This window comes from Vidua chalybeata, chromosome Z (genome assembly GCF_026979565.1).
Source record: "Vidua chalybeata isolate OUT-0048 chromosome Z, bVidCha1 merged haplotype, whole genome shotgun sequence".
Classification (NCBI taxonomy): Eukaryota; Metazoa; Chordata; class Aves; order Passeriformes; family Viduidae; genus Vidua; species Vidua chalybeata.
In genome coordinates, this window is record NC_071570.1 from 59,392,108 (window position 1) to 59,464,196 (window position 72,089).

The window sequence follows — 72,089 nt, forward strand, 5'->3', positions numbered from 1 at the left end:
AAAGTTTAAAAGTTCACCTTTAAGGATAAAGTTTATACAGACTGGTTACTTTGAAATTTCTCTGTGATCTGACCAAGCCAATTTCTCACTAATATATCAAATGTGACAGCTACAAACCTTTCAAGAAAAGCTAAAGTTTCTGATTTTTTTTCATTATGGGTTGAAAGAACAAGATGATACATTAAAAAGGCTAGGCTGATTTCAGAAGATGTAGAATCCTCTGACTCCTTCCTCTCAGGGAAATCCCCAGGGCCTTGCCTTGGAAGAATATATCACAGAGTTTTCCGCAACTAAGCTGATAGAGAGGACTAAGCCCATGGTGTTGTGCAACACCACTGCCAATCTACTTTAGATTGCTGCCTGCATTGGCCAGTTGACACTGCCCACCCCAATTATTCATCCCTCATCCCCCCTACAGGTTGCTGCCCTTTGCCTTCAGGTCATTGGTCACTGACCGCATACTCAAGTCACGCAGACCACACAGTTTCGTCTTTTGTCTCTGGTCCCTTTGGCGTGCTAGATGCAATAAACCCTCGCTGGAATATCATACAAAGACCCTTCCTGCCTTTCCTCTGCTGAGCTATCTGTGGCATGTGTGTGCACATGGACTTGAAATGGCTGTTCTTGTGACCTTACTCTGAGTGGCTTTTGAAGGAGATGTTTCAAAGACGGCTGCAGCATTTCTATCACTCTGCCACGCTGCAACACCGAGATTGCCATCTCCCAGAATTCACAGATTCATAGATGTCATGGTTTGACACCGGCGCAATGCCAGCGCCCCCATGAAAATACACCTTCCCAAATAAATGCTGTGAGATGTTATCAGGAACAGAGCAGAGCAGGCCCAAGCTTAATAACAAAGGGAAAAAAAAACTTTATTAGACTACTACTACAGAAAACATATGGACTAAATCCAGGATGAAGACCTTTTAAAACACCCCTCCTCCTCCCAATTTCCAAAACACCCACCATGAAACATCATCCGGGATTCCTGATTGAATTACCACCCTTCAGATAATCAATACTCAAACTATCAAGGGAGAGAGAAGTCTCTCTTGCACCACAGACCCCCCAGGAAACACAGTTGCCACCTCCTGTGTTTCCCTGTCACACATGGCAACCGCCCGGAAAAAATCTGCCAGTGTGACACTCTCCATTCCATGTCACAGTGCTCTCACCACCGTGCATGGACAGACTGCTCATAGGGCTCCTTTAAGGATGCTTTGCCATGGTCCCAAAGATACAACAGTTCAGCTTCTCATCCTGGGACTACAGTCCCCCATTTTCCCCTGGGGCCAAGGGTCCAGGAACAGAGATCATCTTCTTCCTGAAGACAGAGGGCATCACCATTCCCTCCTCAGCTTTCCTCTGTTCTTGCCATTCCTGTGCTGGTGGTTGCTGAAGCAGGTCTCCTTGGGTCACCACTGCATCCCCCTAAAATGCAGTCTCTATTGCAGGAGATTTTGGTTAAGTCTATGGCTAACAAGAAAAGTCCAGCCAAAAGCTACTTCATCATCTCCTCCCACCTAAATATTTCTTCTTCTAACATCTCAGGCCCTGGACTGTCTCTCTTCCACTACAAATCGAGGAGGAGTAATATTTTACAAAGCCCTCATTTCCCAGAAAGGGTTAAGAATTCAGACTCCCTGGATGGCTGAAAAATCTGCTCAGCATTCTTGACTCCCACGCTGGGCATCATCCCCCCCCTTTCTGCATCTCCTCTGCCGGAAAATCTCCAGGTGCCAGGCTCTCTGTCACTTTCCCTCTGGGAGGGGGAACAAAGGCATCTCCGCTTCTCTCCACCCTTCCGTCCGCAGGAGCTGGCCCAGTTCTAGACCTTCAGCCCCCTCGGCCTACCTGGACCAGGCCGCATGGCTTCCCCTCCCCCACCCAGCCCGTGGCTGGGCAGGGGAGAGTCTCACTGCACTCTCTGAAGACTGAAACCAAAGAGAGAGTTCTCCTGGGAGTCCTTGCTTTTAACCCCCTGTGTTCTCAGAGGCGTGTCCATACTTTCAGTGGTCACTCCAGGTGCCAATATCCAAACCTGACCACTGATTGGTTTGACCCAACTTCCTGGAAAAAAAAATTCACTTCCATGTCAAACCACGACAATAGAATGGCTTGGGTTGGAAGGGACCTAATGATCATCCAGTTCCAACCCCCCTGCCATGAGCAGGGACACCTTCCTCTAGACCAGGTTGCACACAGCCCCACCTAGCCTGGCCTTGAACACTGCCAGGGATGGGGCATCCACAGCTTCTCTGGGTAACCTGTTCCTGTGCCTCACCATCTCCACAGTAAAGAGTTTCTTTCTCATATCTGACCTAAAACTGCACTCTTTCCGTTTTAAGCCATTCCCCCTTGTCCTATCACCACATGCACTTACAAAAAGCCCCTCTCCAGCAATCCTGTACCTTCAGGTTCTGGGAGGTAGTGGTAGTATCCTCTCTGTCTAAAATTGTTCCTATTATATCCATAAACTACTTCAGGGTTTGTTTTTTTTGTTTTTTTTTTTTCCCCACATGGATTTCATCATGGAAAAAAAAATAGAAAGGGAACTCTATGACTTGCCAGTCCCATCACTCCCAGTCATGCAAGTCAGTGGCCAGACAAGCCCTTTCTTTTATTTAGCAAGTTACAATTGGTAGTACAAATTTGATCTGCAAAATTGCAGTAGTAATATAGCCATATAATTAAAAAGCTCATAAATTTTCTCAGGCCAGAGGTGGCCTTATGTACTTCAATATTGATTATTATTTTAGAACTTTAACTAGCTCAAGACACAGGGCAAAGAGAAGGCATTAGGAAAGAAACATATGTTTGTAAACTCTAGGAAGGGTCAAAGCTTTCCCATAAGTGCTAGAACTTAGCAGAAGACATAGAAAAACAATGACTGGGTAAAGCTCACATTTTGACGTGAAAGTTATTGCTTTTCACAGATATTCTGGCACTAAGGTGACATCAGAATTACCTTAAACAAATACAATCATGACAAACACTAAGACCTTCACTGACCAGTGCAGCTACAGATCCAGATAGCACTGAACCCAGCTGACTGAGCTTTTCAGTCAGAGCTGGATGACTATCCTTAGATCTACATCCTTCCTACATAAGATGAAAAGGAATTGAGGGAAAGCAGAGGAAATCATGGGACTTGCCCTGAACAGGAAACTCATGGCCTGCATCAGAAGTTATCTGAGCCTGAGCTGTTACTGCTGTCCCACAATACACAAAGTCTGTGTTTTCCTAAGCATGTCCTTGCCATCATCCTGGCTCTTTGGAGATGGGTCTCTTGCCCCTCATATACTGGATTTCCAGCAGTGCCTTTGGCCAGAGAGAGGGCCTTATTGATAGCACACTTAATCTGCTACTGGCTCCAAGGAATTTGTTCCTTTGTTTGTTTTTTTTTTAATTTCTTTACTGCAGGAAGACATAATTTGAGCCAGGAATGGAAATCAATCTATTTGTATATAAAGCCTGAGCATGAAGAAGCAATTAGAATGCCTTTTGGAATGGGTGTGGGGATTCACCATGTTTCAGACATGAGAAGTATCTTGCTCAGCCCTTGCAGGCTGCAACAGCTGGTGCACTTGAAGAGAGAGGCTTAGGTACATTAGTGGCCTTAACTTCCCACAATTACCGCATCACCTGGTTGGCAGTCACCACTGGAGAGGGCCCAGGACACTTGCTGTCCCAAAGCAGGGTCAGTTAAAGCTGCTCCTCTATAGAAAAACACTCCACAGGTGCACTGCCAATCAATTCCACTGCTTGACCACCTACTCAATAAAAACTTTCCTTCTGTTTTTGTGGAACTGCCTGCATTTCAATGTGTCCCCACAGACTCTTCCTCTGCCACTGGGCCCCACTGAGAACAGCTGGCTTCACTTTCTTCACTCCCCCACTAGGTAGTTAAAGACATGGATAGGATGACCCGGAGTCAGTAATAATGCTGCTCCTTGCTCCTCTGAGCTGAAATGGCTGTAGACTCAGCAGCTCAGACAGGCTTTGAGGTATCTGGCTTCCAAGACGGGCCCATAACTTCAGTCACCATCAGTTTCTTCAGTGTTGTTAGCTTGTCTCTCTGAATGAAGACTAGGATATATTCCACAAACTTCACAAGTAAATGTATTGAAGTAAGACAGTTTGTATTATTGACACAGCACACTTTTTAAAATTACTTGATACAAGAACAGAAGACACCCATAATTTTATTGCCTTGTCAGATGTAAAAATTTATTTATGCTATTTGTCAAATGTTTAAATTTACACAAAAGACAAACACTTTAACTTCAGGTCCAATTGTTCATCAGTAAGCCCTACATCAGAATACCCTTGACACTTCCAAGGACAATTTTTACAAGACACTTAGAACAGCAGAATATCATAAATAATGGCCAACTTCACAAGCCTGAGGATCACTACCTCATCACTATTTCTCTGCTGAGCAGAGAATAGAGGAAGCCTTAAAGCCATTTTAATCCCCAAACACTATCACTACTGCACTCAGAGCATCACTGCCCTGCATTAGTAACACCAAACATTAGTTAGTTGTAAAGATTTATCACAGCTTCCCCTAACAAAATTACTTTTCTTTTAAACATAACAAGAGAACTGTGCATCAGAACAACTGCAAAATATAAAATCATCCATTTGGCTTGCTTTTACAATAAAAATAGTATTGGTCATCTATTTGTTAACTTCAACTCTTGTGTCATACTCCTTACCTCCTCCTTTCTCACTTAGGAAACTACACTAGACCAGGCAGTTTAATTGTAGCACTGAGGTAGCATATTTCAATTTAACAGAGTAATATATTTGATATTGTGCATCTTCTCCTTTAAAGCATAAAAAAAATCCCCACAGTTTTTCAACATCTTTGGAGAAGACAGGCATATAATTCATTTCCAACAGCCACTCTCTTTTGAATTCAAAGCACAAATCATCTATGAATGGTAGATACATTATACCAGCTCGAATGAATGAGAACATGTACAAGAAGAAGGAAATATGTCAGTTTTATTAGAACTAGGGTCACATTTTAGCCCTATGGCACCTATTGTTCCCTACTGTGAAATGCATCTTTACCGTCCCTGAAATTTAATTTCAAAGATGACGATCCTGAAAAAAGGCAGTTGTGCCGCTGTTCTAAATGATTTTCACACTACTGGCAGAGCCAAATAATTGCAACAAAACCAGATTAAATCAATGGACCTAATATAAAGTCAACAGGAATTAACAACATGAGTATACTAAAAGAATCAAAGTTAAGGCAGAAGGTATGACTTAATGAACTGAGAGCACTTTTTATTCACTTAGAAGTTAAAGCTGAGATAGCCTTAAAAATAATTAAAGAAAAACCAACACCAAAAACCAATCAAACAAAACCAACCCAACACCAACCAAACAAACAACAAAACCCACAAAACAACAACAAAAATACCCAAAATCAAAACAAAACAAAAAAATCCACCACTGCAAGAGTAGAAGCCTCATTTCCTACCAAATTGAGAGTAACAGTATCTCAGCTTTGCCCTTCTGCCTAAAAGCTTTAAAAGACTAAGCTGAAGTCAAGCTGTACTCAAGACTGTAGCCTTAACTTCTAGACTGTTTATTAAAGTAATTCTTACAGACACACCTGTGTATTTAGAGAGAATAATAAACAGTGACCTCAAAGAACAGGAGTAATTTCCTGCTCTGCGTGCCACCCTTGTACACAAAGCCTTGTAAAACTCTGCTGAATGGTACACAGTCCTCACCCAGCCCCAGGCTGGATCTTTGAATTCCTCCCTCCATCTTTTACACAAGAAAGCAAAAAAATTTGACTGCAGTTAAAAATCCCTTGAGTCAGCCTTATGATAGGGGAAACTGGGTTTTAACACATCAGGTTGGAAAGCAGACTGAGAATGTAACTGAGCTGACAGATAAACTCCCATGGAAACAGCTAAAGAGCTGAGGGAAAAATGCTTAAGTTATAATGACCAATTCAAGTTGTTTATGAAGGCATTGATGTTAATCTTTCAAGTAACCCAAAATGCACTCCAACACCTGTTACTAAAAACTTAAGGCTTTTATGAATACCCTCTTACATACAAAAGGAGTATTAAACAGAAGGAACTTGTTTACAGTAAATACAAACATCTGAAAAATCTCTGAAACCTGTTTATACAAATACTAATAAATTCTTTAATATTTTGTACAACTAGAAGGTGCACAGATTGGCATTCAAAGCAGTCAATGCAAACATCTGTCAGACAACAACATGATTTACTTGGATAACAATATAGTTTAAAATGCCATAAATTAAAAAATAAGTTAGTTCACATTTCCCCCCAGGATTTATGTACATCTTAGTCTTTAATGAGATCGTGCAGCCTTCTTCAGAAGCTCGAGGTCTTTCTGACGGCTTTTAATTGCTCTGGCACAGCCATACTCTTCCAGTTGCAGAGGGATATACTTTTCTATCTGAACAAGCCCATGCCCAGCAGGACTGGTAAACAGCTTAATCCAGGATGGCCTTATTTTTCCTCTGAAGCCCAGAAAGGCCAAGCTTCCTGTGACAGAAAAAGCTCAGCATTACCAAACCAGCCAAGCTCACTGCAGCATGATACAAGGACTGGTTAGGTAGGAAAAGGCATGCTCCCCCAAAATTCCTTCACCCACATTATTTAGGACATTTATCCACTCTTACCTTTACATGCACCTTACAAGGTAATAATGATTTGCAATTTCCTGTCTCAATACTTAGTATTAAATATCCTGAAATCTTAATTTGAAAACACAGCTAACTGGACAGTTATAAAACCTGTTTTCTCAACCACAACTTGTGGCATCACTGAACAGATGAGAGCTACCCCATGTGGCCCATAAATTCATCATCCCTCAAAATAACAACAGCGTCTCATTTCTAGCTTCAAGTTATTTTAGAACAGGAAATACTAGGCAGGAGATTGCTTAAAGATACATTTGTTGGGCAAGGCACAAAATGCAGGCTCTAGGAAAGAAGCCTGGGACTCTTGTGTGATCCACAGGCACAAAGAACTGCCAGTTATGTCTCTGTTTGCAACAAGATTCACACAGTGGGACAAAGAGGTTTTCTGCCTCATCTGCTAAAGGGCTGCCCACCTCCTCCCTCAACAAGAGCTGACACACAGCAGCCACACCAGTGCAAACTGGTAACTACCCTCCACCACCTGCATCTTTCTCACACACCCCATGAGAAACCCACCACGCCAACAAACACAAAGACCAAGGTGGTGTCAAAGAAATGTGCAACATTTCCACCAACCGTTGCTCTGAAGATAAGGTGGTTTTGCTGTCCCCAGGGACATTAAGGCTTCAGCTAAATTATTAGGAATTGCAACATCACCTCTTGTGCTCAGCAGAATTATAGACCTGCAACAGGAACAGCATGACACAGCAGCTATAATAAACACATTTTTTAAATATTCTGCTACACACCTTTCCAGCTAGCTGCCCTCAGTGTCCAATTCCTTATGAGTACTTATGACATGGAAATAGTCAACCCTTTCTGCAAGCAGTACTTAGAATTTCTTGGTTTTAAACTGACTTTTAATTTAACTTAAAATCATTGGAAAGTGGTATTTAAACACAATTTAGTATTTTGTATCAAAAAATCAAGTTTGGATATCGATCCAAAATTAGAAAATTAAAATACTGATTATTTTCTGACACTAACTCTTTATCTTTATTTAGTCATAAAGGACTTGCTCCCTATAGGAGAGAACAGTATGACATCTTTCATATAGTCCTTGTCACTGTCCTTATTAAACAAAAAGTTATTCTTGTTTTAAGCAAAGCAGTGTTATTACATGATGTTTCATTAAAAAAATATTTTTGAGGAAAAAGGCAACACCAGAAAAATTTGAAGTGCTCAAAATCTGCTTAGTTTTCTTAAATAAGGCTACATTGTCCAGTAAATTGCTTCTCTGTTTCTCCTTTTGCCTGAAATTAGACATATGTTTTGTTCACTTTCAGTGCTCATGTATCATTATCTATCATTATTTAAATCCTTGTCAGAAAGCAGAGCTACAGTTTGCAGGACATACTGGAAATGACTGGTCATTGCACATACCTTTGTGGAATTCCAGATTTTAAATATCCATCTACACGCCTAATGTCTACTCCAGAAAATAATTTGTTTCCCAAAACTGTGCCAGTGCAGGCATCTACTACAACAATAAGCATTCCATTATCCTTGAAGGAAAACATGGTGTCATTGACCTGAATGGAAAGAAAAAGTGAGAGAAAAGGAAATTAATATGACTCAAACAGCAATTCTACTGCACTCAGGGTTAATCAACTTTACTCTAATTTAGACACAATAATTTCCTTACAAATACTTGCTTCTCCCTTGCAACTCTTCAGTTTTTCCTTTGAAAGGATGCTGCTTAATGTGACTTCTGAAATTGCATGGGAGTCTTAAGCCTTTAGCTTCTATAGCAATATTGCACGTTCCAGGTGATTTACTACCTGCCTCAGTCATTGCTCCTGCTTGGGGAAGCTAAAATTCAGATACTGAATCCCCTGGACTTCTTTACAATAATACAGTTAATTGATCCCTGCAGCAGGTTAGCTCCAGCCCAGTTTCTTCCTACTGAGTGCTCTTACTGATTTGGATATGGCATACACATTCCTGGAGAAGTTTGCAGCTGCAAAGGTTAAGCTGCTCATATGCCATTTGTCTACCTAAGCAACTGACAGTTCAGCCAGGCCAACAATGACACTGCAGAATGTAAGGCATGTGCAGACTAAGCGGCATTTCACCTTCATGTGCAAGTCTACTTCAGCATCTGAATGGAAAAGTCAAACTAAACTACTTTTTATACAGTATCACATCACTGGGCTTATTTGGGCCACCCCAGAACAAATACAGAAATCTACTGATTCGTTAGCAATTGCCGTTTAGAAGACTTCAGCAAAGCTTATATGGCTCATGTGACCCATCCCACTAAGTAGCTAATCTGCTTGCACAAGGACAATTTCAAAAAAATGGATTCAACTAACAAATTGTTAGTTATGTGTTCTGTTTATTTCCAAAACAGCCATAAATGTATACCCACAGAGATTTAAACATAAGCTGAAGATTTTAAATTCTAATGGCAGCATTTTTCTCTTCAGCAAATAGGATTCAAATATTAAATTGAGCTTTGAAGCCTCACTTTCTAATATTTAAACATAAGCTTTTTGACTTTATTTTTTAAACAATGAACCAATCTTTTCATTTCAGTGAAGAAAACTGAGGTCTGCATTATGTAGAGCTGGATAACTGCTATAATACAAACTGCTATAGTGATATTTAAGAAGAAAACCATAAAGAATACTTACATATATAAATGCTTGCTGACCTCTGCTTGACTCTGTTTCATCAGATGAATTAACCTGCACAAGGAGGTAGTTTCTGTGAGGGTCACTGGTGAATATCATCTGGATATCAAACAAAACACATATTAATGTTTCTTCAGCACTTTATCATGCCTGTTTACAACAGACAGCCCATGCTCCAAAGTAAATGTATCCACTTGTCAGCAGCATTATTTAAGGTATAAGTAATCCTAATAAATATAATGATACATACTGTAACCTACTTAAGCTCTTGATTTCAATATTTCTTTTAGCTTGTATAGCTGAGAATTTCAAGTTCATGCTAATAAGCAAACATACAAACAGAGAGAAGGTTTGCCATGTAGATCTCTGCAGCAAAGCTCTCCATGTAGCACAGACAATACTGCAGTGCAAGACATCAATCTACCGAAGTCCCTTTTCTGTAGCACTTGGAAAAAGAGTTGCACAAAAGAAGAAAAAAAAAAAAAAACCCTGAAACCATTGTGCTACAGAAAGGACTCCAAACCTTCAAGGAGTCCAAGATTAACATGCTGTAATTTGATAAGTGCAGTATTCTGTGCTGAAAGACTGAAATTTGGACATAAATTGAGTAGACAGCATCACCAATTCTACAGTTCATGAAAGTTTTTGCTTATTTTATTTTACCTGAGTTGTACCACATTTTGTACACGGTACAGTAGTTTTTTCTGGCATCTGCTTTATGACGGTTGGTACTTGGTAGTACTTTGGGTAAGCCTTTGTCATGCAATTACTTATCCCTTTTGATGAATCTTTGGTCACAATCTTGATTCTTTCACATCCCTGAGATGAGCAGTAACTGTGACCATCCCTATTATATTTGGCTTGAAGAAATAAAAACAGTAATCTACACAAAAAGGGAAAAATAATCTAAATTAACTGGTGAAACATAGGTATTTATATTCAATTTTAACAGCTATATTTCATGATTTTCAGAAGCAGATGAACTATAGTATTCCCTTCTGCACCACTATCCAAAGGTTCCAAGGTATTTACTAGAGTTAGGAAATCCCTAGCAAGCTATCTAAAATTCCCCGCAGTTAAAGGAGACATCAATAATAATGTAGATGCTTCACAAAGAAGAAACAGCCCTCAGATCAGTGGCTTACAGGAAACAAAAATCGAATTGCAGAGCATGAATTTTTTCCTTGCTCATAGATCTCTGCAGACATGCAGCAGAAATCAGTTTCACCCATCAACACTGAACAATATAGTTGTGCTACTTCAAATGCCTGGAAACGCAATTTAGGGTGTAAAGCTCTTACACAAAGGAACATAAATGTCTTTCAAAAACTACATTCATTTGTGTATTTATTACAGACAGGCAGAGTAGCAGGTAACATAACAAAATAAATAAGAGAAAAATTATAAATTTAGAATCAATGTTTGCAAAACTCACAATAGGACTTAATTTATTGGAAGTTGACCATATCTAAAACCTCTCGGGAGGATCTTAGAGGCCACTGTGAGAAGTATTTTTGAAATAGAGACTAAGATTTTTAAGTTCTTTTGAGACAGTTGAAAAGAGATTAGGATTTTCAAAAATAGAATTTTTATTTATTGGAAGAGAAAGTTTCTTGGAAATTTATAGAATTTTCCATTTAACAAGCAAACAGATAATTTCTCTGAAGACTAAGAAATTAAATCCTAAAAGGCACTGCTCTGCAGCACACCAGACACTGTATTTTCCACAGACATGGGGTAGGAAATATCTTTGGTGACTGTGGTGTCCATGACAAGTATTTCAATGACAACCATGGTAGTTTGGAGATTTAAAGACATATGAACATTCTTCCAAAGCGTTTTGGGGTCTTTCTCAACTGCTTTCCTCTTATGCAGGAGCCTCAACCATTATTTTTAACACTTTCAAGCTGGACATTTCAAGGTTAAACAACATCTTCTAGTAGAGTCAAATGACAAGAGTTACCCAGTACTGTTGTCAAAGTAAAACTTCTTGTCTGATCGATTCTTTTCAAGCTCCATCATTGAAGATACAGGCATGTAGCGTTCTACCTTGCTTGACAGAGCAGATGACCGCCTTTGAAAGGTTTCCAATACTATAAGAAAATCTGGTTTTGGTTGGTAACAAAGACCAACACGAATCCAGTCATTCCTAAAACCAAAATAAAACGTATGAGTCCTCATCAGAACAGTTTAGGTGCCAATACAGAGCAAAAAGATCACTCCAAAAAAAAGAAACAGGAATACAAAAAGCTAAACCCTCAACGAGATGATCAAATCTGCACAGCCTTTCATTAAACATTTTAGTAACTCTGTTTCTCTTAGGATATATTTGACTATATACTTCAGAGATATTTAATAAGTTCATCTGCCAACAAAATCAAGTATGATAAGCTATTCAACTGCAATTCTGCTGAATTTCACTATTGGTACATCATCTTCTCCAAAGGTTTTTCCTTAAAGACACTGTAGTGGACAAGTGTTTAACTTCACGTGCAGATCTGTTGTTTAATCCCATACTTTTGTATTTGTAACTATGAAAGAAAAACCAAATCCAAGCTCTGGTCTTCCAGATGGTTGCAAACTCATGCACAATAATTTTGCAGGACATAACTTCAGTATTGCCTTATGGATAAAAGCCACAAAAGAAAATAAACATACTTGTTGAAGTTAATGAGATACAGATAGGTGACATTTGGAGCTTTTCCATTCCAATGGATTGTATAGCCCTTTTGGAGCATCACCACTGGCTGGTACTGCTGAAAGGCAGCTGCTCTCTGATTAATACCTCGAAGAACCATGGGTTTGGCTGGATACTCATCTCGGACAATAGTCATGGAAAGATTCTGTCCATTCCAGGTTTGGACATAAACCTATATGATATTTAAGAGGGTAAAAATTTGGTCTCTTTGCAAAAGAAAATGAAATAGTGAAGCATGATTAGGACATTATTAACCAAAATGCTGCAATCTGATGTTCTGAGTTATGTAATACACAAATCTCCCCTGAACAAAAGTCCTATTTAAAAAACTATTATAGATTTTTCCCATCTTACAGACAAAAAAGCATATGGAGAAGAAAGAATCAGATATAACACCTGGCCACACAGAGCAGGAATCAGAATGGGAATCAAACCTGTAAGACTTGTATTCAGAAGGTGGTATTTAACACCTCCAGAAAACAAACTAACAAAACAACTCCTTAAATTCCACTCTGTGGAAAAAAAAAAAAAAAAAAAAGCAGACAGAACTTGCTTGGAAGAAGACACCTTCAACACAAAATTGTTTTAGCAGACACAGCTGCAACGTAGAATTCTGGGCAAAAACATTTCGTTTTATCTTTCAGCATCTGATACTGTGCCCTCAGTCTGCTGAGAGGAAGTATGATATATACACAACTGGCTGGTAAGGGTGATATGAATAGAAGTATTTTTAAAAGTCAAAAAATTTTGGAATCTAAAGACAGGTAATTTTTTATTTCTTACACAACCTGACTCCACAAGCAGTTCATATTATAGATTTGCCCCCAACAGAAAGCCAGAAATACTAGCCTGTGCATAGCTCCCACTGCAAACTACTCCACTCCATTCTGTGATATTAATGCATTTCGGGTGCTGAATCAAGTAATTATCCATTCGGCCCACATAGGTATCCCTGTAGTCAGTCACTGAGCCATCTAGATCATGAAATATCGAGTTCTTATCACCATCCAGATCTCCTTCTTCAAACCAGGGACCAGGCTTCCCAAAGAAGGCTTTCAAAGAAACCTGACAACAGCAATAAAAGTTTTTGTTCTTCCGAGGTGAAACACAGACTCACATTTGCACATGTGCAGAAACACAGGAATTTGACAAAGCTGATTAAAAACTTTACAGTAAGGACAGCAGAATCTTGCGAAGCAGACATGCTGGGTTTTACTAATAGGCTCAGGCCAGCTCTTGCTTCTGAATAGTGTTAATATTTGCTGCAGAAAATTCGTTACTAAGGATATACCAAACCTTACAAATACTTACAAAAATTTCTTTTCAGCTTTACCACAAGCCATGAATCATTTAGTCTAACATATCCTGCATCTCTGTTGGTATTGGATTTTTTGGTCAGGAGACAAAGGAGGTCTGTGTGACCTCCAGCCAGGAGAAAAACTCTGAAGTAGGTATGCAAAGAAAGCATGACCTACAGCTCTTGTCTGTGTATGTTAAATACAAGAAAAGAAAGCCATTTGCAAGACTTCAGGAAAACTTGTAGTCAACTTACGTTTGGACCAAATTTCACAAGAGAAATGTTGTTTTTTGGAGTCATCTGCCATGGATTTTTCATCAAGAATCCAACTGCACTGGTAAATCTGTCTGGAGTTGGCACAAAGTTTTTAAATGTGCACTTGGTAAGGTGAATAGGTCCATCATAAATCTGAAAGCCTCTGATTGGAAATGTCCTGTTGATGCAAGCAAATATTTATACCATCCTGTAACAAAATTCATGGTACGCTTGAATCTGTGTCAAATGCATCTCCTCAGAAATCAATAAAGCAACAATTACAGAATGACTTGCAAGATAGAATTTAGCAAAGGAAATAGGGTTTCTCCACTTCTCTAACAAGTCAAAAAAATCCCCTAGTCCTAAATTTTCCTATTAGCGGAGCTATCACTCTCCATGTGCAAATGTGCCCCTCTTTCAATACGAGAAATACAGCAGAAAAATAATACCGCCTGCTCTTTGATTGATCATGGCAACTGGAAGTGACTGCAGACTGAAGGAAAGCAAATGTCACTTCTAACTTGAGGAAGGAACACCCAAAGAATGGCAGGCTGGTAAGGCTCAGCTTGACCCCCAGGAAGATGATGGAGCAGCTAATCCTAGAAACCATTTCCACGTGCCTGAAGGACTGGAGAGTTGTCAGGAATAATCAGCATGAATTTAGCAAGGAGAAGCTGATAAACTTCTGTGATGAAATGACTGGCCTGGTAGAGCAGTGGGAGAGCAGTGGACAGGGTCTACCAAAATTGCAGTAAGACTTTTGACACTGTGTCCCATAAGATCCTTATGAAGTATGGGCAGGATGAGGGGACAAATGGCTGGGCCCAGAAAGTGATGGCACAAAGTCTGTTTGGTGGCCAATAATGGATGATGTATCCCATGGGTCAAAATGAAGTCCAGTCTTGTTCATTCTGTTCATTAGTGATCTGGATGATTAGGCCAAATATAGTCTATGGGCCAAGTCTGCAGAGGGCACAACACAGAGGGAAGCAGCTGATACAGCAAAGTTGTGCTACCAACCAGACAGACCCTGACAGACTAGACAAATGGGTGGATGGGAACCTCATTAAGTTTTACATGGGGAAATGCAAGGTCCTGCACATTGGGAGAAACAACCCTTTGTGCCAGTGAAAAGGACCTATAGGTCCTAGAGGAAGCCAAATTAACCTTAAACCAAACAATGTGCCCTTGCCACAAAGAGGCAAAAAGTATCCAGGGCTGCACTGTGAGAAGCGTTATAGTGTTATCAGCAAATTGAGGGAAGTGATACTTCCCATTTTTTCAAGACCAGTGAAGCGACAATTTGGAGTGCTTGTTCCCAGTACAAGGCAGATATGGAGATACTGGAAAGTGCAGCAAAGGGCCACAAGGATGATTAAATCGCTGGAGCATCTCTCATGGGAAGAAACACTGGGAGACATGGTCAGCCTGGAGCAGAAAAGCCTCAGGCAGGAATCTCAATCCTCTGAAGGAAGGGTGCAAATAAAATGGAGCCAGGCTATTCCCAGTGACAAGACCAGCAGGAATGCACACAAGATGAAACATAAGACATCCCTGCTAAACCACAGGAGAAACTTTTCACTGAGAGAGTGATTGACCACTGGCACATGTTGCCCAGGAAAAATTATGAAGAATCCACCCTTGGAGATATAGTAAAGACATCCGAATGTTGTCCTGGAACATGAGCCTTAGATGACCGTTCTTGAGCAGGGGAGTTGGACAAGATGACCTCCAGGGGCCCCTTCCAGCCTCAATTGTTAGGTGATTCCACTTAACAAGAATGAATACCTCATATCACCACCACATTAACATCTCCTCTTTAAATGGCTGAACAGCAAAAAAGTATGGTGGCCAGGGCCCCCTTCACCCTCTGTCCTACTTGGCCAAGGATGTGTGGGGACAGAACCTAGAGCCATGTGGGCATGACCAACATACTGTGCTACTTGATACCATCTTACATCATGGCTAGGAAGCAGGGGAAATGGACTCTCATTTTCTGAAGAAAGAGCATTCCTTTTTCTGAGGACACTGTTCCTGACCAGAGGATTTGTCCACCAGGAGAACACTTTGGGGTGCTGATGGTCTCTTGGCCATCTTGTTCTTTGTCTCAAGGGCTACCCAGTCCCAGGTTGAGTGGTGAGCATTTTTTTTGCACATAAATCACCTTTGTTTTGTATCCTTTTGTTATTAATATTGTCACTATTACTATTATTATTAATATTCTTAATCTCATTGTTTCCAGTACAGTGTTCTTGTCTCAGCTTGAGATCTCTGCCTTTTGTCTTTCTCACCTGAGGAGGTAGGGAAAGGGCAGTGGCTATATGGGGTTCAAATTCCAGCTGGGCTTAAACCAAAATAGTCGTCTTTCTTATTCTGTGGCAAGGGTAGGACTTGGTATTATGTTAAACAAGCACCAGTGCAAATCAAAGAGAAAAGAGAAGGATCATGTCACAGATTGTGATTTGTCACAGACAGACTGCAGTCTCCAGTCCCAAACTGACCTTTGAAATTCTCTTACCTGAAAGCTCTCTTTTAGACCCAAATACTTTTAAAGTCTAAGGTTTAATTGAAGTAGGATAACTTAAATTTCTACAGAATAGTAACCTGTGGAAGCATCAGATGAACCTGCTTCAGCAAAAAGGTGAGAGTGACATAGCTGCACACATAGCATTAAAAAGAAAAAGAGAGCATCACTTTCAATGGAGTCAATCTCTGACAGCTCAGCCAAGAAGGGTCTTTATGTCTGATATAGCAAATTGCTCTTGTATTTCTACTTCCTTCATTCATGACATACTTACCGATTTCTAGGCAGAGTGCGTGTCTTGTTGTCTACTCCTCCAGTTCCCACATATTTATTTTGTCCACCTTGAAACCCGTAATTCCTGCTCTCACCTATGAACAGCGACTCTGATACCTCCTGGCTGGCACCTTCATCATTCGGGAAGCTCCCATCACTATCAAAGCACATCAAAGACATGTCTTTAGCCAAGACTCTCCAGCAGATGATTGTACCATGGCATAGCACTACTTTTACTTCTCTAACAGCCCTCTTCAAGTAAAACACTATACACTTCATGTACAATAGAAACAATAGATTTAATCACTAACATTAATAGAGGCTAACTCACTGAAATGTTCAGCAGAGCCAAACATTAAAATTTCAAACTCCCTTTGTAGTGAAGCACCTTTTTATTTACACTTTTCCAATCCTAGAACCAGTTTGTCATAATCTAAATAGCAGTAATTTCAGCTCACTACCTAAGTTACTTGGTATTTTTCATCAGAAAGAGACTCTACCCCTGCTAAATGCTCACCTCTTTCTTTCACTTTCAGCTGTTCAGGAGGAAAATAAAATACTGCCTAAGAAATCATACACTACCAAAAATACCTGGATAAATATAACCTTTCTGATAAAGAGGCAACAAACTGTGGTATAAATCAAGCACAGGCTGAACTAAAGTGGAAACTTTAGCAGCTGTTTGGCCAGTTACTTTAGCCAGTTTACAGCCTCTCTAACGTAATCTGCACAATTGGAAATACAACCAGGCCCCAAACCAAAACTGCAGCCTTATGAAAGCATACCTATTAATTTTAATAGATGCATGTAGATTTTCTAAGCTTCTATGCAAGGAAACACAGAAATTATTAAAAAAGTACTCACCTAGCAAATGTCAAACCTATTCCATTGTCTGCAAACCTACAAGAAAGTCCAAAACATCAGTTGTTTTTTCTGAATTATCCTACAATTGTAGGATAATGGAAGAGCACATCCTGCTATGCACTGAAAAAAATCTTGAATTTTTCTATTAATGGAACATATAACCACCACACAGTTAACTTTTCTAAAAGCACTGTTGTTAAAAAGTAGTAAAATAGTTTTCTACACATTTTAAACAGGACTTGAGAGCTTCAGGGACACAACAGAAATCCCATTCTGAATTTACTATCTCTACCAACTCTTAGGCTTCTTTTCGCTACAGCTGTTTTTGTTTTGTTTTGTTTTGTTTTGTTTTTTTGCTGTTTAAGGCAGGTTCTCTTCTCATCACATATAAACTTGCATATTTCAAGTTGTAGGATGGTATGAAAGCTGGTCATATTGAGAAGTTCCTACAGTTAACCATCAATCCTCTCCTATAACCCTGCTGTAAAGCACTTTCATAAACAAAGCTTCAGAAAAAACAGCATGCAGCTGTTTGCTTCCAAAAACCTACCCAGAGTTCTGAATGAGGATATCCCCTCCCCTGACCCAGGCTCCATGATCATTGTTTTTGAAAGAGATTAATCTGTCAATCAGGGCAGCAACTCGGGGCTTTTCAGGGTCTGCATCTTGATGAGGTCGAAACCTGGGAGAGATAAACACTCAGTCCAAGAAAACTTTTTATTTTACATGTGCCATACGTGTTGCGCTGAGTAAGCCTGAAAGACAAATAATCATCTGATGGGCAAATTTCACTTTGCTTAATGTTCGGAATGAAAGAAGCTAAAAGCAGGTAGATCTCTGGTACTCGCTAGTACTAGAAAAGCATCTGTGGGTTATCATGAAGCAGGAATGTGAAACATCTCTTTTCCAGTAACTCTCACAGGCTCTTGCTCAGTCTCCCTAAATTTCTTTAGCTGCCTTTAGCCTCCCTTTATGCCCTTTTTCTTTCTGCCCTCCCCAGTTGTAGCGAAGCATTAATGTGAAAGTTTGATGAAGGGAATTATAAGCTCCTAGGAAGGACACACAGGGCTGACATTAGTTATGCAAGAACAGTCTGGACATTTGTCTAACTGGTCCTTCAAAAGCTTCAAGCTTTTCTGACATATAGCAGTGCTACTTTTTTGGGCATGCCTGAGATTTTTTTATTGCACTGCTACCAAGATGGTCTTGTACAGTAAATTATAACTGGAATCTAGTTTAAATAGTACGAAGAAACAGTCTGATTAAGAATTGGTGACATTTTCACTTGATTACCCCCAGGACCCCAGATAAAAAGTAATACATTTAAAACTGCAAACAGGCATTTTGAGCAAGTAAAGACACCTACGCTGTTATCCCAATCACCTGATACTCTTTTGTTCAGATTTGGATCTGCCCCCTCCCCATCCAAGGGAGAAAGGGGAAGATAAGTAAATGTTAGGTTTTGATAGTCTCAGTATTCTCAATTAACATTTAAATCCTTCCAGTCTGGTTCCATGTACAATGATTAGGGACCTCACATAGTTACGCAGTGCCTTATTCCTTTTTTTCTGCTGTGAAACACAAGTCCATTTCATGCACTGAGTTTCTTGCATCCTCAACACACTATAGGCTCTCAGAGGGCATCCTGCCCCTCTCAAGTTCCCCTCAACTACCTGTGATGACTGAGGTAAACTTCAAGGGTTATATGGATTTTCTGTCAAAACATGGAACTAGCAGATTCATTTCCAAATTAAGAAGTATTGAATGTCATCAAAATCACCATATTTTCAGTGCTAATACTTAGTTAACACAATAACATGTGCACAAATACAGTTATCCAATGTTCATTTAACCAGTATCCCAGACTATTTTATTTGAAGTTCAGGATAAGACTAATCAGGCACAGTGTAACCTGGAATTTTCCTAAACTCTCCACTACCTTCTCTCACTTTGTAAACTGAAGAAAATGTGGTGGATTGTACCACCTCTGCAAAGACCCTTCAGTAGAACTGTACTACCAAGCTATGACTTCCAAATCTAGAAGGAGCAGCAGAAACACTCAGCAGTAGGAAAGGTGAGTGGATGCACTACTGAAGCCTTTTTCTAACAGTTAATTAAAACTCAGTTATAAATCAGAAGATTAGACTTTAAAGGAATATTTTCCTATTAGCAGCAATTCCAGAAAACATTTTAACAGTAGACAGTAGAGCATGTTTAAAACAATGTCCTCTAAGAGGATGGACACTATCCTGAGCAAAAGCTCAGAAGAAACTCATATCCTTTAAGAGACACCATCTCTGTTGTTCCCAAAACAGATTAATAAATGAAGGAAAAGGACACATATGAACTTACTGCTTGGTTATAATTTATAAATTATTTTACTGTTCTAAAAGGGTTTTCACCTATGTGAATGTAAGAGCAGTCTCAAAACTTTGCCATTTTTCAGCCACTTGAAAGAAAATATCCTTTACCTTGCATTGTTGTCCAAACAAAGATATTCTCTGGGATCATCTGCACTAGCATTAGTTGTTTTAACACCCTTATCAATGAACAAACCAGCCTGAAATAAGCAAGGAAAGAAAATTCATAATATCCAAAATTAAAGACAGACTAAAAATGAAATATTAAAAATTTAGGCATTGCATTCTATACACATATTAGAAACTCTTAGATCTTTCAGTTTGGCTTCAATTGGCATATTGTCTAAGGGAAAACAAGTGAATTAAATATAATAAACCAGTCTGTGCTAAAATGATATGAATTATCTGTGAGTAAAAAAAAAAATGCAATGGAAAATGATCACAGTTCACTTCAGATTTCTTTTACAACATCTATTTAAGGTTTTGCATTTATTACCAGATGCTGTTCTGGAAAATCTGGAAGCCAATCTTGTAGTGAGTTCAAATTATTCTCATAAATGGAAAAGGAAAGAAACCCCAAAACCCACTGTGAAAAATCCTTTGTGTTTCACTCTAAAACTAAACTACCTTTACCATAAAAGATTGTTTTGATAATAATAATAATGTTTCAAGCAGTAATAAGCTTGAAACTCAGTAATCCAGTATGAAATAAATTACTTGAGAAAACAAAAGCATGAGGAAGCATTTGTGCTCTTTTACCTGAATTACATACAAATACCTGTGACTACTTTCACCTCTGATCCAAATTAGGATTACAACTGAGTCTTATACACAAGCAGATTCTCAGACCTGCTAGTGGAGCTCTCCTTCAACATGGAACTTTACCATACAACTAACCTTATTAAGCTAACCTTATTTAAAGATGATAATAGCTATACAGGTGAAAATCTTCTCTTCACAATGCACTTTTTTATTCAGTATGTTCTAATTCCATTCTGAATAAAATGCCCTACAGTCCTAACTAACACAACTTCCATCAAACACTGCATCATTTCTTGGTATCCCAGGCAACTGTAAGGCAAAATCAGTTTCACTTGGAAAAAAAAAATCCAACAGTGATTTTATGAGGTTTCAATGGTTAAACTATGAGACTCTCTTGCAGCAAACAAACACAAATAAGTATTTATTTAGAGTTAGGTGGCTTTGTAAATGTCATTGTATTCATACATACACACAGCAACTAGATTCCAAATGAAATACTTTAAGGATTCTTCAGCTGAAGTGAAGTGACACTTCAGCTGAGATATGGAAAAGGTTTAAAAGTCTTAGTAACAGAACACTCCTCAATAACTGTAGGCTGAGAACTTCATAAGAAAACTAAGTACACTCCTGAAGGCAATATTAAAGCTTAATCTCTAGCCAGAGACTGTATCACAATGTGCAAACACCTGAGACTAAGAAAAATAAATTGTAGCTACTGCAGCAAGCTATTGGATGAATCACTGCTACAATAAACTTTGATTCTTCAAGGGTCAGCTTTCTTCACAGTAGGAAACAAGGCTGTAAAGAGTAGCATCTGAAATGCTAGTTCTGAAAAAAGTATTTTATTAGAAGTTTTAATTGATTTTAGCTGTTTGTGTCTTACAAGGCTCTGAAGCACTGAATATTCAAAATGGAACTACAAAATACACCCATGTTGATTATACATTGTTCTATGGTAGAGTTCAAACACAGCATAAAATCTAATCTCCTACCCAGCTTAAAATGTGGACAAGCTGTAATATAGAATACTGAGAAATAAAAACTTCACTTTTTTTAAATAACATACTACATTACCTTAAAATTAGAATGAACCCTGTTGTTATAGAAGATTCCTAGGGGTGTAAGCTCTGATTTGGTTTCCATGGCTAGACTATGAGAATCTCCTGTAGCAACCCTGTGGAACAAATACCATATTCCAGCATCCTGCAAGTAATGAGAGAATAATATAAGTGATTCTGATACTATTATTGGTGCTGACACGTATTCTAAAATAAAGACTCCAAACAAAAATTTAACCAGTGAAAATGTGGAATTTTGCAAATAAGGCTACATTCCAGTGGATAATATCAACTAAGAAGTGTTTTGCTTCTCAGTGAAGCCATTCAACATCACATATTTAAGATGTTCTAATATTTCAAAGTAGAAAAGTGTCCAAATTGATGTAACTTCTGCATTTCAGTTATGTCATCCCACACACTAGATTTTTCCTTTACTAGTAGATAATACTATTCACAGTAAGATACTCAAAATCATTCCTCCTATCCTTACTCTTTCAGTCTGTTAAGGTTGGTTCATCTCTGCTCCCATAAAAATTTAAAAGGCACAGTCAAAAAAGCCCTCAAGAGCTTTCAGTAGACAGAAAAAAAAGCACATCAAGAAGTCTGGCCAGTTCGGGGCACTGTGCCAATGGCATGCAGTAATAATTTTATATCTGTTCATTTTCTATACTTCCTTAATATCTCTGCTCTTATAGAAGCTGGATCTATTTGCTAAATGAAACCCACAAAATTTCCCTTTCAACTACATTGGCATTTGCAAGAGGTGGCATCATGACAACATCTGCATTAGAGACTCTTACAGACATCAAAACTTTTGCTTTGACCATAGGCTGTGTGCCCTTAAAAAAAAAAGAATCACCCCACAAGGCACATTAAAGAATTAAATGGTAGCTAAAAAACACTGGGTGCCCCATTTCAGGAAAAACAGTGATCAACCTTTTTAACAATCATGGATAAAGCCAAACCCTGGCTTAAAAGATTTTATGCTTCACTCCAAGAATATACTAATTTTCCAATGAGTGCTGGAAATTCTACTTTACAGTAATGTTCCCATCCCAGTGTGTAATGATGATGCGCTGACATTTCTGGTGATTAATCATTACAAAGCAAATATGGATGTTCCATTAATAAAAATACCAAAATCTTACCTCACATATAATTAAGTACAGCTCTGTGTTTGGCAGACTCAAATAAATTTTACCCAAAACACCCCCGATGCTTGAAAAATAGACTTAAATAAACTTAACAGCTTGTTAAGCATCTGGAAGCACTCAGAAATATGAAAAAGGTTGCGTTTTTTCCCTTTTCTCTTCTCTCATACACACCAAAACAAAAGAAACATCTACTGCCTATAAAGCCTTACAATACACTTCACTGCATAATTAAGGGCCTTGGGGAGGAATGGAATTATTTGGCTGTGAATTGCTCTAGTTTATACCAGCAACAGCTCCATAGTGCAGAGTCTGTATGAACACAGTTGAATTGTTCTATTTCCGAAAGAATAAGCTGTGGTCCCTTTATACTAATGTGTTTACATCCATGCATCTATGGGATGTATATCAGAGTGGCTAAACTTTTTAAGACACAAATGCTTGCTCCAGTTAGGCACATCCTGCTAGCAAATACAAGTAACATCTACTGGGATGAGCTACACAGGCAGAAAAAGACTTTGCAGGACGTAAGCACCAGATAAAGCAGCAAAAAAAGCTGTTTAACTTAGCCTGCAAAGTCTAAACTAGGTATATTACATAAAGCAGGCAAAATAGAAAAACATGTGTTGGACAAAAAAGAACTGGTTTAATTTTTGAGGTGAATCCAGAGCCCTCCTAGTGATAGACAGTCAAAAAACCAAACAGAAACAAACCCACTACAATAAAAGCAACAAGAATTAGACCACACAAAAAACAGAACAAATGTTTCTGATTTTTTTTAATACTCCAGATATTTCAATTCAGCTAAGTATTTTGAATCCTATTCTATTTATTAATAACAGTTACCTGCTAATAAATAAATTATTTACTTATATAAATGTTATCATTTATAGATAAATGTTATCCGTGGCTAAAAATACACAGGCTCATATTCTTCCAACACCAGAGCGTTTGCAACAACAATCAACAACCTTTCTTGTTTTCCATTCCCATTGATGTCTTCAGAAAAATCCAATTAAAAACCTTACATGTCTCAGCCTTTCATCCAATATAGAACTGAATCCAGCCCCCTCCTCCACAGTATGTACAGATCTTTATATCACAGGCAGCTATGTCAAGATATTTGCTCTAACATAAGGTTCAGAACACGCAAAATCATATCAGCAGTCACTAGTTGGAAACAATTGACTAACCACTGACAGAAAAGAAACATTTTAGCTGTTTCTTACACAATGAACACCTTTTTGTAGTAATTCTTCATTCCAATGACTACAGCTCTTGCAGAGCTGTCACTAAACTCATGACAACCTACAGAAAATACAAAAGACTTAATATTAAATGCACCAATTCTGTGAAAATAAAAGGATTTCTACACAGACAACTACATTTCTACATTGACACTACTGTCAGATCTATTAAATACCAGGAAGAAGAGATCTCCTCTGGTGCAGCCACAACAACGATTTTTGGCATCACTTAAATGCACACCTAGACATACCCTGCACTTTCAATGCCAATATGCTACCAAACATAAAAAGATACATATACAAAAAAAGGAAATATATGTATATCTGGCAGTGCAAATGTTACAGATTTTACAAATGCCAGTGGCATAAGTAGTTTGTCACGAATTACACCCATATGCCTTACCTGTGAGCCTGCTGCTGCATTATTTATAAGATGATTGTTGGGATGAGAAATCCAGAATGTTGAAACGGCCCTGAAATATTATTCAGAAACTAGTTACTAAAGAAAACCTCTATCTCCAACAGAAATATCTTCCCTTTTTAACATGCACATCAGAAAAAGGTAAACTGATGAAGTAACTACTTCACATTCAAAATACGAATCACAAAACCTTCCACATATGGAAGTCAAAAATGCCTTTTATTTAGTTCAGTGTACAGTATTACAGTGTATTTAATGCTATGCAGTTATCCTATGTAATGATAAACTGATTTAAGAAGCTTTCACAAGAAACAAGTAGTATTCAGAAAAAATAGTGGTGACAACTTCAGAATATGCATACATTTACGCAGCAGTGAAGATGTTCAACAGATTTTTAAGGTCCCAAGTATCACAAGAAACAATAGTCCTAGAAAACATTTTTTTTCTTTAATAGAAGACTAAGTGTTATTTTTATTGCTATTTTTTAAATACCAGTACTATATGAACTACATTCATTAAATTATAGATAAAAATGTTTCCATCTGCATTTTGTCAGAAGATCATCAGCAGTTTAACCACTACAGCTGGCTGGGTTTTACTTTTTCATCATGACACACTCACATGCAATCTGTGGCTGGCACTGGGACATAATTTCCATATACTTTATCCCTAATCCCAATACACATGCTGCTGTTTCTGTCTGTAGGTAGCAGAGTGCCTGGTTTTGTGACTAGCCCAAGGTTGTGGAACAAAGTATTCCTCTGCTCAATGCCATCTTCTATGAAGAAACAGTGACCTAGGGTGTCATACCCAATGGTGTCCTTTATCTGTAGAAATACAAGTTCATTATGTCAGTAGTAACAGCATTTACTGATATTTATTTGACAAATACCATCTAGGTTTACTATCTTGGCACAGCTGCAGAGTAAAGTGTCAGTATCAGCAGCTCAGATGATTCAAGCACATAGTTTTATTCATCCCTTACAAACACACTGCTATGTCTGGAGAGCTTAGCTGCCTCACAGCTGTCTTACAGCTAGCTGCTGTAAGAATCTGAAAAAACAGAATGGTTTAACTGTTAAGTTACTGTTTCCAGTAATTTATTTATCCACTGAAATAAGAAAACCATTGCTGAGCACTGGATTTTCAGAAGGGATGGGATTATTTTGGCGTCTAAATGCTCTTTATAATATTTATCCCGACATATTATGTTTTACTCCCTGTGCACCTACCAGCAAACCATTAGTTGCATGAACAGTCACACATCTGGAAAAACAGTGATGAATAGCAAGACCTTCCAGATAAGTTTTAAAAGTATATCCTCCTTTTTCATCCACATCCCCACAAAGGTGAAAATGAACAGGGTAGCTTCCAATCTGCTGCTGGCCCATTTGCTTCAATTCCACATAGGAAAGGTGAACAGATGTAAAATTCTTCAGAATCTAAAAAAAATTAAGTTCAGAGTGAAAAACCAATTATTTGCTTTTTAACCAATGGAAATTTAAGTTAATACATCATCTATCTCAGATGTACAGAAGCTAGATGTATGCTGTTGCCACAGACCAACACAATAGAAGTTAGAACAAATGTTACTGTCTTGCTCTACAAGAATCCTTACAAAACTGTATCCTTCACATATGATTTCAAAATTTAAATCTCCATGTGGCTACAACAGAGGAATTTTCACCAGACATACTGCCACACTTTACTGTTTGGTCTTTACCAGGTGGCACATTAAATATTCTTACATGTACTGTCCAATCAAACAGAAGTCACCCACATCTGGGTGTGTCTGTAGAGAAGCTGCACCAACACGGTCCATCTGGGACAGGCTTAGCTGAATAAAAACCACAGAATAATGCAGATTCAAAGGAACCTGTTGAGATATCTAGCCCAGTTCAGAGCTCAGTGCAGGGTCAGCTTCATAAGACAGCTGCTCAGAGAATACCTCCAGTCAAAAAGACGCTCATGATGTTAATTGTTCTTTCCCAGTATGTGCACATTATTTGCCTTCTTTAAGCCTGGTCCCATTGCCTCTTGTCCTCTTGCTCTGCACCTCCAAGAACTGCTGTAGCCACTCTGAACCCTCACCAGTACCTGAAGACAGCAACAAGATCTCTCCTCTCAGCTCCCCATCACTCATCATCACACACTGCCACCCCACCTTTCCAGGACACAGACCAGTGCATCTACATTTTCATTGCAATGAAAAACCAAAACTGGACACTGCATTCCAGAGAAATGTCTTTACTGAGGAATATATGAAATAACCCTCACAACCATACAACTTCACAGAAATGTTACTGTGTACGAAGTAAAGTCATAATGGGGTTGTACCAGTAATGCAGGAACGTATTTTCTTCCAGCTAACCTGCTAGAAAAGCATAATCCAAATGCAACAGCTAAACTGCAAGGAGCTAACCTGAGTTAAAAAACAAAAACAAACAAACAAACAAACAAAACAAACAAACAAAAAAACACCACCAGAAACCAAACCAAAACAAACCCTACATTTTTTTTAACTTCATTTCATTAATTTACCTGTACTGAGGTATCAAAAATATCAATTTTCATAGGGAAATCAGTAATTTTTTTTTCTTCTCCTCTAACTGAACTCTTAGGATTTGCATACCTAAAATATAGAGGGATAGTCAAAACCTGACCTTTTAGGCATCTCTAATCTCTAGCTCTTACTACTGAAAAGCATCAAAACTGCAAACCATTGCCTCTCCTCATGCTACTAAGCCCCCTTTAGGCTACTGAACTAGTGACCAGTACGAAATTCAGGATGCTCAAAAGCTATTACATTTCTTAACATCTAGGATCCCTCTGCTTGAGCATGCAAAATTAGCATAAGCCAAAAATACTTTCAGCACTGAAGTCTAGGTTTGACAGCAGACACTCACTACTCAGTCTCCTGGGAGCAATTTAACTTTGATGAGTCAAAATGTTTGTTTTCTTTTCTACCTTCCAGACAACTGAAAGTCTGCTTATTTACACTTCTGTGGCAATCAAGGTCACACTTTGCAAGATTCACAGATTGTCATTATCTTCTTTCATTACATTATCTAGAACCCTTGACATCTTGAGTCCACCTACCTTCTTGCCACATAGTAGGAAAGGGCTTATTTTCTTCCCCACTATTATGGCCACCACTATGAAATTAAAATCTGTATCCAAATACATTAGAAAGAGATTTGAACTGTGATGACCACATAATGAGCACAAATATATTTGCAATTAAAATTTGAGGCCTCAAACTTCTCTTGCATCACTGAAGCACTGCTGCTCAAATATTTCATCTAGAAATGTAAGTGAACACAAGTTTAAATACTAGTTTCTAGAACACTCTTTTCTCTCAGCTTTGCTTATGTTTATAATGCAAGAAATTTGAAGCAGTTTCCTTTATAGAACCTTAGTACTTTCATATTTTTAAGAAACTAAATCTAAAACCCCATAGTAAAAATCTGTTTTTTCCCCCCTCCACGCCTCTCTAGTGCTCAGGTTCAGACAGCAAATCTGAATTAGGATTCAATACTCATCACCTGGGGAGGTACAAAGGCAGCAAAAGGAAGGAAGATAAATACTAGGGAGGTCAAGTTTCATTCTGTAATGTATGCACATCCATGGATGCCACTTGTTCAATCCCTACTATACAATATTACACTACCTGCTGGACGTTTCTAGAATAGTTTGAGCATTATATCCCTTCCTTCAATTCTGCAGACTAAGTCTTGAGGAGTTAAATCTAATCTGGGTAAAGCTGAGAACGAAGTCATTTCCACACAAAGCAACTGAATGAACTGATGTTCTTTTAAGTTTTCAAATCCCTTGAAGTTAAACGTTAATCTTTTTGTCCTTAATATATGACAGAAAGTTAAAGTGTTTTTCAAACCTTGATATGTCCACCAAATGTATCATAACTGAAGAACTGACACTCCTTTTCAAGATAGCAGGTATTTTCTGTCTCGCCCTTTATTACGATGTTTCTTGTAAGAACTCCAACTTCTGCTCTCATATCTACTCCATCAATTACTTCTCCTACATGAGGAAACTGAGGGTTTTCTGTCCAACAACAAGTTTTGAAGCAGGAGGGGAAAAAAAAGAAAAAAGGCACCACTGATTAAAACCAGAATCAACTTACACAAATAAGAAAGATAACCACAGCAACAAAACCCATGCATTCCTCTTCCTGAACATGCTGGTCTCTTAGCTTTTCTTATGGTAGATGTATTTTTCATTTTAATAAGAAATCAATCCTCACAAAATATCAACATTTCATTTGCAAGTGCATCTTACAGTTTCAATCCAATAGTTTGTGAACAGAATGGGAAAAAAATAAAGAAGAGTTTATTAATCCAATGTATCAAACTTCTAGTGAAACACAGATGTTGACTCGCTTTAAAAGAAAAAAATATGCTGCTGCTTAATCTGTTTCAAAGATAAATTAAGAACTGAAAGTGAAGCCAAAACACTGTTTGAAAATGCTGTATTGATCTCCTCCTAAAAAAAAAGGGGACTTGCTTTCCTAACTAAATTTCCTCTTTATGCATCTTGAGAATAGCCACCTAAGAAAGAGGAAATTAGGGAAGATAGTCTGGTTTTACACCCTTCTTCAAAAAACCAATCAATTTCTCATTGAAAGGAAGAAAATTATCTGGTTTTATAAACCTTAAAAAATGTATTTATGCATTTATTGATACCTTGAATACAGATTAGCATTATCCCTCTAAGCCTTAAAAAAAAGGATATAAGCATAAACTACCACAACATGAAACATAACTAAGAGTGGCACCAACACAGTATCTGCTTCTGAGGATTTAAAAAGACAAGCAATGTCTGTAAATGGGACTGCACTCCTCTCCCTGAAAGCTTGCCTATTTTTTTTCGCTATATTTGACTAGAAACTCAAGAAATCAAGTGCAGAAAGAGCAACCATGGCTCCTACAACATAATACTTTTTAGTTTTCCTACTCCAGAAGGGTGAAACCAGCAAAAATCCTAGTAAAACAATGCAAGAAATAATTTCAAAATAGTATACATTCATTACGTATATGTCAAGTTTATATATATGTATATATGTCAAGTTTATCACTATAGAGAAAATTCATTCATTGTGGAACAAATATGTAGAGTGGTATGGGGATTTTTTAAAACTGTATACATTACTATGGCAAAGAAAACCACACTGAGGGTGGCAAAGAACCCCAACTGGGAAAGTTGACTGTAAGTTCACCTCCTTTAATATCTTTTTTAGTTAGGATTTACTTGAAAAAAAAAAAAAAAAAAAAAAAAAAAAAAAAGCCAAGATTTTGTGTTTTATGCCATATTGTAAATCTTGTAAAATGGGATTTTTTTAACTTTAAAAGCAGCTGCTTTTTCACAGCACGTGATTTCCAAGATGAAACAGAATCAACACACACACTACTCAGTGGTGGCAAGGAACTTATTAACCTTCATACTGCAAGCTTTCAGTTAAGTTTGCTCTTTAAAACACTGTGCCCGTAAAACACATAACATGACACTTAAAAACAAAGCTCAGGAAATATCATGTTCAGTAGCACTAAGTTAGCTCTGCAGCTTCACTCAAACTAGTATTCTCTGATGGTGTAATAATGTAAACATGGATATGTTTTCTTCATACTTGAGATTTCTCAATGCAGTAAAACATACGTGACCCATGCTACCAAATGTGTGAGAAGCAAATTTCACTGCTGGAGGAACAGACAGACTGGCAGCCCCTTTAGGCAGAGGTGGACAGGGAAATCTGAGGGTGTTGACAGAAAACTTCTGAGAATGAAGAAGAACACTTTGAAGAAGAGGAAGTTGCACTGTGCAGAAACTAATGGGACAAAACCAGACTGAGAAAAGCACCCATGAGCTGCTGCAAATTAACATTGCAGAACAACACTTGTTAGTTTGTGCTATGGACTGATGCTGCAGCCCATCGGGAGCGAGAGGGGAAGCTCCAGACCAGAAGCTGGAGGACACCAAGGGGGAGGGCAGCACCATGGAGCAGGTGTGGAGCAGCAGAAGGAAAACAGAGATGCCAGCATAGCTGGCAAGCCAGTCCCGTGGGAGGTTCTTGTGATGTCAAGCAGAATGACTCAGATAATTAAAAGGAAATAGTCAACAGCATGCATAACCATTTACTTGTGCATCACACCTAAAGGAAAAACAGATTGCAACTACTCAGGGATATCCTGTGAGAGCAGAATCTTGGATGGGCCACTTATTTTATAACCATTTTTGTTGGGGAGGTGGTAAAAAGAAGACTGAGTGAGAGGAGAAAAAAAAAGAAAAAAGGTACAGGTTCAAAGACTGCAAATTTTCTTTTTTCCTTCCTGTTTTTATTTTCACTTTTTTATTAATGAAAGAAACGAAAAAAAATATAATGATAACAGTTCAAAAGATGAGAATGACACTAAAGGCAAGAGAAACAAGAAGTGACCACAATAGCTATTCAAGCATGTATAAAGAGAACTTTATACATGAAAAGACAGAAAGGAGCCAAGGAAGGAAAACAAGCCTAAACCTACTGGGAAAAAAAAAAGGCATTTAATGAGCCTGGGAAGAAATGAGAAAGAAAAGTTAGCATGGTGAGCTGTGAGGCAGACCTGACATACAGTCGTTTTATAGCAAGGAGAATTACACATCCGTGTATGTGGCAACAAACCCATATAGGAATTCAAGAAAAGGCTGTTTTTTACTGCTTACACTACAAGGACATGTCCAGCAGCAAATACATATTTCGCACAGATTTTCAGGTGGTGACTGCTCTCATACCTTTGACTTTAACCTGATGCTTGGTACACTCCATGCAGGGAAGGAGGGTGAATTCCTCGGTCTGATACATTGAATAGTCCGTGCTTGCAACCACAATCCTGTCTCCTGGCTCCCAGCTACTAACATCATCCAGAAGATTCAGTATTACTCCACCCACCGCTTCCACCTGGAAGCCTGATATTGGGACACCTAATTAGAAAAAAAAAAAAAGGAAACAAAGATTATAGTCACTTTTATTTAAAATTTCCCAAGAAGATACTATTAAAATATGTATGAGATTTTGCAGGCCTCAAAGCCCCCTAAAGTACAACTCTGCCCTCAAACATGCCAGTGTGAGATGCCTTTACAGCCTGTTACCTATTGCATCTCAAACAAAACAAAGGGAAAACACAGAACTAATGGTGACTGGAATAATCTATGATTTTTTTTTTTTCTTCTAAAAACCCTAGTATCATATGGCAGTAATTTGTACGTCCAGCTACCTCTGCTTGTTTCAAGTGACTTTTTTTTTTTTTGCCATTTTAAACTGTACAGATGTAATCAGGACACGGAAAACAAAGTAGAGGACTTTCTTTTTTAAGCAGAACTAATACAAGAGTTTGGCAAACTAAATTGCACACACATAGAATTTCACTGGCTTATGATGAATTTGCATAAATTTAGCTGCTTTTGCTAACTCTTGAACCTAACTCTACAGCACCAGTAAGTAAAAGATGTATTTTAGTAGATTTCTTTTAAATGTAAGTCTTTACATTTTCATGAGGCTATCAAGAACAGTAAAGGGGTAGTACCAAATAGTTAAACTACCTAACAAATAACTACCATAAAAAATTTTAACTTTATAACTACCATAAAAAAATCTTGAGGAAAACACAATAGCATTTAGTAATTATAAAAACAAATTATTACCCAGAAAAACTCAGATCAAAGATATCTTAAAAAAAAAAAGGATAGAAGCAAGCAAGTGGCAGGTCTTCTAGGTTTATATACCACAGATTCAACTTTGTATCAAAATGGCTGCCTAAAATTCAGCACTCTAGGAGCAACCAAAAATTGTAGCAAGAATAAAACATTTCTTTTGACTTCTGTAGTTTTTTTTTTTTTGTACCATAATCAATATCTCAGAAGCTTAGATTTAAAATATACATGAACTGCCAAATTAATAATAAATTTTAAGTGTCAAAACTTATATGATTCCTATCTTCTTCTAAATATACTAGAATTTAAGATTCAACATTATGCTGCTCACATACTGTATACAAACAGAGTGAGAAAATAGGTAGTACTGAAGAACTGTGCCTCCTATTTCATCCACAGCAAGAAAAAATAACTTACAGCAGCACTCAAAAATTTAAATTGCAACTAGAAGTTTTAGTGAAAAAAATGCATATGAAGTATTTTTTCTTTTTCCCTTAAATGTAGAATTTCACAAAACACTTTCCTACCATCATTCCATTCGCTGTAAGCTCTCACAACAAACTTCTGACCATCCACTGTGAAAAACTCTTTTTGAGCAAGAGCTTTCCCACCAGTGCTGTGGTTTTCATAGTTTCTCACTGATTCATTACAGGAAGAATTTCCACCACCTATGACACCAACTAAAGCCCAGGCTTGCCTGTGAAAATCAAAAGTAAATGTTTAAATATAATGGCCCTTTAAAAATACTTTAAAAACCAGGAAAGGCAAGGAGTATAGAAGTCATAAAAACCCTTTTGCTTGTTCTTCCAAATTAATTTTAAAATGCAACTTCAAAATGTAGAAGGAAATGGGCAGACATAACAGCAGAGAAAAAAAAAGTATAAAATAATTGGGTGTCCTATACACAAATTGGCAAACAAGAGCTCTTACTGGGGAGGGCTTAATTATACATTTTTAGTTAAACATTCAACAAGATACACATTTTTCCAAAAGCAAATTACTAGAAATATGCAACAAAAGCCACACAGGATCCTATTCCAAAACAGCTTTGGCAGGGCCCAGGAGGAGCAGGAGTCAGTGCCAATGTTCCTGCCATAGCCCCCTGCCAGTTGCCAGCAACACCCCAAAGGAGCAGTCAGGACTCCAGGGGACTATGTGCTCCTTAGGCCAGGAGGGATGGACACAGCCAGCATCACCACAACCACTGGTGCTCATCCCTGTGTCAGACAGGCAGTAGCTTTTAAAAATTTCAGGATGCTCAGACACAGAAAAGGAAATGCATGCTGTACATGCATTTGTACATGTACAACCTTTGTACAATATACCACTCATGTGTAAATGTTTGGAAATTGAAAGCAAACCACGTGCCACAGATAGCTGCCACCATGTTCAAAAAAACAAGTTTATTTTGCTGTCCTTTACTGCTCTGTACAGCCACTACCATGTGTGCAAAGGAAGCAGTCGAGATCATCTATAAAAAAGCCAGACAATTTTGCATCACTGAAGTTGAATCATTCACCCAAGTGAAAACAGTGTCAGCTAGCTGGACTGCAGTCTGTTGCTAATGATTGATTCAAAGGCAGATATTAAACCCACCTTCAATCCAGTTGCCTTTATTTTAACCCTTCTTGATGTTTTTGTTGATTGGAATCAAAAAGCCAAACAATACTTTAGCATTAACATGTTCAGAGAAATAGTACATACTGGGTCAGCTTTTTAGTAGCAGCAGCAAACAAGCTGAGCATTCCACATACTGACATCTAAAATTAAGTTATTCTGATGCATGCTTTGCATTCCATGTGTTGCAGGAAGAAGTAGGAGGGGAGAGGGCTGTAATGGAGTATTCACTTCCATGCTGACATCTTTTTCACTACCATTAGAGGTTTAAGAAAATTATGCTGCTTTTCCTGAGCAAACCATCAGGGACAGCTTCTTGCCTATCTTCCACCGCAGAAGAAAACAATTTTATGAGCTTACAGAGCTTCTACCGACTAAGGAAAGCAGACAAGGATCAGAGTTCAGCAGAGATGGGGAAAAAAAGGCTGCTTCTTCCCAGTTACAAGCTGAAGGTCCTAATTTCAGACACACTGGTGTGGAGGTCATGGGCAGAGACAAACCCCAGAAACATACACCTCTCAGGACACACTGGGCTGGCTGCACCACAGCAGCCACACAATGTGAAGCCACACAGGCTTTGCTGCTTTCAGGAAGTGGTATTCTACTACCAGGAATATCCAGGTCTTGACACTTTTGGCCAAACTGCTTCAGAGGCAAGAGCATTCCATTTCACACCCCTGTGCTTACACAGCCAGTGACACAAATGTAATCCTGACGGGAACTGAGGTCAGAACATGCCATCCTGACTGACACGCCAGCCTGCCTCTGCCAAAGCATAGGGAGGAAATTAACTGGAATCCAGATGTCAGGGGATAGTGAGGGATAAGAATAGAATGGAAAAACCAAATGACCAATTTCCTGGAAAACACTGGACAATACAAAGAGGTTATAAACACCATCCCAATACAAGAACAACAGACTGGGTATACTTTTCACTTGTATTGGCAACACACAATCACAGAATCATTTAGGCTGGAAAATACTTCCAAGATCATCAAGTCAAGCCTTTGGCCACCTTGTCAACTAGACCATGGTACCAAGTACCACATCCAGTCATTTCTTGAACACCTCCAGAGATGATGACTCCACCATCTCCCTGGACAGTCTGTTCCAATGGTTAATATCCCTTTCCTTTAAGAAATCCCTCCTATGTTCATCTGTAAACCTCCCCTGATGTAGCCTGAGGTTACATCCACTGGTTGCTCTGTTGCCCTTCTCTGGACACACCTCACACATCGGTCTTTCTTGCAGTAAGGGGCCCAGAACGGGACACAGGACTCAAGGTGTGGCTTCACCAGTGCCCAGTACAGCACTGCCATGGTCCTGCTGACCACATTATTGCTGATACTAGCCAGGACCTTCCTGGTCACCTGGGCACATTGCTTTGTGTTGCCCAGAGCCATGTGGGCAACCCTCTGCGCCACAAAGCCAAATCCAGAACATGTGCTGCAAAAAGCCATTTGCAACAGCTAAATGAAGAGCAATGAGAAGCGGTGTAAGTTTCCTGCTTTAATAACTACTGTTATACCTCTTCTACTGTCTTGCCATCCAAATCCTGACCAACTGAAAAGAACGGTCAAAAGATAAAGAAGCATCTTTTAACTGCTTTTCAATCATAAAATAAATTGACGGGTCAGTTCCTTTGAGAACTCAATGGAGAGGTAATGTAATTTTATTTCAACAGTGCAGGAGTATGAAAAAGATGTTTGATACCTGGGATTAGTGTCCCTTAGAAATTAGTATCCCTTTGGATTGGAAGGAACCTTAGAGATCCTTTAGTTGCACTCGTTGCTCTTCCAAATTCATACAATTAAAAGCTTCACCTAGCAACTGTTACCTGTCTTAGTTAAATTTCTATAAAGAACAATGAAAGCAAGCAATTTCGAATAAGTAAAAAAGTCTGTCATACAGACACCAGTCTCTGCACTGTACTGCTAACTGAATACTATTACTGCAGCACTATGTACACCAAGAACTCTCTGAAAACTTTATGAACTGTCAAAGTATAACAAATGCCCCACAGAAGAATTTGCATGTCATCTTTAATCAGCTCAAAAGGGAAAATAAATTACTTACCTGTAACTTAATCCTCTGACAAACCTACTTCCCAGAAGATTTTGAATAGTCACTCTGGTTTCCTCTAAAAGATTTTTAGCAGCTGAATCTCCTACAGCAATAGCAATAATGCGACCAGGATGCCCATTTTTCAGTAAGTTCTGGAGCTTTAAGCTTTCCTCTGCAAATTCATGAGTATCAAACTTCAGCACTTCCAAAACCTCTGCTGTATCCTGATCGATCACTCTAACATTTAGTCCTCGGGAAAAATTCTTTTTAAATGTATAATGACCATAGGCCAGCCCTGAGAAATATATAGTCTTTGACAGAAGAGTCCATGATACCTTCTGGTGCCCGTGCAACTCCAGCATTCCTTCAGGACCCACGCCAATAAATTTTTTGCCAAATTCTGGCACATCAGCACCTTCGTTTGACTTCCCATACAAAATAATAGTTGCTTTGGATTTATAGCGGCATTTCTCTGCTCCAACATGAAGCATTCCACCATCCTTTATCAGGATAAATCGAGTTCTCAAGGTAATATTTTTAGAACCTTCTTTATCATCACCAAAAACAAGTAAACCTAAAGGAAAAAAAAACTTTCTGTACATCAAAGCAAAATTCAGAGATACTCAAATAAACACGTTTTGCAGAAAGAACAGCAAAATTACAGATTTATTTCTCACACCCATGAATTAAGCTTACATATATTTAAGAATATTTGATAAAGTAACTGCTACCAATTGTGATTCATCTTTCTAAGCATTTGCTGGGTTATTGCTATTCTTTTTCTGCCTGTTTGGTAGAACTACTAATATACAACAGTTATCATTGGAGGACAAACAGATTGAGTACCACACAGGCTACTAAACAACCTTGTTTTCTTATATTGCACAGAAAACTACATCAGTGCTGTGCTGAAAAGATACTAGAGTATCATGATAGAGAATTCATCTTTTGAATGACATATCTGACCTGGCAGCAGGCTGAAAAGCAAAAAAAGCATGGGAACTGGTCAATAAGCTGCAAGAATAAAAGTTTCAACACATTTTTGTGCAATCACAGAAGTAAAAAATATGCAGGACACTGAAGCAAGGTGTTCATCTTGCTATTTCATACCTCCATCCTGTATAACTATAGAGTGTACTGTAGCGTCTGAGTTCAGACGAAACAAATCCCCTTTTTTGATAATAACTCGTTTTTCAGGATCTTTTCCAGGGCTCCAGTTTTTAAGGCGAGGATTCTGATCAGGACAATTCTCTGCAATACAATGTGAAATCCAACTTTTAAAAAACAAACATCACATAAATCAAGGCAGCATTAGGATGAACACAAGCAAGAAAGGTCAGTCACCCACAAAGTCACCCACATCCTTCTGCGCTTTCAACACTGCAGTCATTGCATTTGAATAGCCAAAAAGACACTGGAAAAACAGATGAAGTCTCAGGGGTAGGAAGGCAATCTTTTACTGAATTAAACTACTATTGACCACATATTATTGACCAGAGATACTTTTGAATCCCATCTGATTTTTCTCTTATTTGCTATGTCACCTGTAGTAGATGAGAAGAGATAAGCGGAATGCAGTCAGAGAGCAATCACTGAGCACTGGAAGCCTTAGGCCAGCTAACTAGGCTAACACGGTTGTAAAGCATCTAAATATCCCACCTCCTCAAGGTGTCAACCCTGTCAGAAAGGCTGATCCCTTCTTACTTTTAAGCATTCAAACCATTCTCTCAGTCGAAGTTTGCAGGAGGGACAAGATACCCTGTACATATTTAGTATATTACCTAGCTAGAGTAGCTAGCTAGAGTAGTTTCCCAGGACATGAGACATTTGGATCTAACTTAAACATTTGTATCCCTTAGGAAGTCAGCTTAAATATCAGGCTACAAACTACTCAAGAGCAAAGACACACATAGTCCTTGCTGAAAGCCATGGCATACACAGGCTCTAAACTAAGCTACAACACTAGAGAAGGAGAGGCAACAGCAAGAAGTGACAGGCTTGTATGATTTCTGACAAAGTTACAGCAATGTAGTATTTACACCACACACCTCTTTAACAAATTAAGCATCTGAGTAATGTGAAAGCATAGACACACTATAAAAACTGGAAAGTAGATTCCTTGGATTATCTTATCAAAACTAAAAATAAATATTTAAAAAATTAAAGATATTTTTCCTGTGTAAAAGACAATCAAAAAGTTGCCAAAATAAACATGTTAGCAGGCAAACTGAGGTTAACAGCCAAAACAGATTTTTCACATCCTGTCTTCTCAAGAAATACACCCACACTTCTGAAGTGCTACTTTGGAGGCAAAAAGCTATCAGAAATAGTCCATTGTTGCAATAACTAAAGAAGTCAAAACCTATCCATAAGTTTAATACAAGCCAGCCTTAGTTTTGCTAAGAGAAATGTTTTTCCTTTGGTATTAACTCTCCACATTTCAAATCCCTCCCAACCCAGGAAAGCCCCAAAAACCAAGATTTGACTACCAGTGGGGAAAAATTAGCAAACTACAGAAAGGGCAGAAGGCAGACAAATAGTATTATGAAAATAAAAACAATATAAAATCTTTTGGGAGGATCCTATGAAGACAGCTTTTAGAAAATGTAATTCAACACGAGAGAAAGCCAAAATGCAAGGAGCGCTGCAATCAGCAAGACTGCTGAGCACTCACCAGACAAAGGCAAGTCTACTGCCTGACTCATGCAGAGTCCCTAATCCCTTTTCCCCAGCCACCACACACACAAGCACTGTGAAGGAACACTTATTTCCTGGCCGGTAGCAAAGGGCAGTGTGAGGAAACCATGAGTCAGCAACCTGATGACTTCTGCTTAGTGTGATTCACAGAAGAGAAGATCTAGTGAGCATATATTTTCCTGCTGAATCAGAAAGAAGACTTATAAAACAGTAACTAAAAAAAATGTATGATTTTAAAATCTATTGTACATTACAATCCAGCAAGAAAGCTATCAGAATCAGAACCAGGCAATCCTGTAATGCAAACATGCTTTTGGGGCACAGGGGGTCAACTTTTTGGCAAGCAAATCAGACATTTAGCAAAAGTATTTTGAAATTCTCCCTTAGCAATTGTGGTGGGCTGCATGAAAACATCAAATATTTAGAAGTTCACCATATGTTACCTCCAAAATTTTCAAGTAGACTTTTACAGATAACAGTTACTGCCTTTAAAGTTAAATAAAAACAGAAGTGCAGACCAGAAACTGTTAGGTAGTGATGACCTTGACAAATTTAGGCACTCATGTTGAAAATTTTTCAAGTCAAGCCTCTGCTTCAAAACATTTCTGTAAAAATGGGTCAGCATTCCTTCAGGTTTAGTGGCTTCTATTAGAGCTGGGTAGAGAAGTATAATTTCTACAAGTAGTGGAGGAAAAGTACACCATCCCTCTCACAAGAAAGCATCCTGACCAAAAAAAAAAACCCCAATGCTAGAATCTTTCATGGAGAAGCATATGGAATGTGACAGGAGAAAAAGACAGGCAGGGAACAGTTCCCAACTATTTAGTAACAACTAAATAGTTACTTTCTACTTGTTTAGACACCATGTCTAGAACTTTTAAAGCCTCTGGGAAAAACTTATCAGTGTTATATTATGCTCAGCAGAAGTTTATAAGACTTTGGCAGCTAAATTTTCTGAGGATCCTGTTTACCCTGGGTAAGGTCCAGCTGAGAGCTGGAAGAACGAAGAACTTTTCCCAGTTTGTTTCCCCAGCTTGATCTCGCATCAGAAGCCTGGGGAAATGGGGAAGGAAATTGCATTTCTATTGCTCTCCCTGATCTCCAGTGTTCAGGACTCCTTAGATGAGTCAGGAGTAGATGTCAGGAATACAGAAGCAAAGAGGAAAAAGAAAGCAGCTGATAAGCAGGAATAGAAATGCTGACAAGCAGCATCTTCCCTTTGGGGAAAGCACAGCGGAGGTTTAGAATTTACGCGCATTAACTACCAAGTGTCACATTCCTTCCACTGCCTTCTAAACAGCCACTAAAAGTTCTGACAACATGGATTTCCAACTAGTTCTGAAGAAAAGCACAACTAACTGGAACTGGTGTTGATCACTGCAGTAACTTCATGTGCTTGGGTCAGAGCTATTATGCACATGTTTATGCACATTAACATTTCAACCTGCTGGGGAACTTTTGGGGAGTTTCTGCAACAACCATACTGCACTAAGGCTTTCCTTAGTGCCTGTCAGAGTTTCTCTCGTGTCAGGGTTTCGCAATATCACAGAAAAAGTACGGCTGGAAGGAACGACAGTGGGTCATCTGGTCCAGCCTCCCTGCTTAAGCAGGGTCATCCCAGAGTATATTGCACGGAATTCTGTTCAGACACTTGTGAAGTATGTCCAGTGATACTCCACAGCCTCTCTGGGAAATCTGTCCTAGCGCATGTTCACTCACAGAGGTGAGGTTCTTCCTCATATTAAGGTGGAGCTTCTTATTAACGCTTGTCTTATTGTACAACAGCACCAAGAAGAGCCTGGCTGCACTCCAAAGTATTTCAGTGTGTTAACTGGCAAGTTACCCTCCAGTCTCCTCTGGAATTTGTCTGTAATGAAAGTACTTACTGCACATGTGCCAGCAATATGGATCATGATAGAGGAATGATCCTCCTTTTACTAGTCCCTAAGGTTTTGTTATTTTCCTTCACAATTATCAGAAAAGCTCAGCAACTTCACCCAAAGGGGTATCTCAGCAAGCCATCACCAAGAGCACTTCAGTTGGATATGTGCATTTATTTTGTACTGTCATCTGAAATCTTCTGTAGATTATCTGATTTGTTCAGCCTTTGGACTGTTGCATTGACTTTGGAAACAGCATCTTTTTGATTACTATGTAAAAAGCCACTAAGAAGTCTGTTATTACAGTAGCCAACAGTTTCAATTCAAAATCCTGTTTAGCTTCTAGAAACCTGACTACTGCCTTAAAAACAGCCAAAAAACTCCAAACAAAGTCATCAAAACAACTGACACTCCAAACTGTACTACCAGTATTTAGCAACTACACTTCATAGCATCTTCTAGGAGTAACTGGCTAGAGGGATGTACACTTTGTGATCACATGACCTGTTGCTGCTTTACAACCACTGACACATTTCAGAGATTCTCCAAATACCAAAGAAGTTGCCCAGTTTTCTAAAATGAGCTGAAAACAAAAAATCAGGGCTAATAGATCAAAAAAGCTCCCTGCCCAATTTGCATATAAACAAAACAAACACATACTATTAGCATAGGTTCTCAAAGATTTTTAAATTATTTTACTTCACCATTTTTTACTTCACCATTTTATCTTCCTTAGTCACTGCTGAAATGGACAGGATTTAGTTTTGTCTACAATTTGTGAACATATGAGACAGCTTCTGCAGATAAAAATAATTATGCTTATAAAACATTCATGCTTCTTTCTCCCCTCACCACTAATCTTTATTTATTGTTATGCTTTTCTGTTTCATGTTATTACTTACAATCAAACCATACGTAATAAAAACAACACTGATAACAAAAAAGGAGCTGATCTTTCACCCCAGTCTCTGCCTTCTTTGATCTTAAAATCACAGTGAGTGTCCTATTATCTTTCAACAATAATCCTGATGCTGAATTATTGAGTTATGTTCACAGGCAGTATAACTTCTAGGATGATTTTCTTAATGAACTTACCATCTGGAGCATATTTTGAAGCTATTCCCAAAAAAATCCCCAGTGCAACAAAAAGTGAAAGGCTAGAAATGGCAGAACAAATAAGAGTATTTTTATGTCTGTTGGCTTCTGCCTGTTGACGGTGCTGCTCCACTGATAAGGATGGGAGTCTTGTCTGGGCTTCCTGTCTCGCCGAGGTAAATTCTGCTGCAGCATGGCTCTGCGAAGGCGGTGGGGGACGGAGAGGGGCAATTCTCCCCGGGACATACCCTGAAGACCTGTGACTGTTCCCATTCTGAGGACGGAGGAATGCAGGGGAGCTCCCCCTGGTATCAGTGCCTTGCATGTTATAAAGTCACTGGAACATACACACACAGAGAAAAAATAAGGGACAGGCTTTCAGAATACAGATCAAAATGCATAAACCAAAAAAAGAAACAGCAACAAAAGGCAATTTTAAGTCACGTGTCAAAAACAGCCACTGAAGCTGCGACTATTTACAAAGTATCTGTTACTCAGTGGCTACTGGTCACTTCCCATGGTATAAGTGCATGGAACAACCGTGTATGCGTCTTCAACACAAACTCAAAAGCATGTGGTGTGGGAACCCAGTACAACACAGACCATTTCTTCATAGTTCCAGGGAGTATTTTTCACTGGGTATTTTCACAGTTAACTTGTATTATGAGATTAAGAAATCAGATGAACAATGAGAAAGCTAGCAAACCCTGCTTCCCCATAGTTATGCAAAGAATGTCTAAATTTATTTTTTTCTGTACACGGAAGCTAAACAAACTCCTCACTTTCCCTTATGGAAAAGAAGCTGAAAAAAATATGCCTGCCTTCTACACTGGAAGCCCTAAAAGCTGTTTAAATTAAAATACCAAATACTTTTTTATTTCTAGTCATGCTGATGCAACTTAATCAACACTTTTAATACACTGAGGTACACAGAGCCAGAAAACTCTTGATTTACTCACAGCAAAATTCAATTGCTAGTAAAGGTACATCAGGAATGGTTATATAAGAAAGTCACCTACATCTTATTCAGCAAACCTTGTAATTTTTTTCTGCTGAGATGCCTGGGTTTGGACACAAAGCCTGCAAGCAACATGCCTGCTCCAGATCTCTGTACCTATTGTCCAGAAGTGAGTGCTGCTTTTATTTCAGTTACTAGTATTGTTTCCATCTTTCTTCTGAAGCACACCAAGAGGAAAGCATACTAGTGCCATCACTGCCTGGCCCATCCTCAGCAGCAGCTCTAACTCACCACACTTGAATAATTCAAGAGACAAACCTGCATTTGGACTGTTTTCTCTGGTTTTCCAGTCAAGAATATTGCACAGAGTATTCACAAAGCTGGCATATTTTTTTTTATCCTCCTTATGATTAACACTTCTTACAGATGAAATTTTTAGAGAAGGATGCTCAAGTTTCAGTTAACTGAAACCTAACTTTTGAAATTAAATCCTGAAGGGGATTTAGGCATAAGTCATGTGCATTAAACAGCAAAGTGTAGGAAAAATAAAAACTACTGATAATGCAAGAGTATAAAGATCCTCTTTCTGTTCCATTAACAAAGGCAAGTCTGAGCCATACTCTGAAGTGTCAGGCGCACTGATGAAGGAGAAATGTAACAACTGTAATCTTATTCTGAGAAGTAGCAAAGGAGCCTTTTGTCCCACATGCTGCAAAATCTGATAGTTCACTGTTTCCAGGAAAAAGAGCTGTTACTATTGAACAGGCTGGATTACCCTTTCATAGGAGACAATCCATCTCCTGATGTATGCACAATGACAATGAAGGCACTGAAACATTAACTGGAGTAGTTATCCCAGAGTGCAAAAATTATTCCCAGTCCTCCAGAAGTGCTTCTTGCACCTGTTCATTATAATAAATTAATTTTCAGCATTCTCCCTTCTGTTCTTTGTCAAACCTAATCCTCTGCTCTCAAACCTAACTGCCCAACCATTTATGTGCACTGTGGAACAGTTTGCTTTAACCTCATGTGCTTTTACTCAACTTATCACCTCTCAGAAGTGAAAGTTAGTTCTGTGTTTTAGATGTGGTATTAAATGCTGGGTAGAGATGGAGCTTTTCAGCTAGTTCAAATACAGTATTTATATCTAGCTAAACAAACGCTGGACTAGCTTCTTAATTAAACATTTTAAGAAATCTGATCAAGCAGTGAGATTTTCTTTTTTTATGGTTTGAAACCCCAACTCCTTAAACTTGGTTAATTTTTCAGTTAGGACATTTTTATGTGACACTGACAAATTTACTACAGTGTTCATTATAGTGGAATATCAACAGTTAAAAAGTTTTTAAACTACTCAGCTATAGCAACTGAATTCAGATTGGCTATGCAAGACTTGAAAATGTTTCACAAAATAATTTTCCCAGAATTCTTCCCACCAAGGCCTCCTAAAGTACTGCCAGACCTCTAAAGAAATAACAAAAAAATAAAAACAACATTAATTACAGCAGCCATTGGAAACACTTGTGTCATATTTCAAACATATTTTGTGTTGTACAAAGCATTCTGCTTTGTTTGCAACCCTCATTTTGGCAATTGTAAAAGGTTTTCAACTGTTTCACTCAACTGAAAACACAGGGCACCTCAAGGATGGGTGAGAAAGAGATGGCAGAATTGATGTCTTAACCATTAGAAAATAAAAATAATTACAGTAAGACAATAAGGAGATAGTACATTCTAAAGACTCACCATACAATTTTCCGTTACAACAGCAGTAACCATTGCAATACTTCCTTCCCTCTTCATGTGTTATTTGAAATTCTCTAGCTGAAAAAGGATGTCTTCTATCCTGTAGAGCAGTTACTACTTTTTTGAAAGACAGACTGATAATCTCATTCAAGTTATTGGCTTGTTTACTTCCACTCTGTGGAAGCCTTCAAAGAGCACCACACAAAAGCATGTATAGTAACTGTCTGTATGGCCAGTTATGCACCAGAGAATGCAATAATTTGGCTGCACAAATACAGTTTGTGTGTCACAAATACAGCACAAATTTTACTCTGCAAATGCAATTACAGAGTGAAATGCAGGACAAAATACCCGAATTGTTGAACTATTTAAATACCATATTGAAAATTCTATGCACCTGAATTTTCCCACATTTCCCTTTGAGCTGTGCCTATGCTGTGGTCTCCTAAAGGAATTCATGATCTGGGCATCTCTTCCTGATGGTCAGTCCCAGACAAGAACATCTCCCACTTTTTCAACTGTACTGTGGTACAAAGAATAATGCAGTATTTTACTTTACAGTTTACTTCAGAGTGCTTTCAATAACAGTCAAGTTCTCACACCATATACAACCAATTACCTAATACTTATACAGAGCTCTATCTGTACAAATATGTTATTTGTCATACCATTTATGAATGTTGCTTTCGCACTACTCTCAAATTTCTTGCACATCAGCTCTCAACACAGCTTTTAGTCAGAGACACACTTAAGCATGTGCTTCCAGTTCATCAGTAAGAGGGAAGCTTCCAATCCACAGACTCAGCTGGAGGATCTCAGATGCTTCAGCCCACAATGTATCTGGAGTATCTCAAATATTTCATTGCCACACATCTGCTGGATGACAGCACTATTTGCATATCACTCTTTTGCAAGAGTAATGCAACTCCACACAATCCAGGTTTCTGCTCATGCACCCCTTCCTACAGCATGAGCAAGCCAACAAGTACTTCTCATACTGGTCCCATCAGCCAAGACAGCTTAAACCACCTTAAATTAAAAAAAAAAAATTTAAAAGGTTTATTTTGCATAGCTTCCAAGTGAAAACAGTGAATACCTGCAAGCATGGACACATCTACAGAGCAACTGAACAAACAGATGTGGACAGTAAAGCTCAGCAGTGAGCCACTGAGCAGGCTGTAACATCTCCCATCTCCTCAAGTATTCCTTCATGGCTTTTATCTTGTGCTGCTACCACACTCTCATACAAGCCCTCATTGTTCCACATGGTCAGAAACTGGAAACATATGCACTGTAGAACCTGGGTATAACATATGAACCTCCTGAGACATGACTGTGCACTTGGAAGCAAGCAGCATGCTTATCCGTTACTCATATTTGGGCTGGTTTCCTGGAAAGAAATTGGCATATTTTATCAGATAATTCAGAATGTCACATGACACCACAAAAATAAGAAAAAAACCAAGAAATTTTATACTTCTGTGTTGTCAAATGCTAAGTGTAATAATACATGTAAAACATGCTAATAAACTCCCACACCTGCACCATCTGAAAATGTTGTACAGAATGTTTGCTTACTTCATAATTCATGCACCTCTTTAAGCACATTTTAAGGATCACAGGTCTTAAAAATAAAATAAAAGAAACCAGAAAAAATGACACATTTATGTTGATCTGGGCCATCAAATTACACCAGCTCTAGTGCTGACCTATTACCACACTGTCTAGTCTTAAGAGTATATAATTACCACTAAGCAAAAGACTGAGCAAAGGGTGGAGGAAAACAACACATACACAAAAAAATATTTCCCCATGCAACACAGCAGTAAATTTGCAGACCACATTAAGCTGAAAGCATGCATTGGTTTGTTGGAATGTAGGAGGGCTCTGCAGAGAGACCTGGAACAGTTGGATGGATAGGCAGAGTCCAATAAGATGAAGTTTAATAAGTCCAAGTGCCATGTCCTACATTTTGGCCACAACAATCCCCTGCAATGCCACACGGTGGGGACGATACAGCTGGACAGTGCCCAGGCGGAAAAGGACCTGGGGGTACTGGCTAACAGCCGGCTGAACATAAGCCAGCAGTGTGCCCTCATGGCTAAGAAGACCAACGGCATCCTGGCCTGTATCAGGAATAGTGCGACCAGCAGGAGCAGGGAGGTCGTTCTTCTCCTGTGCTTGGCACTGGTGAGGCCACACCTTTAGTGCTGTGTCCAGTTCTGGCCCCTCAGTTTGGGAAGGACGTTGAGACACTTGAGCATGTCCAGAGGAGGGCAATGAGGCTGGTGAGGGGCTTGGAACACAAGCCCTGTGAGGAACGACTGAGGGAATTGGGGGTGTTTAGCCTGGAGAAAAGGAGACTCACTCTCTACCTAAAGGATATCTCTATCTACTGTAAAAGATACTCACTCTTATCACACTCTGCAACTTCCTGAAAGGTGGTTGTTGTCAGGTGGGGGTCAGTCTCTTTCAGTAGGCATCAACTGACAGAATGAGAGGACATAGTCTTAAGCTGCACCAAGGGAAATACAGGTTGGATATTAGGAAAAAGTTTTTTACAGATAAAATACTAGAATGGTCTGCCCAGGGAGGTGGTAGAGTCACCATCCCTGTATGTGTTTAAGAAAAGACTGGATGTGGCACTCAGTGCCATGGTTTAGTTGTGGTGTTAGGGCATGGGTTGGACCCAATGATCTTGAAGGTCTCTTCCAACCTAGTGATTCTGTATAACCTCTTTCCTGGTAGAGGCACTTGTCTGGTATAAAACCAAAGGACAGTGAGAAACCCATGAAAAGGGAAAGGGACAAGAACTCAGTATTAAAAAGTTCCTAAGAAGAAACAATTACTGAATAGAATGTGATGTCAGGCAAGCTCCTAAAGCATGACATGCACACCTTTGTAGACCTTCAAGCTGATCACCTGCAACAGAAATACAGATTTCAATGCTTCAAGTGTCCTGGAAGTCCCCAGTTCAATAGATCTCAACCTCACCCGTAAGAACAATTCCAGACAGGGTACCCACATGCCTTCTTTCTTGGTTTCACATTTTCTCCTCCTGCCTCATTCTGAAATTACACCTATTCACTAAGACAGATGGCATACTGGAAGGAACCTATTTTCCACCCATGTACAAAAGCTGGAAAGAATATGTGTACAGTAAGATGCACCGCTACAGTTAAGTAACTGTTGGAAATCACGATATTTAGAACAGCCTGAAAAAATCTCAACTGAGTTACAAAAAAACTTTAGAAACTCTACTGACATCTAGACATATATGCTGTTTTCTGCATGCCTCCACCAAGTTTTCTCCCATGCTCAGCATTTTCAGAAGAAAATTAGAGCAAAAATCAGCAAGAAACAGAGATATAAGAACAGTAAAAGTTACGAAACTTAGAAAATAAGCTCTATTGCATTAGATTTTCTGAATTTCCTGTGTAGCAATTAATAATCTTTAGCCAACTTCTTGGCATGTAGAAAACACATAGACTTGCAAGGTCCATATTTCTAAAATCAAATCTTTCAAAGTACACAGAACCACAGAATCACAGAACCACTTCAGTACCACACAACAAGAAACAGAAGTGAAAACATGCATTATATTTACAGTATAAGAGAAGGCTTACAGATAGAAATAATCTTCATCAGCTGGTCTAATGAAATCTTGGAGAACACAAGCCTCTCTCCAGACGAAATTTCAAACTTACATACAAGTAGGGAAAATTGGACTATGTATGTTTAAATGATATGCAAAACAATTCAGCTATTATCTATGGATCAGAAAGGATGATGAGGTGAGGGGGAGAGGATGGTGAAAAGACTGTGTTCCAAGGGAAAAAGGTAAATAGACACTCTGTAATAGCATTTGTCTGTGGGAATAAGTACAAAATGATGGTCAAGTAAAACCACTCTCATGTCCACGGCTGACAGCATACAGGAGAGCCATGAATTTCATTTCTATCCTCTTGTGCAGGTGTTTGGCAGATCACCATTAAGGATGAGACAAAGACCAGAGGGTATTTGTACAATAAAAATGGTTTCCTGCTGCAATGACAACTGGGCTTTTGTCCTTCAGATACAGTTTGTGTGAACAAGCTCTGCAGCACTCACCTGGTTTCACTTACAGAGCATTTGATGCAGCAGATGAAGTATCTGATCTTGCAGAAAGTTTACGTATAAAACCTAGGGATTTTTGTAGCACTGCAGATACACAACTTACTGCAGAAACTGCAGGGACATGTTTTTTTTCCAGTTCCTAGACACCAAGCTTTCAAGAATTCTAAATTGACCAGTAGACACTGCAATTTTCAGTCTGCTCAAGTAGAACTGTAGTAGCTTCAGATTTTGCCCACTGAAAAAAAGAAACATAAGCCAGCAGCTACAGCAAACTGTAGTCAGTGCATCTGAAATGGTATCTGACATTTCCAGTGAATTCTACTTTCCTACCCTTTGTTTCTTTTTGACAGTTTATCTTTGCAAATTATAAACTGGTGGAGGTCTAGTCTGTTTTTCATTCATTGTTTAAAAAATAGCATATTCTGCTTGAGGAAACCGTGCAGAAACACATGAATTATTGACAACTTAAATACAGCACATCTAAGGGCACACTAGGAAATATGGCATGTGCTGAAATAGGCAAAATGAATGTAATCATTTTTACTGCTCCACTTTCAGAAATGAAATGTTTAATCATTTATGTAAGAGATCAAGAGTGGAAACTTGCATTTTAGTCACCCATCTGTCATTAGCTTACTGCATGAGTCACAGATTATTGGGCCACAAGCCTGTAACATGAGAAAAAAAAAGTGGTCACTAGCCTCACAGGGACATTGTGAGGGTTAGTTTAGAGAACGCTTTGGGCTCAGCTCAGTGATGCATCTGAGTACAAGCCTACTTTTAAGTAAATAAACAGCTACATTTAAGTCAACAACTTTCACACAAAAGTGACAGATTTGCCACATTCACCTTAGGGAACCAGCATAAGATGGTAGGGAAAAATCCAAATAAAAATCAGGGAAAAGCATTTAAACTACTTCTCATATAAACAAAAAGAAGTGGTATACAGATATCTGCAGTCTCTAGAAAAACACAAATCCCAACCTAACAGCTACAGCCTAGGACTTCAAAGCAGAATCTTTTCTATGTAATGGTAATACACTTCAGAGAGGTGAAGTTGAGTTCTGGCACTACCTTGAATCACTGGGCCTACAATCCTACTCCAAAGAGAAGGACAGTAAGACTGGATATCTATTATTAAATTAGAAAAGCTCTTATAAATAGATTATAAGCATATATGAAAGTATAGACTATAACATGCAGTGGGGAAAAGAATCGGATCCGATATTCAGCTTCAGTAAACTGGCATATGCAAAACACTCCTGACTATACTCATATAGTCACTTAATCATCAAAGGGTTGTCATGTTTAAGTTATATTTATAAAATGAAACAGCATAATAACACACTCTCTTCTGTATCAGCATGTGGATTTCTTTCTTTGGCAAAGCTGTTAAGTTCTTAGAATTTTTTCTTCAGTCCAACTCAAGCTTCAGTAAATGATATGCCACCTCTCATTCTGCATACTTGAAGGACTGTCTCAGCAGATTTTAACTGTGCATCAACCACAAAAAAAAATGCTGCTTGAAAAACTGAATTGTTGCAGCTGCACATCCACATTCTTTTGTCTTGCCTTTGTATGACCCAAGTTAAATGAGTCTGCATTAAAAAATAATTAAGATCTGCAAATCACATCCAATCACATTCAGTCCAAAGGACACATGACATAGAAGTCTCTGAATCTGTCTCAATACTGTATGCTTTGGACATCAAGAATTTACACAGGTTCAGAGAGCAACAAGGTTGCAGAAGAGAATTCAGTTGAGGATTATTGGATAAATAACACTGCCTTGAGTTTAGGAAGTCTTTGAAACACAAGCTGGAAGCAGTAGCATCACAATGCAGTAGCTTCACCAGATGACTATTACTCACCACTGTCAGACCCCAAGTAATTGCCTAGATGGACACTTGGCCTGACGTGATGTGGTTACTCTACTACTACGCTTTAAGACCCCGTTTACCTGCCTTGCACCTTCACTTTTCCAAAAACACCTCTCCTCTTCTAACAACCAAATCCCCCTCAACTCAGCCACTGCAACTGCCTGCTGCAATCAGCAACACAAAATACACCTTTACCTGATCGCATGCCACAGTGATACACAGTAGCTGAAATACAGTACAGTTTTCATTTTGCTGTAGGAATTGTGGCAATGTAGCATAGCAGAAGGGCACAGCAAATACCAGCTATTGCATGAGAGCACAAAGTCTTGTGAAAAGTTTCTACTGATGAACTAAAGAAGAGTAACTTGATTGTATATCTGAATGCCAACATAATCCATAGCTCTAAAGTATCCCAGAAATCACAGAACTACTTGAGTTGAGAACCCAGTGAAAAAGGAACAGCGACGTAACTTATGCAACATGATACATTTGTAGAATTTTGTAAAAGAAAAAATATGCTATAATTTTCCTTTTGTAAAAAACACAAACAGCATATTTGAGATATCTCAAAACAGCAAAATCTCAATCTTCAAACAGAAACAAAGCCCTGTAATCCACCATTTGGTATGCATTCTATTGAACTTGCGGCTACATTCGTATTTTGGTTTACCTGCAGTGAATTCCATTCTAGGAAACTTCAAGAACTCTGCACCCTACTGCCAAGTACTGCAACATCCTGACAGGTATAGCTAGTCATCTTGTATGACTACGCTACTCTTTTTTACATGTTCTTCTTAATCCCATGTGCCAAAAAGATAGAAGAGCTACTAGCACATCCCTTCCATTAACTTACTTCACAACAAAGCAATAAAATCAGTTATAAGTTTAAAGTATGCATTCTTTAATGCTTTCAGTATTTTCTTTACATATTGCCAAATATGTGACTTTTCTCCCTCGTATCTTTGCTCAACTTTTCTACTCCTTTTCCACTTTCTTTCTCAGTATTACTATTCCACAAAAATATTTCTGTGGATTTCTACACCCACATCTACAAATAATTAATTCTCTTTGTCTTGCCAAAAATACCTCCATTAAATCAATAGTGAAATCCCGTTTGGTAAAAATAAGACGAGAAAGTATCAAGGTTAATCACAATTTGACACCAAACAAGAAACTGCAAATTTACAACACAGACCTTAATCATGTTTTGATGCATGCCATAGGTGACTCTACGGAACAGCCTTACTAATGCAAAGCATAAACCTTACTGATATATTCCAGATTATATTCCTATGATTTAATTTTTTAATATACAGAAAGCAATTAGGTGACAATTTTTCCCACTAATTTCTGTCTGAAGTTTTTAAATCACTGGTGCATGCACACAGAAGGTAAAGAACAGTTAATCACAAGCACTATGGGACAGGTTTCCTTGAAGTCACGCCTATGTGGCCCATCAGCCAAGGAGCTCCTTCAGCTGCAGGGCAGAGGTAGCAGAGGTGTGCCCTTACAGCTGTGGAGGCTGCAGCATCAGCCTCCAGCAGACAATGGGAGCCAGGTTCCCTCTCCTCCCCAGCTCCAGTACAAGACAGAATCAAGAGAAGACAGAGCTCCAATCCTGGCACAGAGAGTAGTCAGAGCCTTCCCACAGGTAAAGAAGCCAACAGCTCCGTTCTAGTCAACAGGTAAGATAAACAAAACTGAGTCACTGCTAATTTTTCTACAAACAAGACTTCCACAGCAAGAAGCTAGACTTACCTGAAAACATACAAAAACAGTATGCTAAAACTGTTTAATGAAACTTCTGAAACACACTGGACATATAATAAAGGAAGTTAATGACTGTGCTTTGTATTTAAAGCAATTTAAAGTTATCCATAATTAAATAACATTTCTAGTTCCAACTGTCCAAGGCATGCAGACATTTCTTCACAGATTTGGTGGTAAGAATGTTGTTTTGAAGTACTTAAATAAGACTGAAAAGCACCTATCCCACTACCCCCTGTCATTACTTAAGGAAATAAACCTCCTAATTCCTTTGAAGTACAAGCTACTCAAATATGTATCAACTCAAATTAAAAAAAAAAAAAAAAAAAAAGAAAGAAAGAAAAGCTGCAAAATAACCAAAGCAGTCCCACAGCTTGTGTTCTACCTATTTTTATATTCATGCCTTAAAGGAAAAACAACCTTTTTTTGGTTCCTTGGTTTGTAAACTTGGAAGAAAAGTGAACTGTACCACCAAAAGGTAACCTCCAGTCACAGGACCTGTAACAGCTAGGAAACCTTCAGAAGATTTCATAGGCTCTTCTGAAAACAATGGTTTTTACACACAGAGGCCAACATCTTCTACTAGTTAGTGTCTAACAACTAGCAACAAGATGAACCAGCCAAAAGCTTCCAGCCAATCCTTAACACCACTTTCCTCACAAATATTGTGGGGGTAATGCGTTAATATTTGTAATTAAAAAAACACGCAGTGTGTCACTGGAAAACATATATCCCCATCTCAAAACAGCACATAGCACAGCTCCTGTTGAGACCACACACTGAACTCCAGAAGACACTCTCATTTTAGCATGGACCCCTTGTCTTTGTCCTTTTCCCATCCAAACTCCCTTTCTTCTCCCTGAATCCTTTGTATCTGGGGGCATTTCTCATGTTTTACATATAACTTTTTTCTCTGGCCTCTTTGCCTAGCTCAAGTCCCCTGCATAGAGTCTGCTGGATGCTGTATTAGTAGAGAGAGTGCAGGAGGAGCAGGCCCAACACACTTGATCTGGCAGACTTCACATTTGTGCAGGCAGTGTACAAGATCCATGTAGACAAAGTGCCTCGAAGAGCTACAGACTACTAAGAACAAAGATGAACCTTCCTTCTCCGTACTGCTACCCATGGGCCATTTCACATCAGTAGCTAAGCCGCTGCAAATCCTTTTCTCTGATTCATGAAAACAGACTAATGCCACAAAAAATACAAAGTACTACTTTATCCTCCTCATTACATTGTCTTTGTCGAGCTACAGCTGCTATTCTGCTTTTAGAACTACTCAGAAATATAAAATCTCTTCCCTTTCAAGGAAACCGTGTCACTAAATACACATTTAAATACAAACAAGGGTATTATCTTCAGCACACAGCTCTCATCTAAGCTGTGATGTAGCAAAAATGCAAATCGCTGCACACCCTTCTGTCTTAGAGGGGCTGCGATGATGTACAGTTCCCACTCTTTCTTCCGTGCCTCTGGGCAAGTGAAGCAGCTGTTGGTTATCAGTCACAAGGACGGCACTCCACGACAGCCCAAGCACTCGGCGATGCCTATGACAAGTCCCAGCGCAGCCACGCCGCGATGCGGACCTGAGCCCGGTCGCTCTCCACCGCGATCCCGGCAGCATCCGACCAGGCGCGCCAACAAAGCCGCGGCCCCGGGAGGGCGGCCCTGCCGCCGCACCTGCCGCGGCCCCGCGGAGCGGCGCGAGGCCCACACCTGCCGGGCACACGCGGCCCCCGGGCGGCTCCTCAGGGCGGCCGCGCCCGCCGCCGGCTGCCGCCCGGCCCTCCCCGCCCCGCCCCCGACTGCGGCTGCCGCCCCCGCTCCCCCCTTCCCTCCCCTCCCACCGGCCCTGGGAACAAAAGAGGCCAGTGCGGCGGAGCCCGGCCGGCCAGGCGCGGCGGCTCGGCCCGCGCCCCAGCCGCCCCGGCACGGCCCGGCCCCAGCCGGCCCGGGCGCGCTCTCACCTGGGCCCGGCGCGGCGGCGCGCTCAGGGCGGCGGCATAGCGCTCCCCGCCCCGGACACGGCGGGAGGCCGCCGGCTGCTCACCAACTCCGCCGCTCCCCGCCTCGGCTGCCGCCCTTACGCAATTGGCAGCGGCCGCAAGCCCCGCGGGGCGACCCAGATCGCGGCCCCGAGCGGAGGCGGCTGAGCCCCGCCGCCGCTGCTCCGCCTCCCGCGCTCGCGCCGGGGGAGGAGCGGGGCCGCCCCGCGCCGCCCGCCCCTCGCCCGGCCCGGCCCGGCCCGACCGCACCTCCGCTCTGCCCTCTCCGGGTGCCGCGCTGCCCGGCCCGGGCCTGGCGTTTCCTTCTCCGCGGGACTGAATCCCTCTGGCCCTCCCGCTGCTGCCGGCGGACCCAGGCACCGCCTCCTGCAGCACCCGGGCCTGGGGGGCAAGAGGAGGCAGGGGGCTACTTTGCATCCGTGCCCTGACCTACGGCTCTCCTGCAGGCAGAGTGGAAAAGAACTGATTTGCAGCTCAAATACTGGACACACCGTTAGATGCCGATGTCTGTGTTAAAGTAATAGTAACGACAGTAGTAGTAGTAGTAGTAGTACTAATAATAATGATAATAATACTTATAATAGTAATAATAATAATTCCTCAGTCATAAACGCGCAGGTGCTGCCTGGGCAGTGTGGAATGTGCGCGAGGTACGAGAGCCGGGCGGCAGCGAGGGAAGAGACAGCATGCTGTCTCCGGAGGGGCAGCGGGGAGGGATGGAGGGACACCCGGAGCGCATGAGAGGCGACAGAGACACGCGGCGGCTGTCGGTACGTGCAGACTGAACAAAGTTACTTACGGCGGTTGTAGTCCGGGCAGTCTGACCAGGGGAAAGAGCCCACTGGAGAACCTGATTCCACTTTCTGATTTGTTTTTTGTTTTGTTTTAATTTTCTTTCGGGTTCTAATGTTTTTTTAAGTAAAATCAAACTAAAGCCAAAAATGTTCTGAATTTCAGGGAACCCCTGCCTGAAGCTGTTACACAGCAAAGAGCATCAATTGGTAGGGACTGTGAAGCCTCAGAGCACCTCAGGCTGTCAGCTTTGATGCAAATCTGACGACGGGCTTCTTAAGTTTGGGACCTCCCACCATTTCCGCGCAGCAAGGTTGGGCCACACTCATTACTAATGAGCCAGTAGAAGAAGAAAAAAAAAAAAAAAAAAAAAGCATGCCCTGATCGGATTCAAGATGCTTCAATGAAATGCTTCGGGAAATACAAGCGTTTCTCAACATAGTTATTTCCTTGGGAATATTCCAAACAGATGAAATCAAAGTGATAACTCACTTCTATGTCTGTGCATGCAGCCCTACTAACTTTGCCTCTAGCGATTTCCTCTTTGTTTAAAGCATAGTAAGCATAGCCTGTGTGGTATGCTTATAGCACACGGAGACATCTAGCGCCTAAATAATAGACTGCAAATCAGCTTCATTAATCTGAAATCTTGGAGATCACAGTCGGATCCATTGCTCGCAATGTTCCACCCCAGGACTGCAGGGTACAGAGCAGTTTTACTGCAAACCATTGCACCAGTGAATAGCAGCTACCCGTGGAAGGGAGCGCAGGCAGGGAGCGCGGTGAAATGAGCAGCTGCACTAGCTGAGGAGGCGACTGTGACTGCAGCTCTGCTGCACAGCTTGAGCTTCAGGCCTGAGAGTTACAGCAGTAACTGACTCAAGAGAGAGATTTGCCTGTATAGACACAGAAAGGGTTGAGACAGTTCCTAACTTGCCTTTGTCACTAAACCACAGAGAGGAAAGCCTGTAGGTGTATGAATAAGAAAGTTTCATCTTGGCTTTGACAGTATGTGTCTACCTCTATTCTTTTTTTTGTTGGGCCAGGAGCACAATCATTCTAACACATGTAATTGTAAAACTTTTCCTCTTTTCAACAAACATATGCAAACTGAATACTTACATTTACCAATTACTTTGGCTGAAATTAAACTGAAGGTAAGCACTGCTTATCTACTAGAAAGATATTAGTCCAAGAACAGAAAGTATTTACTTTTTTTGTATACTTGTCTAAAGAAAGAAGAAATACAGATTGCTGATCAACATTCTCGGCCAGAAGCCTGAAAAAAAAGGTCGTTTCAGTGATACCCCAGTGCAGATGTTTTTGCCAGTACTACTGTATAGGGGCATAAAGTAAAACATTTCTACCTACTTAAATAGTCTGAAACTAAATATATTGCATTAGGTATGTGTGTAGGAGTGCACACATATGTATATTTTAGACAACCCACATAATACGTTCTTTTCAGTCTCAGACAGGTCACAAACACCTCTGAGCTATAAAAGCACTAGCTCATAGGACCATAGAAAAATTAAGGCTTGAAAAGACCTTTAAGATCATTAAGCTCAGCTGTCAACCCAGCACCACAAGCATGTTCACCATTAAAGCATGTCCTCAAGCGCCATATCCACAGTTTTTTTGAACACTTCCAGTGATGGTCACTGCACCACGCTTTACAACCCTTTCTGTCAAAAAAGAAAATTCAAAAATTGAATCTAAACCTCCTCTGGTGCAAATGAGACTATTTCCTCTCATCCTCCCACTTGTTACCCAGGAGAAAAGACTGACACCTACCTCCTTTCAGGTTGCTGTAGATCTCTTACAGTATGGAATCATCACCAAACAACAATAATGTTTTAAAATTATGGATACATTTGAATAAAACAATCCCTAAACCCTGTAAGTATGCAAAACGTTGGACTTTGACATTTCCTGAGTATTTGAAATCTCTCTATCAAACTCAAATGGTGCACTAAAGCATTAGTGCATCTCTATTCAGTATCATCATGCTGCTTTGGGTTTCAGCAGACAAAAGGTTGGCAAAGCATATAAACCAAAGTTTAAAAATGACAAAAGATGGACTTGAAAGACATGATTGAAGCCATCAGTATGGTCTAATGATTTTAAAATAAGAAAGTAGGAAGCAGCTTTTGTCCTTCTGAAAAAAAGAGGTACAAGGAGAGAGAAGGGAGCAAGTTAGGAAGCAACAGATTGGAGTAAGTAAGTATAGGCAGTTACCAGTTACAGTTATGTCCTATTCTCTCAGTTCCCATGCAGACCCTTAGAAAATATTGCTGTTGGTCTATTTAGATAAGAGAGCAAATGTACCTATTTCTTTCCTTACTTAATTCTTTCTGGCATATGTCCCAGGTACTCTGTGGTAATACCTTTTCCATATAGTACCCATGTTTTAAATTATCATAAAAGCCACACAGATTTTTAATTAACTCTCTGGGAGTTTAGCACTTGTATCAAAATAAAAGTTAAATTATTAAAATAATGCAAACACTGCCTAGGCTGGGGGAAGGTTTACTCATGGTAAAAATTTGATCTTACTTTGACATACTGTGCTTCAACTAAAGGTAACAGCAGTTAATAAAATGTAACAACAGTTTAAGGGAAAAGACAAGAGGGCAAAATGCATATTGGGGGAATGTAGAGGTAATTTTTGACCAAATTTAGTAGGGAGCAGATTTAGTGCATCATCTTCCCCAGCTCACTGAAAAGCCAATAAGGTTTTTGGTTAGTTTGGTTTTTTTTTCTGTATGTCAAGGCCACCCATATGCAACTCATTTACTTTTTGCAGGTTTACAAAACAGTGTGACCTATTTCTGAGTTCTGGTAAATCCTACCTGTCATTCTCCTCTGTCACTTTGTATGTTTCCAAAATTTTTACAGTGAAGAAACTTGTCAGAATTTTAAGATTCTGGGTCATATAAAAATGAAAAACTGTTGAAAACCAACAACAAAACCTGATATATTTTTAGCAGCTTTTGGATTTCCTCCTCAGTAATCAAATGCTGATAGCGAATCAGCAAAATGCTTAAAAAAACTTGTGTTAATGGAGTATTATAGGCTGCAAGGAAGGGTGATAGGAGAATTAATATATTGGGGTTTTAAAAGAATAGTTGAAAATAAGTATAAAGAACAAACAAGAATAGGAGGGGGAAGCAGATATACATAGATGGAACATATGAAGAGGAGCACATAACTGAGACAAAATGAAAAAAGAAGAAAACAACAAAATCACAAAAGCTGATATGAGTATTAGAAAGCTGTATTTTGCCTTTTACACTTCTAAAGTGCAATTTGATGAAAGACAAAATGCAACTAAGTCATATTGCATTAATTTTAAATATCATCAAATAGAAGTCACAATTCCCTACTAAATCAATTCATCCATTTACACTAAGAAACACAGATACTACTTGCTTGTTGTAATTAGATTTTAGTTCAACATTATTAAAAACATTTGATTGTGATTGTCTTCCGTATTTAAAAAAATTTTCCTTGGGAAAGCTTCTCACATCAGGTGTCCACCTTCCAAGTCACTTTAATATTTATTTTGATATGAATTGGGTTGACATTTATGTCAATTTTACCAGCTAATTACAACAGTAAATTTGCCTTGTGTTTTAGGTAAATATTGATGGAAACTGATTGGCAAATGAGTGACCAGAAACAGAGCCATAAGAATGGCTGGTTCTAGTTGCTTATTTGGTCAATAAGCATAAACAAATGTAAAAATAAACAATATATAACAGTGTTCACAATATGTAAACACTGTTAGGCTAGTCAGATCCATGACAGTTGAATTTGGAGTGCTGTGCTCATGAGACAAGCCACCTTTTAAGATCTGTCAGAAAGTTTTGATTATGAGGCATTCCGTAATCAATAAGGCAGATTAAAAATTGTCAAGTGCATAATTTCCTACAAATTTCCTGCTAGACTTTGGTGGAGACTATTTGAAATATCTATGACGATTTGCTTTTTATCTCATATGCTTTTAAATTGTGCACACAATGTTTCTATGTGATAAATTTAAGTCCTCATTTTTTGTTTTTGGTTAAAACTCTGAATTTTACAAGAAGAGCCAAGCTTAAAGCACATATATCTGATTTACATTCACATACTAGTAAGCCAGAAACATGACAAAATTGAGTTCTTTTAATTTTCAGAGAGACAGAGAGTCCTCTGTAGAGAAATGCATTTTAAGTGGTCTGCTCTTATGGTTACTTATTATGTATCTGATTGAAGAGAAATATAAATATTTTCACAAGGTGAAATGCTCAGGAATATTACTTATTTTGAAAGCATTTAAACATTTGGAAAACAATAAAGTTGTAATGCGTCTAAACTAGTGCCAAAACCAGATATGGAAAGTTCTAAAAACCTTTATTCGCTAGTACCTCATTTTGTCCCAGAAGAAACATATGTAGGTAGGAACAATGTGTATTTGAAAATATTAAACCCAAACTGCAACATTAGGACACAAAGATAACATTGTTTTCCATGTCATTAAAACCACATTCAAAACAGAGCTCTCCATGAAACACAACAAGATACATTTCTTGCACATGAGGATTTGCTAATGTAAATCTTCTTACAAAGCTTTGCGCTTGTCTATTCACATTTACACCATAGTACTCAAAATGTCATTCTTTTATAAAAACTTCTGTGAAATTCAGCAGAAACACATTTGACACATGTTTAATTAATATTGTAGAATAAGGCACTTATGCTTACCTTGTTTTGTAACAAAGTAATAACATGCGTATGCAAAATCAGAGGGGATTGTTTCCAGTAAATTTTCAGTTTTCTGCCAACAGAATGTGTCACCAAATTACAGACTGAACCTTTTTCCTTTTTGGAAGAACAAATACAAATGTGAATCACAATTACAGGAAAAGTTATCTGTTGGATTCCGTGCATAGGATGTCATCCTGACCTTTTGGGTTTTTTTACAAAAAAGCCCCAGGAACTGAAGTGTCTAATGTGAATGACAGCTAAATGTATAAACAAGAAGTATTTGTTTGCCCAAGAGAAATGAATACTTTGATTCTCTGAGAAGCATTTGCAATCCTGCAGAACATATCCTTAAACATTTGGTTTAGGTTGAGATATTTAATAATACTAAAAATCATCCTACTTTTAAAAATTAATTATTTAAACAAGAGACTGAGGTGAAAGCACCATGATCATTACTGGTTTTGCAGATCTGTACAAAAAACATATATTAGCATTAAAATAGGACTCACTACACTAAAGGGAGAGATTCATCTAGCAAAGTAGCTTCTTTCCAACAGCTGTTGACAAGATATTACAAGAATATATTTTAAAAAGTTAAGTAAACATACATCAAAACTTGATAGGCTACTTCCCCTTCTTCAAGTGATTTGCAGCTCAGTGTCACCATTGATGTGTTTCTTTTTACCAGCTTCTATTAAAGAATCTGTTGCTTTCTGGACTGTGTAAGTTCCTAACATCCATGATGTCCTGTGACAAGGAGCTCTGTAGTAACTACACGGGGCATATGAGTTACAAGAAGTATATCTTGTAACAAGAAATATCTCTTTCAGAGGTTCCACTTATCTCATATGATTCCCCATAGTTCTTACCCTGAAAGAAAGTTACTCCCTATTCACCTTTTCAATCCTTTTCACACTCCATCAAATTCTCTCATGCCCATCTCTTTTGAGATAATAATAAATGCATTAACAGAACATATTTCTCTGTCCCTTTCATGGAAACTGTTTCATGTTTCAGCATCTTTATTTTTCTTTTGCCAATTTTACTGCCCATTTTTTAAAAGAAGACAAAAAGAGAATTGCAGTATCTTCCAGAATGTGGGTATCTTCGATTAAAAAAAAAGTGCTTTCTTTTCATTGTATTTTCTCCCTAAATCATATCTAAAATCTTTTTGCTTTGTTGGTCACCGTTGAATATTGCATTGATGTTTCCTTAGTAGTATTTCTGAACATTAACTCTTTAGAGCCTGTAATTGTGTACATAAACTTCACTTTGGATTTCCCAACACAATCACATCAGCAAACTTTTAAGAAGGAGCTGCATTTCAGATTGTTCATGTTCCGTTCTGAACAGCAAGTTCCTGTTCTGTGTCAATTGAAAAATAGGAGCCACATAAAAATTATAAACTTTGCCAAAAACCAGCCCTTTTGAAAAAAAAGGCCATCAGTTCTCTATTTTCTCCTCAAGTACTGTCATTTGAATTTAGGTAAGCAATGAGAGGGGAAAAAAAAAGACAGGAAAAAATACCTATCAAAGTCTATAATGTGCTGAAGGCAAGACAATGTTCTCAGTGCAAGCTTGCCATTCTTTTTACATATAAGACTACTCAGTCAAGGAAGTTCTTTTCTGCTGACTTTTACATTTTGCTTCAAGTTCTCTTGCTACCAATCTTATGTTTCTCTCTTGGTTTTTTTTTGTGTTGTTTTTTTTGTTGTTGTTGTTGTTTGTTTTGTTTTGTTTTTTGGGGTTTTTTTTGGGGTTTTTTTTGGGGTGGTTTTTTTTGGTTTTTTTTTTTTTTTTTTTTTTGTGGTTACACTCCCTTAGCCTATTTCCTTTTTTTTTTTTTTTTTTTTTTGCAGTAGGAGCATATTTTCTAAGCCAGGCAGTTGTACATGTTGGATTGACGTCAACATTTTATAGTTAAGTCTTACCTCTGCAAAATTCCAAGGAGCAAGCTGCATGGAAAATCGAGGAAAGAAAAGAAAAAGACTACAGATAGAAACATTATTCATGTTTGTACAACAAACTCTGACAGGAAATATATAACTTAGACAATGATTTTTCAACAGAAACTTCAAGCTATAATATCTGTCCGAGCAATTTTCTCCATTCTGAATTAGACAGAGCACAGACTTTATAGAGATTAAAAAGTTAACTTAAGTCAACTCCTGGGAAAAAACAATGCCAGAGTTGGGGGAGGGCATCTACAAGAAAAATACCACAACCAAGCCTCTAGAAACTCAGAGGTAATGACTACACAGAAAAGTCTTGCTGTTTTGTTTTTGGGTTTTTTTTTTTTTTTTTTTTTTTTTTTTTTTTTTTTTTTTTTTTTTATGATAGAGGCTGTTCAAAAGACAATATGGACAATATTCTCCATAAAGCCTGGTGTTTCCCACCCTATATTTACATTTTTTACAAGCATAAGGAATTACCAATGCTGCTGAGTGAATCGACCTTTTCATAGGTTCAGAATAAAATCCATGAGGCTGAAACAATGCAGCAGCTTCCATCAGCCCCTGCTGCAAGAGTGGATTCATGCAGGCTTTGGACTAAACCTCCACCTGTACATGGACCAGATTCATACTGGACAGGCTGGTCAAAACAAAAAGCTGTATGAGACTGGGAAAATTTGTGTCCTCTCCTTGAAGCACGCAGCAATTGGACATAAACTCTTAGACATTTACATTCTCTAACCAAAAAGACAAAGAGCAGGATACAGTAATTTCCCAAATTTATGGATATCTTAAGTCATATTTCTTGCTATGTAGAAAAGACTGTTATATGGTTATAGATTGTTATTTTACTTCATTTGTTATGTAATTAACACTTTCTACATTACTGTTTTAAATCATACACCCTTCAGGAGATAAAAATCAAATCATAAATGTAAATTATTGCACTGGGGAGGAGTGAGGATGCCTGAGAGGAAAAGACCTGCAGAGACAGGGGCAGGAGGTGCTCCAGGTGCTGGAGCAGAGATTCCTCTGCAACCCCTGGTGCAGCCTATGGTGAGTGCCACTGCAGCCCATGGAGATCTACAGGAGAGCAGAGATACACCTGTAGCTCCACCTGTAGCTCCTGAAGCCCCAGCTTGGAGCAGGGTGATGCCTGAAGGATGCTGTGATCCTGTGAGAATCCTGCACTGGAACAGACTTTTGTCAGTCGAGGAGTGATAGAGTAGCTGGGTGGACACTGGACATCCAGCCAAGGTCAAGCCACCAGAATTAGATATTAACTTAATCTTTGTGGTCTGTCATTTTAACAGAAAGACTTTAAAAGAGGCTTCTGTTTCTTTTGCTTTTTTTGATAACAGCTTACCTTTGGTCAGCTTCATAAGTCTCTCACATGAAACCAGGGAAAGAAGACACTTTTTTAGGATCAGAGAAATGTGACAATAAATTATACATTTTCTGAAAGCCAGAGTGTGCAGAAATCACTTTAATTTTTAAAACTTACTCCACCATGCAAGGTATTGACTTCATGTACAGATAATGAATTAAAATCAGAAACAAATGGACACAAATATCTTTGCATGCTGTTATTTAGGACCTCTTCTCATAGAATATTTTTGAATTTGAAGCAGTACTACCTGACCCATCTATGTTGCACAGCAAATACTCATGAAACTGTTGCTATATACATATCTAAAAGACAATTCAGTAGTAATGACTCTACTTTTTTAAAGTACATAGCTTTATTTGGTCTTCAGAGTTTAAACTTTGATTTATTATTAATCTCTCAACCCCCCAAAAAGGAATCCTATTTTATCTGATGTATTTATGATCCAGTGTCTAAGTTTCTTGCAAGATATATATATGTGTGTGTATATATATATATATATATATATCTTGCAAGAAACAAATATATTCAAAGAATTTTAATATCTGTCTTGGAATGCCTGCAGCTCTACAATTAAGTTTCAAAATATGCATATCAACTTAATAACAGAGATTGCTGATTGGTGTAACAAAAGACATGAGATGTGAATGGCTCCTGTATGTCTCATGGGTGCTAAACCTGAAACTGAATAACCACATTTTAAAGGGAAATATTAGTAAACACTTTATTACTAATTGGAAAAAGGAACGTTAATGTGGCTAATAACTCCTCACAACTATTGGCTTGTGCTATATTTTAATTCAAATCTGGAGTGGAACACATACTTCCTTGCTAACTGGAATTGCTTACCAGTTGAATGGAATTTCTTCCTCCCTTTTAAGGAATTTAATTTTTATCCTGACATCCATGCTGTCCTTTTCACTAGCCATATTTTCAAATGTTTCCTCAATAAGGACCACAGAAATTACAACCTTTCTTTTTCTTTTTTTTTGTGAATAAAATGCTGACTTTTTCATATGCAGCTGACAACACCCAAAATTTGGCAGGAGGCTTGTTGTTTTCTTTGGACAAGTCTTGAGCTAGAATTCAAGTTAGAGAAGTATTTAAGATCTAAATAGAACTGTCAGGTGAATGCAGCTTTCTTGGATGTGAACTTGGCTATGGAATAAGAGAGCACTGAAAAAGATGATTCCTAAACTTTACAAAGGAACTAGAAAAACAGAACTTTTAGCACAAAGTTTTCTGTGGCTTAAGGATCTTCTGAACATTTAGATTACACTAGCAATGAAAAAGCTGCATCTTACTATGGCCTGGGTAAATCTAAAGCAGCAGACTGCTACATTTGATGTCTGGCTGACACAAACACATTTAATCTTTCTTTTTTAATTTCCTCTGAAATACAGATGGGTTAAACTCAGAAGGCAAAGCTGTAATCTCCCATGTTATATACACCAAGGTACCGACTGGTTACAACCTCATGCAACCTGTCCTTGACAGCCTCAAGACCCATCTTGCAGAATTTCAAATTGGTCCTGCAAGGAGCAGCACCATAAATCAACGTGGAAATTCAAGGTTTTGTGGTGTTGTCAGCTCTCATGACCCTTGCATTACCTTGAAGCTTAATAACATCTGCCTTACAGTCTCTATATCCTCTTATTCTCTTTAGAATGCTATGGTTACATCAGAATCTAAGCTTTCTTTTAAAAATGAAGTACTTTAGCTTCTGTTTTGAAGTTGGAGTTTGGAAATAAAACTTTTGTGTCCGTTGACAGTTCAAAACACAGGAGGTCAATTAAAAGGACCAGGCTTGGGTTAGCTTGTGTTATGGGAGACGGATAAACTCAAGACTTTTTGTGGTCCAACATATGTTTTCAATATATCGGATTGGTATATTAAAGAGTTTGCTGTCCCTTCCTTTTTGAAAACACTCATAAATTTCCTCTGTAAAACAGATCTTGTACAAAACTTTATAGAATGCATTCTATTTACAACTAAATCTAAAAACCAGCTCTGTAGGCCCCTTTTTCTTTCTAAAGTTTATCTGATTGATAATGATCTAGGTCACAATGCAGTAGGGTCTTCCTACGGCTCTGCCAGTATTGTCTCACAAACAGTACAGTCATTAAATACTACTTAAAGGATAGCAGAGGCCCAACAGGATACAGACCCTTTTATGTTTGAGTGAACTTCAACCAGTACTCCAGCAGATTAAAAGAATAATGGATTTGTGTTTATAAAGTGAGTTGAAAACAAAGCACAGAGGAATTGCCTGATGCCACCATGGGGAAGCACACTGAAGACAAGCAATCTTCTCAGTCCAAGTCAATGCAAACCAGTGTCTGTTTTGTAACCATTACTGTCTTTTGTAATATTCCCAGCAGAAGGGTCAGGCACAGGGAGATTAAACACATCTTTTTAGGATCTCTCCATTCTGGTCCTTAAGCCACTGACATGACTGGTTGATAGCACTGATGGACTCTGACAAGGAAACATAAAAAGTCAGAACCCTCCCCCCCCCGACACTAGAATCCAATTACATATTTGATATATAATTATAAATTTGACTAAAGCGGTTAATATAATTTGCCAGTTTTTGTGCTAAGTCCCTACATTTCTAGAGCATTTAAACCCAGCCTTTTGACTGAACTGCAGACCGCATTAGATAATCTGCTGGAAACAAAGATTTATTAGGCTAGGATGTTAAATGTGATAATGTTTGGTAATTCAATTATATGTCAGCATACTTGGGCACATACAGAGGGCACAAAGAAGGTCAGAAAGCATTCAGATGTAAACTAGCCTGGAAATACCTATAAATAACCCATAGTTTTATCATAGTTTTGTTTCACTATCAGCATTTGCCTTTTGATACTGCTTCAAATTGCTGCTTCTAGACATAAGAAAATGAATTATACAAATATCAAGTATAAATGTTGTTAAACAAATACAAAGAGATATTCTTTCAAAACAAGCCTATGCTTATATTCTTACAGCTCTTACCTTCCCAAAGCCTTTGTTATATGAATTTCCACAGGAAAGCACATGGGAAAACAGCAAAACAAAGGCTTTTTTATGGGCTTACCCTTTGCAAGAAAGCCCAGTATAATTTATTACTGAAGTTTTGAATGTCACACTACTGTCAAATGTGTTATGTCAAACACATTTGAAAATCAAGAGTCAACATATATAAATAAAATTATGCCTGAAGAAGTGGGTCTAATCTCATCTGTGCAACTGACAGCATGATTTTAGGTCTAATTCAAAGGACGTGCACAATTCAATTTGCTGCTCCTACTTTGAGAAGAAACTTGGGAAAATATAAAAGACTAAATTGAATTATTAATGTCTTTATCAAATAGCTGTAGGTCTACTTTGGCTGTAACTGGACTAGAATCTTCTAAGTCATGGCCACTGCTTTCAGTAAGTTGTGCTTTTATTTTTGGAAACTATGATTTTTTTCCTTGTAGCTGGTAAATATAAGACAATAGAATGTAGAAAATCCAGGCTGAATTACTATTTTTGTCAATGATTTTGACTGGTCCTAACAAGCTATTTCTGAATCCATTTCTGTGCAGTGCTGTGAAATACTTATGAAGAGCTGAGGCAGCTCTGCATCTTGTGATAAGGAGGCCAGCTCCTCATCTTCCTCACCAAGGCCATCAGAAATGTAAGCAATATCTTTGAAGAGAGCTCATCACAAAGCTTTAGACTTTGCATTAGAGTCTAGTTCAGTGCTTTCCAAAGTATGTGTTTGGCAGGAAAATGTACAACCCAGGATGTGTGCCAGACAATACACTGGAGTGAAGAAATATGGGTTCTAGCATTGGAAAGGGCAAGGGCAAGGGCAAGGGGAAGGGCAAGGGCAAGGGTGAGCAGAGGGAGGGGAGGGGAGGGGAGGGGAGGGGAGGGGAGGGGAGGGGAGGGGAGGGAAGTTCCGGGAAGGGAAGTTCCGGGAAGGGAAGGGAAGTTCCGGGAAGGGAAGTTCCGGGAAGGGAAGTTCCGGGAAGGGAAGGGAAGTTCCGGGAAGGGAAGGGAAGTTCCGGGAAGGGAAGGGAAGGGAAGGGAAGGGAAGGGAAGGGAAGGGAAGGGAAGGGAAGGGAAGGGAAGGGAAGGGAAGGGAAGGGAAGGGAAGGGAAGGGAAGGGAAGGGAAGGGAAGGGAAGGGAAGGGAAGGGAAGGGAAGGGAAGGGAAGGGAAGGGAAGGGAAGGGAAGGAAAGGAAAGGAAAGGAAAGGAAAGGAAAGGAAAGGAAAGGAAAGGAAAGGAAAGGAAAGGAAAGGAAAGGAAAGGAAAGGAAAGGAAAGGAAAGGAAAGGAAAGGAAAGGAAAGGAAAGGAAAGGAAAGGAAAGGAAAGGAAAGGAAAGGAAAGGAAAGGAAAGGAAAGGAAAGGAAAGGAAAGGAAAGGAAAGGAAAGGAAAGGAAAGGAAAGGAAAGGAAAGGAAAGGAAAGGAAAGGAAAGGAAAGGAAAGGAAAGGAACCAAGAAATTTTCAAATACTGTTTGTTTTTTTCATCTTTATCTCACATTATCTTAGTTCCTATTTCGGTAAATGTTTTAAATTTACATAATACATTAATAATTAATAATTGTACATGTATACAATTTATAAATAAATTTATATGCCTCTATTATGGGTGCATGCTCAAAAAGGTCTTACTGATAGAGGTGGATGATCAAAAACTTTTGGAGGTCACTGGTCTAGCCCTGGCACAGTAATGGTATCAGTGAGAAAACGCAGAGGATATGCCATTGTTAGATATAAATTCTTTTATCACAATAAACTGATTTCCCAAGGACATATGACAAAACAAAGGAATTGGAAAATAGAAGTAATGTAGGGTGTTCCCCTTCCCCTTTTCCACTTCCTTTCAGTTTTACATTTTTCTTCTTCCTCTCTATTTTTCATTATATTTGGCACTTCTCCATCTACAAATTGCTCCACTCCCGTTTGGATTAATTACATTTTTCTTTGAAAAAATGTTTTATTTTGAAAAGAAAAGCTTTAAGCTCCTTTTGCATTTTTCTTTTTATTTTTCCTTTTCCTTGTTTTGCCTAGTTCTGCCAAAATCTCTCACTTCTCCTAGCATCTCCCTTTTTCTGCCTCATTCTGCTGGTTCTGCTTTCCACTACCTAACCACAAACTCCTTTCATATGATCTGCAGATCCTTCTTTAGGCTTTCACCAGACCAAACATTTGCCTTAACTCTTTTTTCTTTTTCCCCAGTGGAACGTCCTATTTTCCATATCCTCCCTTTCCTATTATTTTCTTTTCCCACAACAAGATGGAAAAGAAGTACTTAGGAGCAGATACATGGTTTTGTTTCCTCTGGCCTTCCAGCTTCTTGGCAACCAACCTCTCCTTATGAAAGCAGGAATAGCCAAACATTTGCTGCAGCAAGTCCCTTCTCATCTGCACTCCTCTGTGCCACTGAAATGCAGAATGTGGCACACAGTCCATGGGGCCTCATCCACTTCTGGCTGCTGCTTGGAAGATTTCTGAGATGGGCTTGGGAAGCACTGAGACTAAGACAGGGGCAGCGAGACAAGAGTGCAAGGGACAACAAAGAGCCTGCAGGAAGAAATGTGTATGTGAAACCAAGGAACAAACTAAACTCTAAACAAGGGGAAGACTGGCCACATCAGCAGGTGGCAATTGCTGCGATTCAAGTATTGTCACAGCAGAAAACGTCACAATAAACAATCTGGCAACCTGTGACTTAATGATCAAGAGCCTTTGAAGTCTGACATTATTAATTTAGTTGCTTCTCTGGTGCTGTGCTTTTCAAAAAATCATTAATCTAGGTGTTTCAACACACACAATGGCATAAGAAATTATCAGTCACAGTGAAGTGTAATCCAAAAAAAGTAATGTAGATACCTATGAGACTTAATGGCTTTTTTCCTCTCTAGAAATTTACTAGAGTAAAAAGAAAGGACCAGTATAGGGATTATCAATGTATTATGCACTAGCTCTCCTTAGAAAAATATCACATCAAAGTATTATAGTACATATCAGAAAACTTTATTAACAAGTTAAGGATGACCATTTAAATTAGTTCTCAAAGTATTTGCTAGTACCCAGTTTCACTGTTTTAACAATGCTAAAAAAATCTAAGTTCAGAGACATGTTTTTTTCTAATAACATATTTTTAAAAATATTCTATGACAGAAACAGTATCTGCATCTACATCCTATAAATACCACATCCTATTTCACACTAATGGTCTCAAAAAGTCAATAGAAATATCTATTAGACATACTGCTCCATAAAATACAGTGGTGGCTAGATTATATATTTATACACTATATTTTTCTATACAACAACATTTTGGGTTACCGATGACAATTTGAGTAACAGCCTATGTTAGGATGATACATAGGCTGTATTTCATGTGTTTCTTTGTAGTCACAAAGTCTTGAGATACATATTGTATCTCTTTTTATCAGATTATTTGAAAGCATAAGCACATATTTTCAATAGTGCAGTTTCTTAGTGTACCCTAAGTGTGTATTACATTTCAAACAAGGACAACTAAATGACTAATGAGAGAGAGCATTACCTTTACCAAGAAAAATTGTGAAATCTATTAGAGAATAGTTGGGCAAGACGGCAGCAGAACTGTTCACCAAACCCTGCAAAAACAAAAGGGAGGACATTCATTTAAGAGTGAAAATTTAATGAGATGAATTTAAAAACAGCGAAAAGGAAGTACTTCTTTTAGAGTATTGAAATTGTTGGATTTGTAGCCATGAAATAACAGTATGAAGAAGTTCAAAAAGTCAATAAACACAATCACACACTAAAGATTTTAAAGGGCATAGGTTTAGATGTAATCTTTAACAATTCTAGTTCACTAATTTAGGATGTCTGCGGAGCACAAGAAGATCTGACAACAGAGAATACACAGTCTAGAAGCTCTTTCTAAATCACACCTCTGACTAGCAATATTGCAGACAGAGCAGTGGGACAGATGGACAACTTACTTGACATATTACAACACTTTTTAAGAGAATTTGCTACAAAAAACATTTTTTGTGCATTAGTTGCTAATCTGTTTGCAGGTTCTAAGCCATGTGAAAATGTGATACAATTAAAGAAAAGGATAAGTAATCATGCATTTATAATGGGTCACATGGTTATTGCAGACCTATCTGTGCTCCACATGCACTCTACACAGTGCAGAAAGCTGCAACAATGTAAAACTTAGATGTGGAAACAGATACCCCCATGTTTCCTAAGCTCAATGCAGTGGATCAGCTCCTACCAACATAACCAAATTGGTGCTTTAATTAGACCTTTGTAAAAGGAAAAAACTCCTATGAATGATGAAAGGGAAGCATGGAAAAGCACTGCAGACAGCTGAATGATTCACTAATAAAAAGAATCCAATTTTTGGCTGTCATTGATGATCACATGATTGACTACAATGAAACTATACAATTATTCAATAGCTGTATGTGTATCAGAGTCATGATACATGGAAATGGGAAAATTTCAAAACATTATTTCTTAAACAAACACTTGCTGATTCCTGGTTACTTATCCAATTGTCTACTGAAGTCATACAGTACTAATTACAATTCAGAACAAGTGATAGAATAAATAAATAAAAAACCAACAAAATTACCATTAAACACACACATTCATATGGCCACGTCCTCACATGCCACAATTTGACTCAGAACAGCTGCTGAACACTGACAAAGCAATATTCGGAAGTAATAATGCTTTGTTCACATGTGAATGCTATTGTTAATATGATTGTTTTTTAAAATAGCTACTCCCCATAGAATTCATCAAATTGTTAAAGCTGCAAAAGACCTTTAAGGTCAACAAGTCCAATCACTAACACAGCACTGCTAGGTCTCCCACTAACCCATGTCCCCAGGTGCTGTGTGTCTACTTGTCTTTTAAATACCCACAGGAAGGTGACTCGACCACTTCCCTGAGCAGCCTCTTCCAATCCCTGACAGTCTCTTTGGTGACAATATTTTTGCTAATATCCAATCCATACCCACCCTGGTGCAACATGAGGCCATTTTCTCTTTTCCTATCATTTGCTGCCTGGAAAGAGAGATTGAACCATGTAAAAAAAAAACCTGTTGATGCCAACTTCTGTGGAAAGCAAGCCCAAATGTCACAGCTCAGACACCTATTGGAAAACATAACGTGATTGTGTACTGCATGAACAATGCCTTGCATAAAATCCATTTTCTTACATTACAAAGTGAAAATATGACAGGACCATAATGCATTGTACCAGCAGTCTAAAATGACCATGGATTAATTTTAATGTTTATCTTATCTGCATTATTCTGGAGTTGCCCCCAGGCATATTCATATTTGCCAGTCTTTGTGGTTTTATCATGCCTTGTGATACCATATGTCTCTGAAGGACTCTAGTTACTGACAAGTGAATCATAACTTTTCCTTGAAACAGAACCCTCAAGACTTTGTGACTACAAAGAAACACATAAAATACAGCCTCTGTATCATCCTAACTTCTAGATTACTCAAATTGTCATCGGTAACCCAAAATGTTGTATTCGAGATCTATTTGTGCCCAAAATTGTTCCTGTCTCTTTCTGACCCTGCAGCCAGGAAGTTGCTCTGCGGGGTGCTATCGGGCGCTTTTAAAGTCTCTTTAAGAGAGTCTTTTTAAGCTCTCACAAGCAGCTCATCTCCTCTTGCCATGTGGGTTTTGGCTCGCTGATTTCCTGGTCTTTGCCCAGGCAGAGCCATTTCCTTTTGGGATTCTCATTTGGCTTTTTTCTCTCATCTTGAAGAGTTTATAGTTGGCAGTTTTGAGCTCCATGGAAGAGAATTGCATGTGTCGCCTCTACTGCCGCATCGAGTGGGGTAGCCCCGCTCCAGCAATCTGGTCCAAATCCATTGGTTCCTGCTCCCGGAGAGAAGACTACGGAGTCACCCCAGCCCAGACACCTTGCTTTTATTGCTCCTACTGAGAGAAAGGGGGAGTCCTTCTGCAAGTTTCCAGCCCTTGATCCACAGAGCACCAGCTGGAGCTCCAGCTAGAATTAAGCAGAGTGCAGGGGGATGGTGGGGGAAGACTGGCACCACCTTTCCCTTTGTTCCTCAAACTGTGCACTCGGCTGAGGAGTGTCATGATGGGGGGCTGTCCCTGGTATTTTGGGTCTCTCTGTTCTGTGGAGTGTGTGAGGTTTAGCAGTTTTATATCTGATGGCCATTTGCTGATATTTCTTGACTGTTGCTGTCCCTGTTGTCGGTAAACTTACCTTTTCACTTACTTCTACTTGTATTCATCACTTATTGGTGAAAGAGATTGATTGAACCTACAAATGGAGGCAGCTCATTCCAGAGTGTGCTCCTTCAAGTTTTCTTAAACCAAGACACAAATTCTTTTTGGTTTGGAACCCTAAGTAACATAACAACAGACTATCTATT

General features: G+C 38.9%; 1 protein-coding gene and 1 long non-coding RNA gene across 4 annotated transcripts; one reads left to right on the forward strand and one right to left on the reverse strand.

Annotated features, from left to right (window-relative positions):
* Positions 1-4,206: 4,206 nt before the first annotated feature.
* Positions 4,207-53,918, reverse strand: CEMIP2 (cell migration inducing hyaluronidase 2). 3 transcript variants are annotated; one of them, XM_053968912.1, is made up of 24 exons: positions 53,747-53,918; positions 41,313-41,649; positions 36,751-36,891; positions 35,653-36,214; positions 32,487-32,656; positions 31,042-31,230; positions 28,151-28,320; positions 25,488-25,697; positions 24,877-25,082; positions 24,238-24,307; positions 21,453-21,581; positions 19,728-19,816; positions 17,807-17,938; positions 17,257-17,292; positions 16,394-16,549; positions 13,596-13,773; positions 12,893-13,108; positions 12,004-12,215; positions 11,309-11,494; positions 10,009-10,228; positions 9,346-9,444; positions 8,093-8,241; positions 7,286-7,392; positions 4,207-6,551 (listed from the first exon to the last, which is right to left on the reverse strand). In XM_053968912.1, the coding sequence occupies exons 2-24, from the start codon at positions 41,635-41,637 to the stop codon at positions 6,355-6,357; spliced, it is 4,149 nt and encodes a 1,382-aa protein (XP_053824887.1). In that variant the 5' UTR covers positions 41,638-41,649; positions 53,747-53,918; the 3' UTR covers positions 4,207-6,354. The 3 variants fall into 3 exon arrangements, with proteins under 3 accessions (XP_053824887.1, XP_053824888.1, XP_053824889.1); XM_053968913.1 differs by lacking the exon at positions 17,807-17,938; XM_053968914.1 differs by lacking the exon at positions 41,313-41,649 and having other exon boundaries at positions 53,747-53,816.
* Positions 53,919-54,004: 86 nt separating this feature from the next.
* LOC128802491 (uncharacterized) lies at positions 54,005-56,318 on the forward strand. The gene is made up of 2 exons (XR_008435460.1): positions 54,005-54,555; positions 54,743-56,318. It is a non-coding gene; the product is annotated as an uncharacterized LOC128802491 (long non-coding RNA).
* The last annotated feature ends 15,771 nt before the right edge of the window (positions 56,319-72,089 follow it).

What these genes read in the sequence shown, in the direction of transcription:
- CEMIP2 (XM_053968912.1), bottom strand. Translation starts at nt 41,637, where the DNA reads ATGCAAGGCACTGATACCAGGGGGAGCTCCCCTGCATTCCTCCGTCCT. An exon ending in GGGTTCATTCTAATTTTAAG is followed by an intron (nt 19,817 to 21,452) that starts GTAATGTAGTAT and finishes TGCTTATTTCAG; the next exon opens with GCTGGTTTGTTCATTGATAA. An exon ending in GCAGTGGGAGCTATGCACAG is followed by an intron (nt 12,216 to 12,892) that starts GCTAGTATTTCT and finishes AATATCATATAG; the next exon opens with GTTTATGTCCAAACCTGGAA.